Genomic DNA, 72,089 nt, shown 5'->3' with positions numbered 1-72,089 from the left:
GTAGGACCTCGGTGTTGGGAGGCAGAGACTGCGCTGCCCGTAAGGCCTATAAGCTTGTAGCTCTAGCATATCACTGACATTTAGGAATGTTATGGTTCGATTATCAGTGCATTTTTGCGACAGTGATCATTAAACTAGCGCAACTCTTACATTAGGGAGAGAGAGGATAGTGAAATTTACAATCAAACTGTATATGGAAAATTTGGAAAGGCAGTAAATTAGCCACCCAAACTACTAAAGCCAATTTCATGGCTGCCTTTCTTGATCTTTGAATTAATAGGTTGTGCTTCGTTCTCAATATAGAGCTCTTTCTTTTGATGATTCAATTGTCCAACTTCTTCAGAAAGAGTTGTCCTTCAAAATTGTTTATGGTCGTAGTTGGACATATAGGTTATGATGGGTAATGCTTCTTGGGATGTATATTAATGAATTTGAATCATGGTGTATCAAAGAAATGCTCAATGAGGAATATCCTATAAGGGAATGTCAAATGATAAGGATTGGATGAAATTTTGGGCCCTATAGCACATGTTTTCTAAATATTTTAAAATTTTATCAAAATATTATTTTTTTTCTAAACATTTTGAATTTTTTTTTTTTTTGGGGTCTAATCAATGGTTTTAATCTCTATATTAAACATTTCAACAAACTATGATGATGGTAGTAATTATTTTCATGCCCCAAGGTCCATTATTCAATATTGTTGAGGGACTCGGTTGTAATAAATCTGTTAGTGTGGGTTATACACATTATATCTGCTGTTAGTGTCCTTATATGTAAATATCAGAATTAGAGATATTGTTAATTAATAATACTTCAGTGGATTAACCAATAGGATCCCAACTCTTACCAATTATAGCATAAGTAGGGGTTTTAGCATCAAGATTAGTAATCATAAATAAAAGATGGGAGGGAGAAAAACTTTCCTTGGAGATAACTCTCTCCCCTCTACTACATTTTAGGTATGCTTTTTCTGAAGGTGGGCGGTGGAAGTGATTTGATACGATGTCCATCTCAAAAATTTTACAACCAAAGATATCTCAATAAATACACCCATATAATCTAACAATAGGGATTCAAGGTCCCCTAGAATATACAGATGGCGTGTTCCTTCAAAAGAATGCAGTCGATCATGATCTCTGTCGAATGCACCCTCTCCAATGATTGAATCCCAAGGTTGAAGAAGAAGAAGACTATATTTTTCTCTCAACTCTTTTCTCCAAGTTGTATTGTTAGGTGCTATTAGGGTTTTAGCTATTACTTCTTTTATATGGATGAACTAAGGGTAGAGATTACAATCTACAAACAAGATTATGCCAAGTGGTATGATCTAGAAGGATAGCCTCTAAGTTGTCCTTAATTATATTAAAGGGCTACACCATAAAATGTGTAACCTGAAAACCCCTGTACTACTAACATCCACAATGAACCTTGCAAACATGGAATAAAACCACTACCATGAAATTTAGTCCATTGCACATCAATACAGGAGTGTTAAGGCCAATTATTCGATTAAAAAATATTTCTTTTCAAATAAAATGTATTTAGGGAAAAGATTGGGTAAGCTGCCGGCTTACTATAATCTAGCGCCCTCTGTGTCAGTCTATCTCTCTCTTCCCCCTTTGAAATGACCCCCTTGCAACTCTTGCATACCCAATCCCCCCCCCCCGGCCCATTGGTGCCAGTCACTAACCTATGGTAAACCGACGGCTTACCCAACCTTCCTCATTTACTTAATATAATAAATAAAATAATTTTTGCAAAAAAAATTATAAAAACATCTATTAGGCCATAGATTTTGACTAATTCTCACTTAGATGTTCTCCCTAAATGGGCAGTGAAAATCTTACTGAGTGCCATCTACATTAAATTTATATTGTGTACGCCAAACAGCCAGTATGTAGTTAGTCATGTCGCTAGATCAACTATTGGAACACTGCAAACTCACAAAACATGAATGCAACGGTGAGCGCTTTGCATGTATGAGAAAAAGAAGTTACTGAAATTCCTGTTGCTAAACACAACTGGTGGTGAACCATTCAGGAATTTCTATGGATCTATGTTTAACACATTAAAGTGTCTGTAATCATATTTCCAAGCGAAACTTAATTAGGAAAATATATAAAATATGACAACCCTAGAACAGATTGCCCAGCCCTATCCATGGTTGAGGACAAGTGATAGTAATATTCGGAAATTGCACCAAATTAACAATTATAACAAGAACATAATAATATTACAACTAATTAATTTAATCTCATTAAATGGGGTTTGATTAATACACATATATCAAATTGTAAATTATCCAACATTCTTCCTCTAAAAAACATACACTCCCTAATTCTTGATTAAAGGAATTTGATTCTTAATAATAATGTGGAAAAAATTGTCTTGTACCTTCTTTTTACAAGGGATTACTACAAAGATTCGTTGTGAATTCCCTACTATTGCTAGATTGGAGAAGAGTTGATTTCCCTATGAGGTGCTGCACTGGTGACATTTCAGGTAACCCTTGTCCCTCTCCATATAATGGATTGTATACCTCATGCATGATCTTAATTTTATTAGTGAATAAAACTTTTAAAAGGGCATATCAATCAACATCTCAATCCCTTAGAAAAGATCACTCACCACAGATTCCAGCTCAAATTCACAGATGAAACTTGAGTTCCTCTTCTTGACACTCAATAGAATATCGATAGCCCTCTTCACCTCTTCGCTTCTTTATTACCCAGATTGAGGTGAACTTCCCTGTCGTTGCAACAAGTTGGGAACTTGGGATTCAACTATAGATTCCTATTCACCATCCGTGTAGGGGAAACTCCAATTTTCTGCCAATTGTTGATGAATCAATAAAACTTGGAGCATTTAGAGAATGTTTTATGGTGGCCTTGATATCATGGCTGGTGCAGCTTGTTGAAGCGAAGTGGCGAGAGAATTAGACTTTTATTGAAGAAGGAAGCTCATAATACACAATTTGTGTGGACCCACATACAATACACTCACATACATGCTATCACACACACATTTAGTGATGATAACATCACTCAAATAATTATTCACTATTCAGTCACCCACTTACTCTCTCATAACACACTCCACTAGTACTCTCACAACACTTGCACTTGAAACTTGGGACTTGGGACTTGCACCCATTTGAGAGACCAAACCCCTTTATATAGAGGTTGTAGGTAGGTTTTAGATTGTTGATGGAAAATATCTAGACAGATTTCTAGAGAGAGAGAGAAGGATTTTGATTTTAACACTCCCCCTCAAAAACTACTCTCTCTCAATATTGATCTCGCAATCATGCCGAGTTGAGTTCTGAATGTTTCAAACTTTAAGCCGCTGATTCCTTTGGTGAACAAGTCTGTAACTTGGTCTTCGGTCTTGACGTGTTTCATCTCAATTTCTCCTCACAACACCTTCTCTCAAATGAAGTGATAATGTATCTCCACATGTTAGTTCTTGCATGAAACACTGGGTTCTCGGCCAACCGTATAGCTAATTGATTGGCACAATGCAACTGTACCGGGTAATCAATGGGTTGATGAAGATCTTTCATGAGCTGCATCAACCATGTACTTTCTTGAGCTGCCATTGCTATTGCTCTATACTCAGCTTCTGTGGTTGATAACGACACTATTGGTTGTTTCTTCTGCACCATGACACTACTTCCGATCCAAGATTGAATATATCCCCTCCTTCTTCCTCTTCTTCTTCCTTTCTCTCCTCTTTCTCTCCTCTCCTACGTTGGGCACAAGGGAAATGAAGAAATAAATCCTCATTTCCCAACTTATAACTTAAGTGGGCCTTAGGGTTTGTTTGGTTTGGGCCTCTTTTGAACCAATCAGGTTAAAATGAGTTTTGGGGCACGAGGACCCGCACATTTAGGCCCATAAGATTTTCATATCAAGAGGAAGGTATGGAGGATGATTTGGGATCATCCGAAACCATTTACAATACGAGTGGCAGGACCCATAGGCATTAGAACCTCGACAACAACTTGTGGACCCACCGGAAACAGGCACTAGATTCATGCCCAGGCTGCTTCCGGTGGCTTGTTTCAGGTGGTCAAGACAGCTTGTTGTCCCATGGTTGGTCTCGCATGGGTGGTTGCCCTCGGACATGCCCAAGGATTTTCAAAAATTATGATGCGTGCCAAAAATCAAGTGTCAGGAGTTGGGTCAATTACAGTATGGGATCGGAAGGTATGAATCCCCTCCAGTTAGATAGGCACAAAATGCACGAACATGTGGGGTCATCTCTACCACTTCGGCAATGCGTAGCCATAAGCCAAAACCCGATTGTAGTTTTGATCTCCAATCTGAGGCCAGTCACAACAGTTCAAATTAGACCGGATTAGGGCACGGGTGTAACATCCCCCCCCACCTTACAAGAATTTCGTCCTTGAAATTGAACATACCTGTCAAATCAAACAATCTAGGATACTGCTTCATCATTTCATCTTCTCGCTCCCAGGATGCTTCCTGTTCAGGGTGGTTCATCCATTTCACTTTCACGAAGGAAATGGTGCGGTTGCGAAGAACATGGTCCTTCCGATCAATAATCTTCTCTGGATACTCCACATAAGCAAAATCCTCATCCAACTCATGGTGTATGTAAGTCAAAATGTAAGTGGGGTCAAGAATGTACTTCCTCAATATAGATACATAGAAGACATGATGTGTACCATCCAACTATGACGGTAAAGCTATCCGGTAAGTTACCAGTCCGATCCTCTCTAGTACATCATACGGTCCCATAAACCTTGGACTGAGCTTCCCCTTCTTGTCGAACTGCATCACCCCTTTAACTGGGAAGATCCGTAAGAAGACCTTGTCTCCAACACTAAACTCCAGATGTTTCCTCCTAACATCTACGTAGCTTTTTTTCCTGGATTGAGCTGCCTTGTTCCTTTCTCTGATTACATTCATTTTCTCACTAGTAGCCTATTTCAAATCCGGACCCAAAATATGCTGCTCACCAACCTCATCCCAATAGAGTGGTGTCCGGCATTTTCTGCCATACTATGCCTCGAATGGGGACATCCTGATAAGTGGCCTGATAACTATTGTTGTAGGAGAATTCAATAAGGAAAATGTGCTCATCAAAAACCAATGTCTGCACTTTGTTCATTTTACCAATGTCCTTGAACATTAAATCAATACAATGGGCTGCACAAGGTGTCCAGTATAAGGTGGGATACTTCACCATAAGTAAAGTACCAACCTTTTTGAAATTGGAGGCATTATCAGTCACAACTTGAACAACATTATCTGGCCCAACTTCCTGAACAACTTCATCCATTAATTTAAACAAATACATTGAGTCCTTGATATCTGAGGATGCGTTGAAAGACTTATGAAATATTGTTTTCCCATCACAATATATCAGAAATTGATGATGGACATCCTTGTCAGTCCACTCCACGCATCACACATAATGGTCACTCTATATTCAGGCCACTTGTATTTAAACTCTTCAATGTATTCATCCACCTCTTTCACAATAGCATCTAAGTATGGCTCTGCAATTTCATGGGATGTGGGTGGCTTCACATTTTTCCCATATGTCTGAATCTCCTTAACCATAGCCTTAAAGTACGGATCTTTAGCTTTGTGAGGTGGAATAGAACTGTGGAACCACCTAGAGATTGCTTTTCCAATTTTCTTACTTAATGTTTTTGGTTGGAAAGCCTCTTCAATCCTTTGTTGCCCTTCATCATGATGTTTATATGGTGCATCTCTCATTTCTCTAATTTCTGGTTTTCTTTTCCCCTTACCTTTACCACTGGAGGCAAATTTGTCAAACATGCCCTTCACAGTGCCTCCAATATCTACACTTAGACGACTTCTAGAGCCAGAACCTTGTTCATAAATCAGTGGGCCACCACGCCTAGGTCCTACAGATTGACTTCTTCTCAGCTGTTCTGCTATCCATTGTTTTTCTTTTGCTTCCTCCCTTGAAATATGCATTGCTCGTGCAAAGCTGTTGATCTTCATCCTCTGCCTCCATATCAGATCCTTCATAATCCTCATGATCCCTTAGATTCTCAACCAATCTATCATCTTCTTTAACAACTTTTTTTGCTTTATCTCTACTTCCCCTTAAGTGCTTCCTCATTGTTTTACTTATTTCATTTGGGCACTTGGTACATTTGGCAATATTAGAAAATCCTCCAGCCAAATGTTGTTTATGTCTGGTAATTCCACCTCCTAGGTGGAGAGTATCACAGTAATTGCATTTTGTACACAACCTATTGCCTTGTACTTTCTCAGTTGTATCCCATCCAATATCCCTAGACCGTTCTTTAGGTGCCATCTTCCTACAAAGATACATAATGAATCTTAATATGTATATTTATTGATTTAGTATTTAGTAAGTAATAGCATTATTTTAGAAACTAAAATGAGATGCATCCAAAAGAAAAAAAAAAANTTCATAATCCTCATGATCCCCTAGATTCTCAACCAATCTATCATCTTCTTCAACAGTTTTCTTTGCTTTATCTCTACTTCCCCTTAAGTGCTTCCTCATTGCTTTGCTTATTTCATCTGGGCACTTGTTACATTTGGCAACATTAGAAAATCCTCCAGCCAAATGTTGTTTATGTCTGGTAATTCCACCTCCTAGGTGGATAGTATCACAGTAATTGCATTTTGTACACAACCTATTGCCTTGTACTTTCTCGGTTGTAGCCCATCCAATATCCTTAGTCCGTTCTTTAGGCGCCATCTTCCTACAAAGATATATAATGAATCTTAATATGCATATTTATTGATTTAGTATTTAGTACATAATAGCATTTTTTTAGAAACTAAAATGAGATGCATCCAAAGAAAAAAAAAAAGATTTTTTTGTATTTTTCCAAATTTACATAAACTTGAAATGCGCACTTTTTTTGGAAAAAATTGTGCATCTAATTTTACATCATGGTCATTGGCCAAGTAAATTATATATATATATATATATATTTAAACTAAAATGAACTGAATTTTATTAAAAAAAATTATTTTTTTAGTATTTTTCTTATTTTTTAATTAATTTTCGAAATAAAAAAAAATACAAACTATTTAGAAAAATTAAATTTTTTTATAGAAGTTGTAGATTAAATGTATTTAAAGAACATATAAAAAATCAACAAAGTGTGGACCAATATATTTGAGTAGATCTAAGAAATAAAAAAAATTTGAAACCCTCACTTTTTTTGGGGAAAAAATGTGGGTTTCATTTGAAATCATGTATTTAGTAATTATAAGTTATGACATTATTTTTAAGAGTTGAATGAACTAAATTTTCTAAAAAAAAAAATTTGGGTTCTTTTTTTTTAATTAATTTCGGAATAAAAAGAATTAAGAAAATATTTTTTTTTTAGAAAAATCAAAATTTTCCATGGAAGTTGTAGAACACTTGTTTTTACATAATATATAAAAAATCTAAACATTTTTAACCATTGAGCATGAATAGATCTAAGAAATTTGAAAAAAATTGAAACCCTCATTTTCTCTTGAAAAAAGTGTGTAAATCCTTATAAATCCAATGATTTCATGTAATAAATAATAATGATACACAAAATGTGATTCTAAGTATGATGAACCTTAGATTTGTAAAAAAACTTGAAAATCTAAGGTTAAAGTTGAAAAAAGTGAGTAAAGATTCAAGAACTTACTATTCAAATTTTTCAACTTTCAAGTTCAAGGTTCTTCTTAGACTATGTTTTTCTCCTTCTTTGAACCATTCACTTCCACAATGTTTCTTTCAATCTACCATTTGAGTCTCCAAAAAGGTGTGTGAATCAAAGGGAAGAAAGAAGAGAAATATAGAAAACTGTTGGTGAGAGTTTGAAGTGTTTGTTTCAAACAACAAAAGGCACATTCACACTTAAGTAGTCGTATCGTACCGTATCGGTTCGATACTGTACGATACAGTCGATACGTACCAATACGGCACCGATATGTACCGATACTCACAAGAATTTTCATATTTTCAAAAGTTCGTATCGCAGAGTATCATACGTATCGGTACCGATACGTTACGACACAATACAGTACTACCGATACGCCGATACACAAAAGAGGGCCCAAAATTCCCTGTAGCGTATCGGTATGTATCATGCCGATGCCTACCGATACGTATCGACCGATACGGAACGATACGCACCGATACTTAAAACCATGCTCACAACACTAGCAGGAAAGGCAAAATCAGGTCAAGTCATAGTCAGATAATTCAACTGTCCAACCAACCTTTGATACTTCTCAAGATCACCTAAAAGGTCACCACTGTCAGCCATAAGTTTTACATTGGGATCCATAGTGGTATCCATAGGCTTGGACCCCAACATCCCAGTTTCTGGAAATAAATCCAAAACATACTTCTCTGAGAAAGAGAAATATTTTTCCTTGACTAAGTAACTTCAATACCCAAAAAGTATTTTAACATTCTCAAATGCTTAGTTTGGAACTTATGTTGTAGGTGAACATTCAAGCCCAAGATACCCTCAACATCATCTCCCGTGCTAACAATATCAGCAACATAAACAACAAGAATATCCTTCCCATACCAGATCGCTTATAGAAAACCGAATGATCACTGTCACATCTCTACAATCCAAACTCAAGAACCAAATCATTAAATCTACCAAACCATACCCGAGGAGACTGTTTCAAACCATACAAGGACTTCTTGAGCTTGCACACCATCCCAAACTCCCCCTGGGAAACAAACCCTGGAGGTTGCTCCATATAAACTTCATCATGTAGATCACCATAAAGAAACGCATTCTTCACATTAAGCTGATATGACGGCCAATAATGAGAAGGTGCAAGAGATATTACAATACGTACCGAAGCAAGTTTAGCGAAAGGAGAGAAAGTGTCCACATTGTCAACTCCATAAACCTGAGCATCCCCTTTGGCAACCAAACCTGCCTTCGACCGAGCAAGAGAACTATCAAGTTGACCTTAACCACAGACACCCAACGACAACCAATACAAGACTTACCAGGAGGTAAGGGATAAGATCCCAAGTCTGATTTTCCTCTAAGTCCAATAATTCTTCCTCCATAGCTGTCCTCCAGTCATTACTACACAATGCCTCTGCACAAACTTAGGAACGGGATGACTAGAAATAGTAGAAAGACAAATAAAAAGAATGTGATAAACCAGAATAGGAAACAAAATTAGAAATAGGATGTTGGGTGCAAAACCTAACACTCTTACGTTGGGCAATGGGAAGATCAATATTAGAAATAAGGACAGCTGACTCAAGATCTACAGATGAAGACAATGAGGCAGGCACTGTAGAAGCAGGGGGTGCTGGATCTTCCTGACAACGATGAGTATAAACCCAAACAATTGGTGGAGGTGGGGTTGCAATAGTTGGAACCTGTGGAACTGAGTAAGGAACAATATAAATGGGAAGATCATCATCTAACTCAGACATAACAAACAACTCATCCGGATAAGAGGTGGACTCAAAGAAAGACTATCAGCAATAACAAAATATTTCTACAGTTCAGGAGAGTAGCATTTATATCCATTTTGGGTAAGAGATTAACCCAGAAATATACATTTAAGAGCTCTAGGATCCAACTTGGATAACCCTGGACGATGATCACAAATAAAACAAACACAACCAAAAACACATGGAGGGAGAACAAAAACATGATCAAAAGGAAATAACAAAGAATGATGAATACCACCACGCAAAACGGAAGAAGGCATGCGATTAATAAGATAGCATGCAGTCAAAATAGCATCAGCCCAAAAAGACTTGGCCACCTTCATTTCGAACATAAGGGACGGAGCAACTTCCATCAAATGTTTGTTCTTCCTTTCAGCAACACCATTTTATTGAAGGGTGTCTGAACAGGAAGACTAATGAACCATAACACATTCAGCTATAAACTTAGAAAAGGGACCAGAAAAATATTCTTTGGCATTATCACTATGTAAGATTTTAATAGACAAGCAAACTAAGTCTGAATTTCAGCAACAAAAACATAAAAAATGGAAAACAATTCAGAATGATACTTCATTAAATAAATCCAAGTAACTCCGGAATAGTCATCAACAAAAGTAACAAAATATTTAAAACCCATCATAGATGTGTAATGACAAAGACACCCATACATCAGAATGAACTAAAGAACAAGAGTGCGTAGACAGTTTACTGACTCGAAGGAGATAGCTCACACGATATAGACAGCTTATTGACTCGAAGGAGATAGCTCACACGATGAAGCTTCCCAAATTGACAAGACACACTCTAAACTAAAAAGGGAACTAAAAAGAGGATCAAGCCTTTGTATACACTGCAAAGACAAATGACACAGACAGTAGTGAACTTGGTGAGGAGACAGAACACTTGAACAAGCAACTGAAGGAGAATCATCTTCAAGAAGATACAACCCCTCGATTCAGAACCTCTACCAATCATCTTCGTCATAAGATCCTAAAAAAAAGGAATAATCAGAATAAAAGGTTATAGAACAATTGTAAGCATGTATAAGTTTGCTTACAGATAAAAGATTAAAAGGAAATTGTGGTAAATGAAGGGCTAACAATAAGGACAAATAAGAATTGGGATGAAATGTCCCAGTCCCATTAACCTGAACCAAAGAATCATTAGTTACAGAGACACTAGAAGACGATTTCTGAAAGGAGAAAAATATACTTGAAACACCAGACATGTGATCTAAAGCACCTGAATCAATGATCCAGAGATGAGAATAAGATAGACATGCAGTGGCATTACCTGTCTGGACAAAAGTAGCAGTGGAGGACTAAGAAGTCTGAAACTGATTGTACCGTGCAAATTTGTTTGTCATCATAATCTTCTTCCCCACAAATGTTCAGGTGGAGTGGTGGTCTCAGTATTTGCTGTTGAATTAGAAAACTGCTTCTGAGAAGGTTTGCCATAAAGTTTCTAACAAAAATGTTAGATATGCCCTGGTTTGCCACAATGATGGCACGTCCGTAATGTTCCTGAGCTGTCTAAGGATGTGGGATTACCAGTAGTTTGCCCTTTGCTATTTCCACTGTCAGTACCACAACCAGTGTTCTGAGACAAGAGTTGAGATGTCCACAGGTGTAGAATCATACGTACTCTAGCAAGATAGATGTAAGACACAAGAAAAAGTATCTACTAGAGATGCCACCTTGTCTCCCCCAAGTATCTGAGAACGAATAGACTAATAGAGTCAAACTCTGTTCCAAAACCACCCAAAAAGCCCAGAATTAGAAGCTGCTCCCTCTGGTTCTGGATCTGTTGCACGTCACCACTAATAAGAAGTAGAGAATTCAATTCTTCATACATTCTCTTAAAATCAACAAAATATTGGGTCAACAAACGACCCTTCTGATCAACCCGATAGAAGTCCTGAGATAACTCATAGATGCGAGAGAGATTGTTCTGTCCAGAGTACAGAATATTCAAATATTCTCATAACTCCTTCATAGTATCAATCTAGATGACAAGATTGACAATCGAATTCCCCATAGATTTCGGAAGTTTCCCCAGAATTAGTGCATCAACAGTATCCCATGTAGTATCTACAATAGGCTTCATCTTTGTAAAATGGTCCTATTGATCACAACCGTCAAAATCAAGTAATCAACTGCACAATTTTCTTCCATTGTTGAAAATTGACAGCCCCTGATAGTTTCTTCTCTGTGATTCTATGAGAGGATAAAGATACAACCTCAGTCACTACACTCTTTGCTTCAGCCATTGATGAAAAGAAAACAGCAACTAATTGTCCACAAAACCCTGCAAAAGTCGATCTCAAGAACCCTATTCCAGAGAAAATCGATAACCTTGCTCTAAAGAAAAATCAATCAACAAGAGATTGATCTAGCAACCAATCAATCCCAACAAAGTAACCCTTCAACGGAGATCAATCGATCCCCCAAAACCCTAACAAAGCCAATCCACAAAACACTTGGCCAAAAATGACTTTCCACAGAACCCTGACAAAACCCTAACAAAATCAATTCCTCCAAAAGATTGAACTCTGAACTTCAATCTCTAATCCACAAATCATAAATTATAGATGAGACCTAGTTCGCAAGGCTGTCAGGAACTAGTCTCTAAAAGTCACCAAAAAACAACATAGGGTGCTGCGCCCCTTTCAAAGAGAAACCGAAAGAAACTTCAAAACAAGATTCTTGATTATTCACTCACCCTTGAATGAAGAAGGAACTTGTGTTGATGAGAACCTATAATAATTGTATCATTCCCTAAGGATCTTGCTCTAATACCATGTGAATTAGAAAAAAGAAGCAGAAAAGGGAAAAGAGAGAGAAGAGAGATAATTGTAACCTTTGGGAGTCACAACCTTATATTGAGACACCCACAGTTCATTCAATATTTATAATAGTGACATGTGACATAACCCTACTAAGGGCATAAAAGGAAATAAAGGACATAAAAGGGAAAACAATATAAAGTTATTGTTCACGAGTTACTGCTGACATGAACAGTACCCATGAACACTGTTCACATGAACAGTGCTGGAACCTCGATTAATACTTCTGACATAAACAATGTAACATTTGAGCATAAGGTTACAATGGCCGATCATTTGGTTACTAAGGATGGCTTCCACACTAGTATTGATCCACTATAGTCCAAGTAACTAGAAAATCTTCTTCACAGATTGAGTGGAAGCTCCAAAAACCAAGGTTGATTTGTTTAATTAGAACCCATATTCACAAACATATAGAGTCAAATAAGTGAATAACTACAATTTCCAAAAGCTCAATCAAATCTATTTAGGTTTTTTAATCCCTCATCCAAAAACCTATGCAAGCCTGATTTAGGATATTTTAGGTGTACACCCTAACATAGTTGTCAAGGCGTCGCCTAGGCGGCGCCTTGGCGTCCCGGCGGTAAATCATAGGCATGGCAGTACAACGACTAATGGTTGCACACTTGGCGGTCGCCTTGGACGGATAGGCGACGCCTTGGCGTCGCCATGGACGCCATACTACGTTTTAGTACCTAGGCGGTCGATTTTTTTTTTTTTACTAACATTTTCTATTATGATTTGAGACCAAACCCTCGGTCGGTCGATTTCAAATTTCCAATTAACGCCACAAACCCTCGATCGAAGCTCGAGAGTTCGAAGAGACGAAAACCGAAAACCCTCGACCGCTGCAACGATTTCTCTTCTCCTTCTCCGGCAGCCACTGTTGCGTCTTCTGCTCCTCTCCTTCTTCTTCTCCTTCTCCGGCAGCCACCGCTGGTTCTTCTCTTCTCCTTCTCGTTCTCCGGCAGCCACCGCTGGTCCGCTGCAACTGTTCTCTCCTTCTCCTTCTTCTCCTTCTCCGGCAGCCACCGCTGCAACGATTTCTCTTCTCCTTCTCCGGCAGCCACTGTTGCGTCTTCTGCTCCTCTCCTTCTTCTTCTCCTTCTCCGGCAGCCACCGCTGGTTCTTCTCTTCTCCTTCTCCTTCTCCGGCAGCCACCGCTGCAACTGTTCTTCTCTTTCTTCTTCTTCTCCGGCAGCCACCGCTGCAACTCTTCTCCTTCTCCTTCTCCTTCTCCTTCTTCGGCAGCCACCGCTGCTCTTTTCCTCCTTCTCCTTCTCCTTCTCCGGCGGCCACCGCTGCAAGCCTGCAACTCTTCTCCTCCTTCTCCTTCTCCGGCAGCCACCGCTGCAACTCTTCTCCTCTTTCTTCTTCTCCGGCAGCCACCGCTGCAACCCTTCTCCTCCTTCTCCTTCTCCTTCTCCTTCTCCTTCTCCTTCTTCGGCAGCCACCGCTGCTCTTTTCCTCCTTCTCCTTCTCCGGCGGCCACCGCTGCAACTCTTCTACTCCTCCTTCTCCGGCAGCCACCGTGCAAGTCTTCTCCTCCTTCTCCTTCTCCGGCAGCCACCACTGCAAGTCTGCAACTCTTTTCCTCTTTCTCCTTCTCCGGCAGCCACCACTGGAAGTCTGCAACTCTTTTCCTCCTTCTCCTTCTCCGGCAGCCACCACTGCAACTCTTCTTCTTCTCCTTCTCCGGCAGCAACCAACATATAGGACTGGTTTTCCGGCAGCAACCAACAGTGACATCTTCTTTGCTCCTTCTCCGGCAGCAAGAACGACAACAACCACAATACGATATCGCCTGCGACATCTTCTCCTTCGGCAGCAAGAGCGACAACCAGGTAAGGGCCCCACCTACTAGTAACTTCAAATCTTCAATGTTTATAATATGTTTTCCTCTTTATCTGTATATCTAGTTATCTATTATCTAGAGTTTGATCTTGATCTGAAGATGGGAAATCATATATTTTAGATTGCTGGAAAAAAAAAAATATAAGAACTTGACAATGGTCTTGGTTGTGTATTTGTGTTAAGTGAAATGATTAAGTTGGATTTGTGAGTGTTTAATTGTTTTTTTTTTATGTTATCATGTTAATGTTATTGGTTAACACTTAACATACTTTGTTACTCTGTTTTGTAACTTGTAGGATAGGACTATAGGAGTTCATAATGGATGGTACTGTTGGTGGACCTGGTAGTAGTGGGGGTGATAATATAAGCACGGCTGCATATGATCCATCCAAAGACCCAACCAGGAAGGCCAAATCAAATGACCCTGGGTGGAAGTATGGGTATTGGCCTGACCTGTCAGACAAGAACCTTGTTAAATGCACTCTTTGTGGAAAAAACCTCAAGTGTGGAATTAAAAGGTTAAAGCAACATTTGGTGGGTGGATATGGAGATGTTGCTAAGTGTACCAAGACAACTGTAGCGATTGCTACAGAGATGAATGCAGCTCTTATGCGCAATAAGAAGAAAAGGATGCAAGACATTTTGGATGATGATGATGTTGATGTTGATGTTGATGCTGGTGCTGGTGTTGGTGCTGGTGTTGGTGCTGATGTTGATATAGAAGTTGAAGGTCAAAGACAGTCTAGTAGGACTCCTTCTTCTACAACCTCTAGACTTATTCCTAGCTCTGGGACATTTGCTAAGAAAAAGAAAGTAGTCATTCAGCCACAAGTAAGGGGCCCCATGGATGCTCATGTTAGACGGACTCCTGAGCAAGTGGTTGCTGAGAGGCATCTTAAAGGTAGTACTCAGACTACTATAGAGAACCGGTTTAGATTAGCAGAAGAAAAAAAGAGAGTTGATAATCACATTGTTGACTGGGTTTATCAGTGTGGTATTCCATTCAATGCTCTTAAGTCAAGGAGGTTTGAGGTGATGGTAGAATCTATTGCACAGTACGGGTCAGGATATAAGCCCCCAAGTTATCATGAAGTGAGAGTGCCATTGTTGAAGGCAGCAAAGGATAGAACTGCAGAGATGAAGAATAAATATGAAGAGTATTGGAAGCAGTATGGGTGCACTCTAATGACTGATGGGTGGACGGATAAAAGAGGAAGGCATTTAATTAATTTCCTCGTTAACTGTCCAAAGGGGACTTATTTCATGGAATCTGTTGATGCATCTAGCATATCTCAAACTGCAGAGAAGTTGTTTGAATTGATTGACAACAAAGTTCAAGAAATTGGTGAGGACAATGTTGTGCAAGTTGTGTCAGATAATGCATCGGCTTACAAATTAGCCGGTACAATGCTTATGTAGAAGAGGACAAAGCTGTATTGGACTCCTTGTGCAGCGCATTGCATTGACCTGATGTTGGAGGAAATAGGATTCTTGAATGCTAATAGGACTGTGATAAGTAAGGCAAAAAAAGTAACCAACTTCATCTACAGGCACACACGCATTCTTGATGCAATGAGGGCTAGAACAAATGGGAGGGATCTTGTGAGGACAGCAGCTACTAGATTTGCAACTGTATTTCTGACACTTCAAAGCTTGTTAAAACATAGAGATGACTTGAGACATTTGTTTATTTCTGAAGAATGGACTAGTTCTAATTTGGCAAAGACCGAAGCTGGGAAGAAAGTGGTTGAGACGGTGTTTGCTGTAGCATTTTGGAATGGTGTGGAAAATTGTCTTAGAGCTTCAAAGCCACTTCTTACTGTCTTGAGGATTGTGGATGGTGATGAGAGGCCTTCTATGCCTGAGGTTCAATTTGCCATGGATGAGGCAAAAAAGAAAATAAAAGAAAATTTTGGAGATAAAGAAAGGCACTACAAGAAAGTGTTGGATATTGTTAATAGGCGTTGGGAGATTCAGATGGGGCGTCCTTTGTATGGAGCAGCACTATTTCTTAATCCTGGCAAATTTTTTTCTTATAAGGAAGGTGATGATGGTGGCTACCAAATTATATCTTCTCTACAGCTTGTATTTAATGAAGTCATTGAAAGAATGATACATGAACCAGCTTTACAAGACAAGATAAATACTCAAGCCACTTTGTATAGATATTCTCGAGGTGGTTTTGCCTCGGATATGGCAATTAGATCACGGGCAACCATGAGTCCTAGTAAGTAGAGTTCATTGTTTAATGTTTAGTTGTTTTGCTTGTGTGATATATTAAATATCAATCTAACTATTTTTATATATATTTATTTTTTATAGTTAATTGGTGGGGTTCATTTGGAGGTCATGCTTTTGAGCTTTCAAAGATTGCAAGACGTATTCTAGGGCTTTGTTGCTCCTCTTCTGGTTGCGAGCGCAACTAGAGCACAGTTGAGTTTGTAAGTAGCTGGGTCTCAAGTCTCTATGTCATATTTTAGACTTTTTATTTTTTGGAACAATAACTTTGTTTGTTGTTCTCTATTGTTTATGAATTCAGATTCATACCAAGAAGAGGAATAGGCTGGAACATCAACGTTTGAATGATCTAGTCTATGTTCAATACAATCGCCGCCTAGAAGAAAGGTTTCAAGAAAGACGTCTCCTCAACATAAATTATGATCCACTTGTGCTTGATGAACTGGATTGGAGTAGTGAGTGGATGATTGACGAGCAAGTGGATGATGTAGTCCATCCCGATGCTGATCTCACATGGGACGTTGCTGGTAGAGCAATGGGGGCAACAATGGAGGGGCCCAATCGACCCAGGAGAGCTCAATCATCAACCTCTAGAGGAAATTTGTGCTACACACGCCGTGGTAGAGGGAGGGATGTTGGGGAGTCATCAGAATCAGATGGGGAAGAAGATTTGGAAGAAGAGGATGATGTGAATGATGACTTGGATGTCATAGATAATTTTGGTGAAAATGCAAATGCTTCTAGTGGACAAGGACAACAAAGGAATCTGCCATCTGTTGATTTGTTGGATGATTATGATGATTAAGTTATTTGTGTTTGACTGTTTGAGTGTTTGGATTTTATATATTGTTTAAACTTTAAACTTTGAACTTGGATGATTAGTTAAGTTTTTTTTTTATGTTGAGTTCATTTGCTATCAAGCTTTATTGCTTCAGTAAGTCACTAATAGCTTAACAGGTTAGCCACTTATCTCATCATTTGATCTAATGATTCTATTTTTTGGTTTCCAAATATATATTTCTCATTCTGTCATTCATATATGATATATTGACATATATACCTTTTACTTTGTTCAGGTTGCTCACTCACTTCCAATCATTACTTTCAAGCTTCAATCACAGGTTAGCCTTTTACTTTTTACTTTTGTGTGATGTACATGTTGATTTTTTACTTTCAAGCTTCATTTTCCCCTATATTTAGTAATCAAAAGAATGCTCCTTGATTGTTTGTCGCTATGCCACACGTGACAACTATGTTGATGAGTGATGAATTGATGTATAACTGTATAAGTCAATAATTTATGTTGATTTTTGATGACATGATATGGCTATGTTGATTTTTTTGATGATTTGATGTTACTTAATGTTTGTTTTATATGTTATAGGGTATATATTCTAGGCTTGTAGCATGCTAAATAACTTTAAAAAATAGGAAAAATAAAAAAGTAGCATATTAAATAATTTTAGAAAATAGAAAAAATAAAAAATGACACACGGGCGATTTGACCGCCATGGCAACGCCAAAATGGGCGATTAATCGCCAAATCGATTAGCCACCCCTCCACCGCCTTGGATCGATTTGACGCCGTGACAACTATGCACCCTAACTATGGACCATGGTTACCTCATAGCTTCCCTGTGTTCTACTGAAAAAATTGCCAAACTAATGGTGAAGGGAACATATCTTAAGAGGTTTTTCAATTGGGAGGAGGCGGATCAACAATCTGCCATCACTTCAAGAAATTGCCCTAATTTGGAAAGATATTAGGCTCTATAATTCCGGGAAGTCTTGAAACAAGAACCCTGATCAGTCTGTTCTAAGCAGTGGTCAGTATAAGCTCAGTGAATGGTACTCCCTACTACAATCTCGAAGAGTCGATGCATAGTGAACTCAACGCCATAAACTAAATAAGGCTTGTCAGCCTGTCGCAATTAAGTCATATTATAATATGCCTCCAGTAAGAATCAAACAGATTAGGCCAAAGAGTGTGGCTTGTCTTGCATAATTGGTGATGACTTCAACTCCTTTCCCTCTTCCCTACTATGGAATTATTTTTTCTTAAAAACAACAGATAAAAGAAAAATAACATAAACACTGGAGGAGTTTCTAAGGATATTGTTATAGGAGTACTCCAGTGTCTCTTCCATGCAAAAAATGAATGGAACACTTCTTCAATTTTACTCTGGATATATTAATTTTTAGAAACCTCCAGATACTGCAGAACTAAACCGAAGTCAATTGCTAATTAGCTGTCAGTACTCTGTAGTGAAGGGATTAAAAATTTCTATTTTGATCATTTCCAGCAAGAGCATGCTTTAGAAAGTGAGAGATTTTCTGAAGCGAATACCAGAACAGACATTGATCCCTGCTTCTCGTACATGCTGAAGAGTTTCCAGGCGTTCATCATAAGATCTTGTAGTTATGATGTTAGAGTAGTACTCTCTTGAGGTATCAAGATTATGGTTGTAAGCTGTAAGCCCTGCCTTCTTGAGTTCCATGGCTTGCTGCTTCTCTAGCATGCCCAAAGTGCAGCACACTTCCATGCCCATATCCCTGTCATTAGAGTCAATGTATTGAACATATATTAGTACTTCAGAAGTTCAGTTCCTAAATTATTTTATTAGTTTGTAGATCAAATTTAAGAAAACAAAAAACCCTACAAGATTGATCTGCGAACCACATTTATGTAAGCATCAAAAAGATTTGCATCTCATATAAGTGTTGAGATATTATATAATGAATACATTTTTTGTGATTACTAACTTAGAGTTTGTTGTTGAAAAGTCACAAGTATGAATGGTTAAATTGGTATCCTATCAAGCATCAAGAAGGAAGTCGTATGGAAAGCTAGGCCAGGCTAGTGGATGGAGTCATCGAGCAAGCATCTCAATGGAAGATCCAGACATGCTCAAATAACAAATGGCATGAAGTTGAGAAGCCAAATTGGAAGGCTTGAGCTTCACTTCAGTAAGGCAAAGTCATGAAGGGTTGAAGCATTCAAATTGAAGATCAAGTTTCAAGAAACCCTCATGAAGATCAAGACTTAGGAATTAGTTTCAAACTTAGAAATGTTTTATTTCCTAAGTGTGGTAATAGTGATTCTCAAAAGCCCTCTTTAAGTCACTAAAGACCTAAAGAAACAATACTCCTAAAAAAAACAAGTAATCTTTCATGATGAAGTTGGTTGATTAGGACAAATAGCACCCTTTAGGAACCATACATGCAACTTTGGATGCATATGTTTCAAAAAGAAACTGAGAAAAATTGAAAAAATCAATGTGTCAATCCCGAATGAATTAAGGTGAAAGAGTATTATTCTTAGGAGATGCTAGGCTTTGGAATTTCTTTGTAATACCAATTCTTCAAAACCCTAGTCACTAAAGACCTATAGAAACAATACTCTTTAACTTAGGAAGTTAATATTGTGACTTATCTAAATAAGGACACAAAAACTCTATGTCACGGGTGTCCGCACTCAAGTGCAGATGTCCACAATTCAAGACAGATGTCCCACCCGAGCATGGACATCCAAGCCGAAAGGGCACTTTTGATGTAGTTTTGTCTCAGATCTAGTTCTGTTTTGGCCCCTATTGAACCAGCCTCATTTCCCCTCCATCAAGCAACTGGTTTCTCCAATATTTTGTCTTCAAGTGAAGTCTCTAGAAGGCCAGCTAGCAAAGCAATTGATTGGAGATCTTGCAGCCTTCTAGAATCCCCAGTACTGCCCATCGGTTTTCTTCCACAAGGCAGCATCTTGTTACTTGGACAGCAAGGGTCGATCTCAGCTGAGAAGAAGAATTTGTTTCATTTTGTTTCCTACATCTGTTAACTTCTAGTTAGTTATTTGTTTCCATTTTAGGTCTCTTGTTAGAGTCTTGGTTTAGTTTCTATTTTATGTCTTTCTTGGTTAGCAAGCACAATGAGTTAGGAGGTCTTTTGTTGGTAGTTTTATTTCAGTTCTTGATTCCTAAATTAGCATTTCTAATTTTTAATCAGCATTGTAAGGCTATATAAAAAAACCTAATCAATTGTAATTGGAACCAAGTTTAATTAATGAAAGTTTGAGAGGTTTCTCCATGGCTGAGAGAGTCAAGTTGAGAGGGTGAGATGCCCAGGGAAAGGTGAGAGGCCTGAACCAAACAACCCTTCTCTTCCCTCCATTGATTTCTGATTCTTTTATTTTTCTGTTATTTTTGCTTGGTGGTTGTGAAGTTGTTAAGAGTATTGTTAGAGTTTGTTACAAGGCATCAACATCAGTTGACTGGAAGAAACAAGACAACCCTGTGGCAGCCTTTTGGAAGAGTTTTCTGGGCAGACCATTGATCCATCATAACTCCCTGATCTGGGATCAGCTTTTGCCCATATTTTGGGGTTTTGGACCACCCAAAAGGGTCCTTCGACCAGACTTTGGATGCCAATTGTGACCTGCTGCTGTTGCTGATATCAGGTGGCTTTCAAGGCTTGCGACAGCCATGTTCTGAGCTAATTTTCTGGGTAACTTCAAGACCACAAATCTCTCCAACCAACAGGCCATCAAGGCTGATATTTTGAGGATCATTCAAGCCCTGCTTGAAGGAGATTCGGCCAGCACAGGTTGGCCAACAGAGGCCTGGATCTCTAGTTCTTCAAAAATCTCCAGAAGTGTCCTTCTTCTTGCCCTGATCAAGAACTTCCAGATCTCAGCCACCTTCCATCGGATCAGGCCCCAATTTTGAGGGTTTTTTAATCCCCATATCAACCACCTTCGATCCCAATTTCGTGATCACCTGGGCTGTGGTTTGTACGTTACAGATTTTCTCCACTAAACCTTTTTTCTTTTTTTCTCTTTTCAGATTTCTGAGTTGACCAATATTGCTGAGATCTGAATCATCTGATCCTAAGTTCAGTGAGTTGTTGGAGCTTGTTATTGTTATAACTTGGGATTGACTACCTCCGTGATCAATATTACATCAATTTTTTAAGAGTTCTCAGGTCCTCTGCCTGGGGAAGTCCACACCTTTATGCAAACATTCCCACAACAGCACGGATGCCTGCACTCAAGTGCAAATGTCTAACCCCATCCAAGCAAATAATGGATGCAATGCTTGAACTCATAACAAGTCAGCCAACAAGTGATCAACTGAGACTTGTAGGACTTCAAGTTTGCATTCATTGGGATTTGGGATCAAGTTGATCAGATACAACGAGAGGTTATGGGGTATACAGCGGGAGTAGTCCATGTTGTTGCTTCTGCATAAGTAGTTACTTCAGTCTTCGGGAGCATTTTAGAACCCCTTGCATTTATATGGCCCAAGCTCGAAACATGATATTGTAGCTCTTTTGAGTCTGCTTCCATGGATTCAAGAATCAAGTCAATCCGAGCTTAAATGAGATAGTTATGGCCAAGGTTATCAAGGCGTAAGGTGACCCAAGGCGATGGAGGATGGTAAAAAATCAAGGCGTCACCTAGGCGACCAAGGTGCCAGTCCAGGCTGAGCTGCCTGGACACCTAGGCTGCTCAGCCTGGACACCTAGGCGACACCTTGATAACTATGGTTATGGCCAATTACAATGCACTGTTCAGAGGCAAAACTGAGTGTAGACTTCCGCACTCATGTGCAAACATCCGCCCTCAAGTATAGATGTCTGCACACTCGAGTGCAAACGTCTGCGCTCTTGTGCAGACATCCGCACTGGAAGGAAAATGACTTTTTTTACCGTTAAAGAGTCTAACAGCTAGTTTAAACCTTTTGCTTGGCCTATAAGTAAGGGATTGGGACACCTTGCCACAAGACTTTGGGACATCACTTACACATATATTAGTCTTGTTTTAAAAGTTTTTTGAGAATCACACCTCGTGTTTTTACTTGCACAAGTTAGACCGTTAAGTTGCACTATTGCGACATGTTGGTCATAGGTTCAAAACTTGGAAACAGCCTCTCCTGCAAAGCAAGGAGTAAGGCTGCATACATATGCCCCTCCCAGACCCTGCAGTATCGGGAGCATCGTGCATTGGGTTGCTCTTTCTACCTTGTGCTCTTACTTGCATACCCTAGCTTTCTAGAGTTTTTTGCTTTGAGCTTTTATTGATATATCTTGGCTTTTAGAGAATTAACATATTGACTGGAAACAATCAAAACACTCTTCAAAGCTTGTAGTGTGAGATTGAGGAATCTCCACTGTTGTAAGGTTTAAGTGTTAACAGAAATACTCAGATTTGTTGTGAGTTGGGAAAACAACGAAAGGTCTATAGTAAGCCAAGTGGAAAACTACATTGCAAGGGTCTTCATTGTGGTCCTGGAAAACAATTGTGAGAAGCATAGTGGAAAGTTCAAGTTTGTAAGTATCACTTGGGAGTGAATGTAGGCAAAGCTAATCGCATCCTCTCCCCCCCCCCCCACCCTTTCTCTCAGCTGTTTTTTTTTTTTTTTTCCCTAACAACAAATTGCTTTCATCTTTTTTATTAGGTTACAACTTTTAAATTGTCATATCTTTCTGCATAAGGTAATTCAGACTCCTATGGGTTACCACACCATCCTACAATAAGAATGGATGGAAGATATGCATTGAGGGAATAATGTTGCTGGAAACTCAGTATATTCAATGTAGAAAACTTGAAGCTCCCTATAAGTGCATTAAAAATCTATACTTTTCATTACTGTAAAATATTCTTTAAAAATCTATATATTTTGCATTACTGTACAATGTTCATTAACAATCTATATTCCCCATTACAACACAAATCACTAAAGCATGGTAATCAGTACCTCTAAACACAAATTGACAGGTTTTCAATTCTATTATATTATTACCCACATATAACTGAAAAATAGGAAAAGTTAAATTGATTTCTCAACCTTCCTACAAAAGCACTTAAGGCATAGTTTGAGTTTCTCTATACCTTATTTCTTTTACATATTCAAGGATCTGGTTGAAATTGGTCTTCCTGCCAATGGTATCCCTCCATGCAGCACCCATGCAGAATCGAGTACTACCAGCCTCCTTTGCCTGCCAAGAAATTAGCAAATGATAACAATCCATCATAGAACATTAAGTCATCATATCACATGAAGCACTAGAACGTGTATCAAATATATGAATAATGAAGATATAGAATGTATGACGATTTTAACTGGATACTTTTATTAAGGCTACAAACGGTATGCTAGGAGAGGAATTTCTCGATGGAATGCAGTTAGAATGTAAGGATTGTGATAAACTAAGAGAGAAGAAGAAGATTCGGTTGGAGAGGAAAAAGATGAAGAAGAAGAAGAAGAAGAAGAATCGTAGAATGTGTGTGTTGTGAGTAAAGTCTCACTAACACCAATATATTGCTTCACTAATATATTTACATGATATTACACATACCTCCCTAAGGAGGGAAATGAAAATAAAACATATAATGACAAATTACTAAACTACCCTTACAGAAAATAACTAATATCTCTAACACTCCCCCTCAAGCTGGATAATAAATATCATGCATTCCCAGCTTTGACAGTAGAGAACTAAACTAATGATGAAGAAGATCCTTTGTAAAGATATCAGCCAGCTGATCTCCAGTCCTCACAAACGGTGTGCATATGTAACCAATGTCAATCTTCTCTTTAATGAATTGTTTATCCACCTCTATGTGCTTTGTCCTGTCATGTTGCACAGGGTTGTGGACGATACTTATGGCAGCCTTGTTGTCACAATAGAGCCTCATAGGTGCCTCAGTATCAAATCCCAACTCTTGGACCAGCCTTCTCAGCCAGAGAAGTTCACACACGCCATGAGCCATGGCTCTAAATTCTGCCTCTGCACTAGCCGAGCCACCACAACTTGTTTCTTGCTTCGCCATGTAACTAGGTTTCCACCTACAAATGTGCAGTAACCTAAAGTAGATCTCCTATCAAAGACTGAGCCAGCCCAATCTGCATCAGTGAAACCTTCTATCCTTATATGGTTATATTTGGCAAAAAGCAGTCCTTTTCCTGGAGAGGACTTCAAGAACCGGAGGATATTTCCCCACTGGTGGGAACATGCATAAATTGACTCACCACCCCCACTGCATAAGTAATATCTGGACGAGTCAAGGACAAATAAATGAGCTTCCCAACTAGCCTTTGATATTTCCCTGCATCAACAAGAGAAGGGTCAGCATCTTCTCCAAGCTTATGATTCAGCTCAATAGAAGAACTTGCAGGCTTGCAGCCTAACATCCCCGTTTCTTTCAATAAGTTTAGAATAAACTTCCTTTGGCACATATTTATACCTTTTTTTTATCTAGACACTTCAATCCCCAGGAAATATTTTAAGAGTTCGAGGTCCTTAATCTCAAACTGTTGGGTTAAGTAGTTCTTCAGATTGGCTATCTCAGTCCTATCATCACCAGTTACCACAATGTCATCCACATAGACAACCAAGGTTGTAATGGTGCCATTACCACGCTTGGTAAACAAGGTGTGGTCAACCTGACTTTGGGAATAATCATTCTTCAAGATAGCCTGTCGGAACCTTTCAAACCAGGCCTTTGGAGATTGTTTAAGGCCATATAGGGCCTTCTTTAGAAGACACACTTTTCCTGCAGCAAAAGGAAACTTAAATCCAGGAGGAGTTTGCATATACACCTCCTCTTCCAAGTCACCATGCAAAAAAGCATTCTTCACATCCAATTGATACAGTGGCCAATCCTTATTTGCTGCTAGAGATAAAAGGACCCTTATAGTGTTATGCTTAGCCACAGGAGCAAATGTCTCCTGATGGTCAATCCCATACACTTGACTGTATCCTTTCGCCACCAGCTTTGCTTTGTACCTCTCAATAGTACCATATGACCAGTACTTGATTGTGTAGACCCACCTGCATCCAACTGGAGTTCTTCCCCTTGGAAGGTCAACCAATTTCCAAGTACAATTTTCTTTAAGGGCCTTCATTTTCTTAGTCATGGCTTGCTTCCACTTAGGGTCAGACATAGCTTCAGAAACATTCTTAGGAATAGAAACAGATGAAAGAGCAATGGTAAATGCAACACCTGTAGGGGAGAGAGAGTCATAGGAAACAAACTAGGCTATAGGGTTAGTACAAGCCCTCTTTCCCTTCCTAATAGCAATAGGAAGATCTAACTCTGATGGGGAAGGAAGGATATTACCTGACTGAAGAGGGTAGATCTCAGGAGTTGGAATCAAAGTGGACTCTTGCCAGGTCTTCTTGTTCCTTCTTGTGTACACAATGGTTTCCTTTGCATTTTCTGAACCTGAACCACCTCTTGAATAATCACCAACATTAAAAATATCCACCTCTTTATATTTCCCAATATCAAGCATAAAAGGGGAGATAGGCAATGGGAAAGAAAAGGAATCTCATCAATAGCCTTTTCACCTCCATTATGCTCCCCCTGAAAAGGAAGCTGAGAAGAGGCAAAAAAAGGGGTAGACTCAAGGAAGGTGACATCCTTAGAGAGAAGCCTTTGTCTGGAAGAAGGATGATAGCACTTGTATCCCTTAGTAGTGGAGTAGCCAAGAAAGATGCATTTAAGGGCCTTGGGGACCAGTTTAGTCTGGAAGACTTATTAACATGGACATAACAGATACACCCAAACACTTTGGGGGGAAGGGAGAAAGAAGAAGACTGGGGAAACAAGATGTCCAATGGAGTTTTGGAGCCAAGGAGGTGTGTTGGCATACGGTTGATCAAATGAGCAGCAGTAAGGAGAGCATCAAGCCAAAAAGTTTTAGGGACATGCATGCCAAAGAGAAGACTCTTACTGACTTCCAACAAATGGCGGTTTTTCGTCTCAGCTACCCTATTCTGTTGGGGTGTGTCAACACAAGCTAGCTGATGGATAATGCCATGGTCAGTAAAAAAGTCTTAAAGACCAACATACATATACTCCCGCCCTTTGTCAAACCGAACAATTTTAATTTTGGTATCAAACTGTGTGCATACCATATGATAAAAAATTTTAAAGGCATCATACACATCACTCTTGTGCTTCATCAGAACAGTCCAAGTAGCACGAGAGAAATCATCAACAAATGAGACAAAGTAATGAAAACCAAGTAAAGAGGTGGCAGTAGAGAGCCCCCAAACATCAGAGTGCACAATGTGAAAGGGAACAGTAGATCTATTACCATGATAAGGATAAGAAGAACGACAATGTTTAGAAAAAATACATGGTTCACAATGAAAGACATGAGAATGTGGAAACAAAATAAATAAATGAGGTAATTGTTTCCTCATAACAACAAAAGATGGATGTCCTAAACGTTGGTGCCACAATATCAAAGAATCCACAAAACTGCTATCAGTACGTCCACACACATAAGACTGAGCTGTAGCCAAAAGAGGTGATTGGGGTCCAAGAAGGTAAAGTCCTTTCTCTTCACACCCACTGCCAATAATCCACTTTGTCACCAAATCCTGAAAGAGAAAATGAGAAGGAAAAAAGGTGATACAACAGTTTAAGGATTTTGTCAGGTGACTCACAGATAAGAGATAACGTGTAAGGGCAAGAACATGAAGAACAAAATCAAGCGAAATGGAAGAAGTAATAGAGATGCTACATTTACCAGAAATGGAGGAAAGGGAACCATCGGCAACCCTGACCTTATCTCTACCGGAACAAATAGAGTATGTATCGTAATAATGGGACGTACCAGTCATATGATCCGTAGCACCCGAATCAATAACCCAAGATGGAGCTGTGGAAGGGGCAGATGAGGAAACCTGCAAAGCGGAAGCTGAGGACTCTGGCACTGTAAGGGAAGAAAATGATGAGCCTCCCAATTAAGACATTACCCTACGAACTGCTGTAATATCATCCCTAGTAAGAGAACTATGCTCTGGCTGTGGGCTAGGAGCAGACCCTGTAGTAGCATGCTCAGTCTCAACACTGGGCTCTAGCTCCCCCACTACGGCCACCACGAAGAGGTCAACTATGAAGAGCCCAACATCTATCTTTGATGTGCCCAGACTTCCCACAATGATCACAATGTCTATCCTCTCCACGAGGTGGGCCTTGGCCTCTACCACCACCATGCCAATCTTTCTGAGAGCTAATAGTAAGAGCGGACCGCTCAAGAGGAGGAGCATGTGCCATGGCCACCCGCCTGGTCTCCTCACTCTGCAAATAGCTACACACTTCATCAAGGGATGGAAGTGGAGACCGGCCCAATATTTGTATCCGGAATCAACCCACCAAGCAACAGAAGAATCCGCTCCTTCTCAAGTGTCCAGTAAACCTTAGCTTCATCCTCAGGATTGGACAATTGGAGGTCTCTATAGTGATCATACTCTCCCCAGAGACTAATGACAGTATTGCACTACTTAGAAATGGTTTTATCTCCTTGCTTCATGCCAATAACCTTTTGAAGTAATTGATAAACCTTGGCCGAATCACCCACAAGGTCAAAGGTTTTAGTAACACTGTCCCAAATATCTTTGGCAATTTCTTTCCTCATACGCCTTCTTCCAATTTTAGGTTTCATGGAGAAAATCAGTCATGTCATAACAGTGGAGTTTTCAGTCTCTCACTTCAGATATGTCGGGTCATCTGGTTGAGGAGCCTTAATGGAACCTGTAATATATCCTAGTTTTCCCCTATTACGTAAGGAAAGCTTCACAGAATGGGCCCAATCCAAATAGTTAGTGGTGTCCAGCTTCACAATAGAAATCTGAGTATGGGGGTTATCAAAAAACATAGGAGTAGAAGGGACACTACTCGATGCACTAGCTGAAACATCACCAAAGAGGGCTCCAAGTCCACTGTCTTCAAACATCGTGTGGATAAGGAGTCACAAACACAATGGGGAGTACACACTCTACCCAAAAAATCCCTTCATAAATACTCAGAGATAAATCCCATTAAAGGAAGAAACACTATGCCAAAGGAAAAAACTGATCAAGGCATACCTTAGGAGAAGCAAAATAGGTTATAGCACTCCACATAATCCATCAAATACAGCTCACAGTCCAACACCACCAAAAAACACAATTTGCAGCCAGCAAAGAGCAAAAACAGGGTAGGGCGGTACGTGAAAAATGGGAGAATCAGAGGTTGCGAGCTCACACCTCTGTCCCTTTAAAACCAAAGGCCTGGGGGCCTAATAGAGGGGGCTTGGGCGATCCAAATGAGCCATACACCACCCCCAATGGTGGCCGGATGAGAGAGAAAGAAGATTTGTAAGGTAAAGAGGGCGGTAATCTGTGTACAGGTTCTAACAGCTCTCCAACAGCTTCAGCCCTTCATAAAACTCTCTCAAAAGCTTGCTTGGACCTTCTTTCAGCCTCATCCCACAAATACTTCAAGTCCTTTCACATATTGGCCCCTACCTTGGAACCTACTTGTAACCTAGGGTTCCAAAGAGAGGAAAATAGAATAGGGGAACCTGAAAATCGACTCTCAAACCAAGATTTCTTGCTTTGATACCAAGTTAGAATGTAAGGTTTGTGATAAACTAAGAGAGAAGAAGAAGATTCGGCTGGAGAGGAAGAAGATGAAGAAGAAGAAGAATAAGAATGGTAGAATGTGTGTTGTGAGTAAAGTCTCACTAACACCAATATATTGCTTCACTAATATATTTACATGATATTACACATACCTCCCTAAGGAGGGAAATGAAAATAAAACATATAATGACAAATTACTAAACTACCCTTACAGAAAATAACTAATATCTCTAACACATGCCTCATTTCTGACATGTGGAAGAATGATATGGCAATTCAAACAATTGGATTTGCTTTGCAATGGAGTGGATTGACAACATGTCCAATTTCAGACCAAATTCAATCATATACCTTTCTATATAATAGCATATCCTCCCCATTATGTCCATGCCCTCCCAGGTGGTCCATGTACCATCTTGGTAGTCCTGAATTTTTCAATGCTTTATTTTACCACATGACAGACTCAATTAAGGCTAAAACTTGACATGTCAGCAGAGGACCTCATTCTACATGTCTACAATATTTGATCCAAATCGCCACATAGCAGATAGGTAGGGGGCCCATCAAGAGATTCCTTTCCAGGCAGACCAAATGGAAAACCTCCTCCCTTTATTAGTTATAAATAGAGGTGCACTTCCTAGTAGCATTAATTTGCCAAGGATCAAAATCCAAAGCGAAAGCATGAAAGTTAATGCGATGAACATTGGTGACTACATGTAAAACTAGTATCAGAATAGCCACAAGCAATAATAAATCCATTGGAAAAAAAGAAAAAAAGCTCTCTCGGCTTCATATGAAAGTTGAGTCTAATGATTTCTTTCAAATTACATGGAAACAATTGGTTCTGATCCATAACACAGACCTTGGCCCCTATGACTGAATCTAGCATCCAGAATAGGTATGAGCAACAACATAGCCATTAGTGAACAATACTCATTCCAAGACATGTTAGGTCAGCTTCAGTAAAATTAAAAGTAAATAATGGTAATTCTAACACAATTAATCACTTGAGAGATATTTTATCCCAAACCTGAAAACAAATCTATTACTTTCAGCCCCATTAGATCAAGATAACTTTTCATATCAAGACATCATGATATCTAGTTGGGAGTATGAAGACAAATGTATTGATATGAAGACAAATGTATTGATATGAAGACAAATGTATTGATATGAAGACAAATGTTATTGATATGAAGACAAATGTATTGATCCCTGACACCAACAAATGTGCCCATTTATAAGTTACTGCAAGGAATTCCTAATGTGGAGGGACAAGTAGAGTAAAATGCACCTCCTAGATTTAAGTGCTTCTTGAAAAGATGTAGAGATCATGGTTCCATGATGAATCAACAGACAAAAGCTAGCAACAATAATTTCCAACTAGTCTTTAAATTATCAAATTGGAAGTAAAATGTACCTTCTGTGCTGCCTCCATAACAGCATCTTTGTTCATCAGCTTTTGGGCTTTCAATCCTGTGTTATACCTAGAGGATTGAGGACAGTACGAACAATCTTCACTGCATCCACCTGTTTTAATAGAAAGAAGAGTACACTGTTGCACTTCCCTAAAGTTGTGGGCATATCTATGGACTTGAGCCTGAAGAGTCATACATTCTTTATCAGACTGAGAAATGGCATATGGACTGATGATAATGGCGACAATGAACAAAATACCAACGGTGATGATAGCTATAATATTATAATCATGATGCAAATAAATTGATAATAATAACAATAGACGAATTAATTTATTTTTCTGATAGACGAGTAGCTGATGGAATTACAATGGTGCTAGCGTTACAAGTTTCTTTGTAGGAGAAGTGTTAAATATTTAGGTAACGTGAGAATTTCTTCTTATCTTTTCTTGCATTTATCTTATGTGTTAATATTTTTATTACTTCGCTACTGTAATTCATATTTATCTTAAAATTTTAAATTACTAAAAACAAAAAATATTAAAAAATAAAAAAATTCAGAAATTTTATTTACCTTATTTCAGTATTACTAACTTCGAATTTTCTGGCATTCCATCCAAATAAGAATTTCTGAAAAGTAGGCTATTTTTATGATGTCTCTTTAAAGTAAAAGTAGAATTCATCCTTTGTTTTTCTTATTTCCATTCACTTGGATCTCTTCCGTTTCATCTATTTTGTCCAAATCCTCCTTTTTCTTCCAAACAGTAGGCTCTTATTGAGTTTTTTTTCATTTATGCTTCTACATGCTATAGCTTGAACCGAAACGAACCTAAAAACCGAAACTAAACTGATTACCACCCTCACCTGTGGATGAGAGCAGCGGAGACTTTTGCAATTCCTTGGTGCTGCAATTGAATAAATCACACTCCATGAAAGGAGGATGCCACTTTCCTAGCGAACCTTGAGGAGACATGATCTTATTTAAGCTTCTTTCATGCAAGTTAATTGCAGTGCTAAACACTGACTAAAAATGGCAGAAATGGCTTGAATTAAGCCCAGACTTTATAATTATGGGTCAGTGATGCAGGGCATCACCAGCACCATGGCATTGTTGTGTATATGGTCCCAACAATTGAGAAAATAGTGAATCATAGACTAGCAATTGGATGATGGTTTCTCCATCCATTGGGAAATTGCCCTTTGATGATCAAGTGAATTTATTCAATGGAGCTGATCAACAGACCTAGTCTTGATAGTTTTATGCAAAATTAATATATATGTTATCCACATTCATAGAACTCAATTTTAGCATATTGATTTGCCATTACATATTGGTGAATTTACTTTTTCTTTTTTCACACTATTCTTGTGCAAGTTTAGTAAAATACGTAAATTACCTCTTATGAGAGGCGTTTTGGTAAAAAAAAGTTATAACTAGCTTTTTCTTGTCAAGTCAAAGCAATGGTCAATGTGGACCTAGGCATGAGTTTCGGCTGAGAGATTACCCATTTGACTAATTGCATTGTAATTCTTTTGTATCAGTTTCAATATGATGTGGTGTATGTATGAGCTTTACCCAACCAAATACTTCTTTTTTTTTTTTCTGGGACAAATCAGTAAATAACAGTAGATGTAATCTTGACATGTTATGCCCCTTACACATCACCCAAACGCAGATGTTTTTTATAGCTAACAAGTCCGGTTGATTGGACAATACAGAAGGATGAATGTGCTTCTATAAATAATCCTCACATATTTCTAATATATAGAAACTTCCTCAAATAGTTATTGCTTAATAGATATATTAATCATAAGGGGGCCTACTGTACATTACTAATATTTGGAACATTTTTCTTTTTTGGGTAGAATACAAATATTTTGACGTTGACTGCGCTCTAAATCTGTCTTCACCAAATAACCCTCTTTGCCCACCATAAAGCAAGAGGGAAAACATACCAAAACCACTCTTCTGAATTATGAATGAGCCTCTGCGTGCATCATCAAGAGATGGCTGCAAACGTTGCGCCACGTATATACTTAGTGAGTTCAAATAACTATTTTTCTTGTTCCTACGAATCCATTAATAGCTAGAATTTAATGCAAAACTAGGCATAAGTATTGAAATCTCTGAAGAAGATCAAACAAATCCCATAATAGAAAAATAAATAAATAATAAAAGGGAAACATGTGTTGTACAGAAGCACAAAAGATATCGAAAATGACCAACAGAAGCAAAACTTACGCCATTAAAAAGAAGATCCAGAATTGGAGAATCGTAAATCGACTTGATTTCCTCTCTGCTCCAGTTATTCCTCGGCCCTTCTCGTATTGTTCTTTCTGCTTCAACAGCTGCGACCGAAGAAAACGAAGAATACAGCAATGCAGGCCGGATGACAGGGCGCATGGATCGAACTAGAATCATTTTCACTATTTTGTCTTTCTCTACTTTAATGAAATTAATTTGAAGTTATTAGGAGAGGAAAAAAAGAAAACCCTAGAGTTGCAGAGAAACTTCAGCTCAGACGTCAGCGATTAACTGATACTCGGGACGACACACACCGGAGAGAAGGAGAGCGCCCACCTTTCCGAGGGACTGTTGACTGTTTATTTACCTAATATTCGACTATGCGCCGTTGGATGCAATTGGTCCTCGGGATTCACTCCTTTTTTTTTTTTTTTTTTTCCCTGAAAGTTTCACTCCCCGAGCCCCAACTCCCAAGTTGCAGGACGCAGTCAATGTTGGACAATTGATTTTTGGCACCCGGCAGTCGGCAACGTTGAATGAAAGAAACTAATGGTTAGGTGAGGAGGGCATTTTAAAGAATCAGGAATTCAGGACCGGATCCCACCCAAACGATCCGGAAAGGACGTAAGTGGATTAGGTAAATTTGGGCTTCTCCGGCTGATTTCCATTAAGAAACCACATGCGTCAACATGATGGACACGTGTTTCATTAGAAAAGGACTTTTATATCCATCTCCTTCCGCATTTGCCTTTACTACATCCCCGTTATTATAAATAAACTCAACTCAGCTAACACGAGGTATTTAGTTTTAATTGAAAAAAAAATTTAACCCTTATGATATTTTTACCTAAAATATCCTAAGTCAATGATCACTTTACTCTTATTACATCTTCAACCCTAAAATCCCAAACTTGGTCTTGAACCCTAGCCACTGCTTCTTCAACTTCGCCATCTCTGTTCACGGCGACAGGCGAGTTTAGAGAGACTGAGGTGTCATTGATGCTAAGATGAGGCAAATGGTAGCTAGTGCTCACGTGTCTTTGCTTCTTTTTGGTATTTTTTGGTACACAAAGAAAGAAAGCAAACAAACAAATTCCAGATAACAATAAGAAGTTGGTAAATGCAAAACCACCCAATGATCCAACCAAGATAACTATTATTTGATTTTTCTTCTTGGTGCTTGAAGAACTTGCAGGGCTTAATTTGAACAGAGCCTTCCCTATATCGCTTGCAATGAACCACCCATTAGAGAGTGGAAGCTGCTTCTTCCAGCATGTCACGTTTCTATAAATAACAACAACACAGTAACAGTCGAGCAAGCTAGAATTCTTGCGGTCCTCTTCACTAACGGGCTCAAGCCTTTCGTAATCACCCCATAGCCAATCTGCGCTATTCAATTCCGTGAACTCAAACAAAGCCTCAAGGAAACCAGATTCATCTTCTTCACATACAAGTGGGATATTTGGTTTGCAAACACTAAGACTATTATTTGGATCAATTAGGGCATATTCAGGTGGGCATTCACAACAGCCTAATTCATTGAAGACCAACGTCAAACGATTGTCAGGGGGATTAGCCCCAATAGTGGAGTAGGGTTCGTGAGGAGAATAAGACAGCAATACAACAGGATTGATCTGAAGCGTTCCATTTGGAGCAATCAAAGCTGAAACCTTCCCTGTGAGTAATTAGTATTCGTCAGCCAAAAAGAAGATTGCACGCTAGCAAAGTTGAAGGGGGTAGCGGCAAGGGTTCAAGACCAAGTTTAGAATTTTAGGGTTGAAGATGTAATAAGGATGAAATGGTTATTGACTTAGGATGTTTTAAGTAAAGACATAACAAGGGTAAAATAGTCTTTTCAATTTTAAAATTAAACACCTAACTCACGGCATTAGCTGTGCTGGGTTTATTTGTAATAAACAAAACACAAGTGGTTGGATGTAATAAGGGCAAACGCGGGGGGGAGGTGGATGTAAATTTCCCAAAAAAATTGATGGGCACATGATTGGACATAAGCAAACAGAGGAAGGGAACTAACTGGAGCCAGTCAGAGGTGGAAGAGAAGAAAGGAGGAGGGGGGAGGGGGAGCCGCGATGGGGAAGAGAGAAAATAGAGGCCAGGGAGGATAGTGTAAGAGTAGCAGCTGGGATCTAGTCTTCTTTCGGGTATTCATGAGACCCTCTCGCTCGGAGATACTTGTGGACTTATTTTGCAAACGACTTCTTTCCTTTAGGAGTTTCTAAGAGAAATATACAATGATCCAATATCGGATATTAAGAAACATAAGATTTGGAGTCACCATCTAGGGCTAGTGCCTATAACCTGATAGGTGGACCCGATCCATAAGGGAAGGGGGTAAAAATTGATATGGTCCAGAGATGTCAGGTTGTGGAGTTGGGAAGGTGTTAGGCACCCACTTCATCCGTTTGAACCTATCTTCTTACTAAACGCGTAAGAACGAACATTCTCCACAAATTAATCATATACAACATGCATCCCTGGATTATTTCTATGTTACTATTTACACTACCGCATATGAATAAAGAGTCTACATAATGGCTATTGAGTTAAGAGAATATACCTGAGCTTGACTCTTATTTCGGATCAAGAGGGAAGGGCCACTATTGTTGCAATCACAACTTCAATAAGTATCCCCTGGCTTAGACGAAGGTGTATTTGATCGTCTAATGTCCTTCTTCATTGACCTTCTTATGACCTTTCAAATCTTTGGAGTTTTGGAGAATTTTTTGGGAATTTTAGGATTCTAGGAATCTGTGAGAATTTAGAGGAATCTTAGAGAATCTAGAGAATCTTAAGATTTTTGGGGTTTTCTAACAGCTTTGGAAGGCTTCCTATGACTTTGTAAATGCTAGGGAATTTTTTTGGTTTTTTGGTTTTTGAAATGAAAATCGAGGTAAGGGAATCTCGAGGGATTTGACAAATTTGTGGGCTTAGGATGGTATTTTGGGGCTCATAAGGCTTCCTAAGGTTTTTAAGAATTTTGGGGGGATTTTTTTTTTTTAGGATTTTGGCAGGCGAATCGAGCGAAGGGAGTCAAAGGGATTCTTTGGGTGAGGGAGGAGAGAGGAGGCAGGGAGAGGCTGGAGAGAATTTATCTTAAAATCTTGGAGCTCCCTAGCTCTTTGTGTGTTGGTATGTCTTTAAATGGAGAAAAAAGCCCTATTTACAAGTTTTGGCAAGGGGTAGGGGCAAATTGGTCATTTTGGGAGCTCATGGGCTTGCCAAAATCTCGCGGCCCAAAAGGAAAAATGGTAATTTTTCAGACAATTTTGCCTTAATTAGGGTTTTTACTTCCGGAAGCAATTTCAGGAGATTCGGTGGTCTGATTTTTGCACACCATATATCATCAAAATCGTCTTTCCGAGCACTATCCTATGGAATGGTTTTGAGCTCTAATTTGTCTTAGAAAATTTTGATATTTACAAGGAAGGACTTTTGCCCTATTGCAAAGTAAGGATATTCTGACAATACTTGTTCATGCCGTTCCCACACCATTAGGGAATACTTGGAATCAATTCTTCAACTTATAGCATGCTAATATCAGGTGCTACAAGATCGGGCATGATTTCTCTATATAGTGGTTTTGGACCAAATTAGGGTTTTGGGTCCAATTAGGTTTTTAGGTTAGATTAGGGCTTTAGGCTGACTTAGGGTTTCAAGTTGTATCGGATCATTGAAATGTCGAGTTCTCCTCTGATTGAGAGAGTAGGTCTTATCAACATCTTGTAAAATCATCATTATTAGGGGTGGGTGACAAAATTAGGTGTCTACAGATAATCGCTTATAGCGTTGGAGTCAAGACTTGGATCTTCAATATTCTATTATAATCTTTAAGGGTTTCTGTTGGAGCATATTCCCGTTTAGTGTAGGCCTACAATCAACGGATAAGAAAACAAAGACCGGGGGGATGCTCCGGTGAGGAGGCTCTAATACCTAAGTCAATAATGGAGTTCAAGGGAAGAAGAAAAGAGAATGAAGTAAAGTTTAGAGTGTTTTGGTTGCCATTACCTATGATTTGGCTATCTTCCCCTTGGATACTCATGGCCATTGGAGGACTAGTTGCTATCCCTTATGACGTGGACTAGAACCCTATTGGTAGGCTAGTCTCCATCTCAACTAAGGTGGCTGATCTTGTAACGATTAACCTGACTGTGGTTACCTTTGGATCTTACAATTGTTAACCCATCCATGGTTGGATTAGGGGACCATGATTGGGTTCATAAACATTTATGGTCCCAGCCAGGCTATGGTGAGAGTGGGAATCTAGAGGACACGTGGTCGATGGAATGAGCACCTTAGGTGTGACACGTGGTCGGTGGGGGTGATATGCCCTAGTTAAGTCAGTGGGGATGATCAGACCTGGTTGGGCGAGACGATTAAAGACGACGAAGTTCTTCGTCAACCAAACATGATCAAGGAAATGGCTAATTCGTGGTTGATATACGTGTTTCCTCCCCACTGGTTGGTGCTATTTTGGTATATCAAATGCCCCCATTCCCTTAAGCTCTGATCGAAGGCCAAGGGAGTAGAGTAAAGAGATGTCTTCGGCTCATCCCCTAGGCATATTACTTGTTTCGTGATCTTAATAGCTGCCCCCTAGTGTGGTTGTCTAAACCTTGGTGGTTTTCCCCTAGCGTTCTTGCTTGGGCTTTCCCAAGTGCTTGGTGATAACTTTTCAAATTTAGAAGTTCTCTAGGGGGTTTGTAGCTCATTTAATGCTAGATGATGTCATCGCTAGTCAATTGTGATTTGAGAGATGTGGGTTATCACGTCGTGGTGGCAGACAATTCAGCCCCCTCGATTGTAGGAATTACCAGTTGTATCTGAGAAGATTCGGATTCCACGGTTTTGATGGCATGGATATGTCAACACTTGGGGCACTAGTTATCATTTTGAGGATCAATAAGCCGCTCCATCTCATTCATTGCTACATGTTTACATTCTACGATTCAAATTATTTACTCTTGTGCTTCTTCTCTAGTATAAGTAAAAAGAAAATTGTCTTGCCCTCTTTTTCTATTCTTGTTCTATCTCTCTCATCTCTGTCAAGTTTCTTTTTCAGCTGCGTGATCCCTTAAGTCTATTGCTTCCCCTTCTCTGAGTCCCTTTGTCGTGTCTCAGTTTGTGTGAATTCTAATGACAAATCCTGTTTCCACCACTTGGTATCCTACCCACTTTCAAAATAATGAGTTTTTCCTCCATACTACTGTAAAAGTTCATTTTTCTTCTTTTTTCAAATGTCGTCTCCTTAAATCCCTACTGGTGATTTTAATCCCAACATCGGAACTGCAGCTCTGGTAGCATTATAAATAATAAGGCCCCTGGTTCGTAATCCTCATACTAAGAAGGGAACTGTGTCGAGAAGGGGCCAAATTCCAACTTGGGCTCACTGCCAGGCTAAGCATGGATGAGGTTGTAACACCCTAACCTGGAAGCAGTTGAGCTCAAAGTCAGGACCTAGCTGGCACAGGAGACAGGCTACCTTGCTATGGATCTAAGGAATACCGAAGCAAAAGAGAGAATTAGGCTGGCCCACATATTCAGAAAGGTGTACAAATAGTCAAAAAATGGGTGAGACCAGTTCTACATTGGGTGGACTCAAAGGTCAGGACAACTAAAGAACTAAAAATAAGCAAACCGGCAGTATACCCTGCTACCAACCGGCCAATTGGTTCAGCTAGTAGAATTTAAGAAAATTTGGGTTTTATGTGTGGAGCCCACATCCCTACACCCCTGAGCCTCACAGTTATCCACTATGTAGAGGCCCTAATGCTGACCAAATTCAACCTAATATGTCAATATTTAGTGGGGTCCACCAATGGAAATTTAATTTAAATAGTTTTATGTTTTTAGAAGGTTTTTAAGATTTTTTTTTAGAAAATAGGTATTCAGCCAAACAGGGCCTAAGAACCCTTTGGTTGAATTATTAAGCAAGCCACCGCCATTGTTCACCTCATTTTGCTGCTGTAAAATTCGATGAACAGCAGCACAACATCAAGGAAAAGAAAAGGAAGAAGAAGAAGAAAGGAAGGAGAAGAGAAGGCTGTTGTCCATGTGTTTTGGGGCTGCCTCATGCTATTACTATTGTTGTTGTATAGTCTTTGCTACCCACTTGTTGCTTTTGTAGAGTAAAAGGTGGTGGGTGAAAGGAAATTGTTGTTGTCCAAGCCTAGAAAAAGCCAAGAGGAGTGCATACTGCTGTCCAAGGCGCAGAAAGGGGGTTGGTGCTACATATTTGTTGTTGTACACACATTAATTAACCTCTATAATTTTTGTACAGTAGTGTAGTTACAAATTAGGTATAGGTTCAGCTTAGTCCCAAGCATGCAGCTACCCAAAGTGGGATATTTGGACTGCATGCAAAGGAATTGGGTTGGTTTCTTAGGTTGATTCTTATTATACATGTTAAATTAATGCTAAATTCTTGTTGTCCATATATTCTCAGTAGTATATAGACCTATAATAGTCTCCTAGGGCTGAATTGACATCTCAGGGAAGAAAATTGGGAATTTAATAGGGCAGAATTTTAATTAATGTAATTTGGGATTTTAGGGTCTATAGAATGACCCTAGAGGCATTAGGGAACCTTTCCCATGTTGTCATGGCCAATATCCATTGGCCATGAGCAGACCAAGTCAAGGAAGTCCGCAGAATAACCTCTAGGAGTGCAGAAATTGCTGCTAAAACCAACCCGCTGGTTGGACAAGTGGCCAGCCGGTTGAGACCCACCGGTTGGGGTGTTTTAAGCCCAATAAGCCTCTGTTTTGGCTGAACTATGTCCTACCCCTTGTGGGTCATGTTTCCTAACGTCTTACCCAAATTAGCCCTATAGGTAAGGGTAGTTCGAGAGCTTTTCCAGACTTTAATTGGATTAGTACATGAGACTTTAGGAATTATTTTTGGGTTCAGTAGTGAACCTATATATGGTCATATTAGGTGTTATAAATATTTAATAATATGATACGTATTGGTTTAGGAACCTAAAAACTTATAAGGCGAGGACACGTGATTGACTGCGGGGGATCTATCGTACTTTCAGTTTGGGTTTTGAGGTGAGTGGGTGTTTGACCTTATTTTACAGAGTGTTTTTGCATTATTTTCTATTCTGCATGAATCATGTGTATGTAATTATAATACAATGGATTTTTTTATCTTTTTCTATTACTATCTGCTAACCTGAGAATATAGATTGATGATGTTGTGGAATGGTTTCTGGACTGCGGAGGTAGGTGAGGTAAGTTATTGCGGTTATGTGATTGTGGGCTGTGTATATGGACTGTGATTATGTGGATGAGGTCTACAGTTGTAACTGTGATATTGATGGTCTGGGGAATGATGTGGCCGAGGGGGGATCTGGTACCGTGGGCTCAGAGGTTAGTAGTATAGTTATGACTATGGCTCTGACGGTCTAGGGCACGGTGTGGCCGAGGCACATTCCAATACCATGAGCCTAAAGGTCAAAGGATATGTAGTTATAGATGAGTGGTAATGATTGTAACATTGACGGTCTGAGGCACTGTGTGTCTAAGGGGGGATCCGGTACCGTGGGCGTAGAGGTTGGTATTACAGTGATGGCCACTGATATATGATTGGATTCTATGGATGTGATTGATGCATGTAGAATGCATATAGTTAGGATTCACAGACCTTGGTGCTACACCCCTTACCAGTAGGGGGTTAGGTACTAGCTAATCCCAGGGGATGGTATGTTTGTGATGTAGCACGGATGATCGATGGGTTTTTCGATACCATTGTTGTAGGGTGGGATTACTCATTAGGGGTTTGCAGGGTGACCGATGGATTTCTGGGACCTGCAGGCTTCTGACTCACAACTAGCTTGTATCGTTGGGTGACCGATGGGTTTTTCAGGACCAATGATACTACCTATGTCCTATCTTCGACTTAGTAATTGTTTGCTAGGTATTGTGTGCTAAAACCGGATCATAGGCATCAACTAATTTGTTTAAGCATACATTGCATCATTTGTTTGTGTGTGCTTGCATGTACACCCCTCACTGGGTTGTGAAGCTCACCCCTCGTTGATTACTCTTTTTAAATGGTGGAACCGTGCTGAGGCAAGATTAGATTTCAGTGGCAGTTGTGAGGTTGTGTCTGCGTGACCCCGGGATGCTGATGGACTTCACTTCTATTATTTCAAATATTCCTTTTGATTTATATATTTATGAGATGTGTAGTAAATAATATTGTACCTGTGGTTGTTTTTAGACATGAAATTTGTATAATATAATTTATCACTTTAATATACCGCCAATGTTAATTGTATGATTTTATTAGCGTACTCTGATTTTAGTTGTGATCTTGGTGGCATTTGTGAAATTAAGGTATTGCATCTGTGATCCTAGAGGGTTAGGCTGATTAGATGTGGGTGTCTAATGCCGCATATGTTGGTTAATTTAAGGCAGGGTGTGACAGAGGTGGCCTCTATAACCAACACTAAGGAGTTAAATAAATTTAGGAGAGACTACTATGTCCCTAACTATGTGGAATTGAGAGCTCCCAACGATGGAGAGTGAGCAAACGGTGGTTGGGATGGGGAAGCATGTTTCTATGATTATTCTTTTATAGTCGGCCTCCGCTGTAACACTTCGCCTTAATTTGGCTAAAGTATGCAGCACTGGATTCCTAACCCAGTCAGCCGACCATACCCAGGATCATGGACGCAGTGAAATAGCCATACCCACCACTCGAGAATATCTATCATAATCAGAGTACGCATATACAATCCATAGAAAGCATATATGTGGTGACCAATCTACAGTGATAATTATTAATACAGGCCCAAAATGAAGAATTCCATAGGTTACAATGTTAATAAATAAATCTTACAATCCAATAATAAAATAACAAATAAACAAATTGAAGGATAATCTCATCCATCTTCAATGTGTTTCGTTGACACAACCTCACAACAGTACTAATCATCTGTCTGTCTCAGCCCTGGCTCCCATCTGAAAACATATATCAACGAGGGGTGAGCTTCATAAGCCCAGTGACGGGTGAGCAAGCAAGCACACACAAACATATCATGATGCTACTCATACTCACACTTATTATACCAAATTCCCCATATGCATAATCCACATGATTCATTTATTATTTTAAATTCCATTCTAGCTATTAAGTCTCAATATATGCATATAAGTGCTATAAGCAACGTAGGTGGTATCCCCTTTCCTGTACGTCGAGCCTCAGAAATACAAGCTAGTTGCAAGCAGGAGTCAACCAGTCCCCGAAAGAACCTCGGTCCCCCAGCTAACCCCTAAATAGTAACCTATGGTCCTGGAATCCCACATCATAATCGATCTCCCATGCTATCTGATTGCCATGCGTACAGTACATCATATTTGGGCGTAGTAGTCCTCTGCAACCTACCACCAAGTGGGATTATCCAATACCTTACCCCATATTGGTAAGGGGTTATAACACTGGGATGTGATCCTAACCATATGCATCTACATGCATCCATCACAACCATAACATCCAATCACACATCTATGGTTATAACTATAAAACTGACCTTTGAGCCCACGGTATCGGAATCCACACCTCAGCCACACAGTGCCTCAGACAATTAATGTTAAAACCATTACCATTTACCACACAGTTATAAAACTACTCATCCACAAAACCTCGATCACATCCAATTCAGTAAAACCATGCCACATGTGCAATATATATATTTTATATAAAATAAATCCAAAGTGAGGAATCCATCACATTACACATGAGCAAGCAAAACATAATAATATAGAAACACTCCAAAAAATAAACAATCACCTACTCACCTGATACCCAAATTTGGTGTTCTTTCACTGAATTCCTGATCACACATGTCCTTACTGGGTATTTCAGGTTTCTAAATAAACAATTCATATTTGGGGTTAATTTTATTTTAGTAATCATTTATTAATTCACTTCCTACAATTCAGTTGAATTCCGTAACGGAATCCACACTCAGCTAGTAAAGAGTGTACTGATCTCAGGTTAGTATTCCCTCCAGTTGACCAAGCCAGCATACCAGCTCAGCTTTCGGTGCCTTTGTAGGTCACTCACCTAATCCTCATAGCCAATAAGTCTATTTTTGGACTATTGAAACTGACCTATAGATATTAGATCACTAATTACTTATTCGGAGTTGTTTGTACCCTCCACATCCTTTAAATACATTTGGGTGAGGTTCCCCCAGGGCCCACACTGGCATTCCACATCCCGGCTCTCTACCCTGGGTATTTCTTCCTAATCTTGGGTCACAAATCATACTTTTATATTGCATACACAATTTCGGGCAATCGGAGCCATCTACGTACACTGTCAGGTATTCGGGTCCTTATATAACCCAAAATAGCAATGTTGTCAGAGCCAAACTGGCAGGCGGTTCCCTAACAGAATAGGCCCTTTGACAGCACAATATTTACCAGACAATTCCTTCAACTAAATTCTCTCCTAATGCTTCATTTTAATAATTTATAATTTATAAAACCATTACCCAGGTCTGGTTTGGGTTTCCAACACCAGTCATAGGGTCAGTTGGGTTCCAACTTACCTAATTTTCATCCTGGGTGTACCAACTACAACTTCTACCCATTTTGAGCATAATTGGAATCATGTGGAGGTCATTCCCACTCCCAATTACTGTCAATTTAGCCCAGTTGGGAAAAGCCCTATGACCTAGAATTTATGGGACAACCTTGCAGTCAATTGGGTCCCAATTAGGGTTCAGGAATTGAGGATTTTGCTGTGGGAGACAATATTGGGTTCCCACAGGCAAATTCCCACTACCAATTTGAATTGTTGACTAACCCTACCCCTAGACAAATTCTGCCCTAGCTAAAATTACTGAGGTGAGTTAGGACAATTACCTCTCCAGAGTTCCTAGGGGTGTGCAGTTGCAGTGAGGAAAACCCTAATGCAGTTGGTCAGCTCACATGTACCTTCCCCAATTGTAGTAGCACTTTAGCAACCTTTCCCTTCTCCTGGCAGCAGGTAAGGAGAAGCAGTAGTAGCAATAGTAGTAGAGGAGCAGGTGCAACAGAAGGGGGCAACACCTCTCCCCTCTTCCTTCCTCTTCTTCCTCTCTCTTTCCTTCCTCTTCTCCTTCCTTCTTCTTCCTCTTCTTTCTCTCCTCTCTGGTTTCATCAGAACACAACAGCTACATGAACAGTAGCCACCCATATATTGCCCTTATTTAATGGCTATTTAATGGCTAAAACAGACCTTAGGCTTTTGACCTTAAAAAAATAAATCATTTTTATAATTCTTTAAAATCTAGTAACAACTCATAGACTCCATGGTTTCTTATGCAATTTAGTGCATCAAAACCCTTAAACATGCCCCTACATAGGGTAAAAGTGAGTGGCATGATACTGCAAAGGGGTGGGGCCCACAAAGGAAAAACCCAAATTTTGGCATTTAGCCACCCAAACCAGCTGGCCGGTTTGCCAACAGATAACTTGCCGATTGCCTTCTTTTTGGCTCCCCAGCAGTCTATTCCTCTGCCTTGCCTAGTTTGCCTAGTGTGGGGTCATTTTCACCATTTTGGACCACTTTACCCCTCCTACTTGGCTAGTAAATTTGTCAGTTTCTCCCTTAAACTGTTATGTGTATGACGTTCATAGTATGCAGTCCAATACCCCTCTTATTAGTCAAGTCCTAACACTGAGGTTCAGTTCCCTCAAATTACAATTTCCCCCTCCTTACAAAATTTTTGTCCTCGAATTTTGTGAGGTTGTTTATTACCAAAGATCTTCCACAATCATTTCAGATTTATTCTTAACCACATATCTGAAATAGTTCTACAGCTATGTCTTCATATATTATGGTTACAGGACTAGTTAATACCCGTAATATTTAGCCAAAAACTCATATCTTTCTTTTGGTTGTATCGGATTTCTTTCAGGTATCTTTTAGTACTTCAATTGTTGTAAGGAAGGAAATCATTTGGATTCGTTAATTTTGTATTTTCTCGATTAATCATTTATTTTCACCTTACAATTATCTTTATACATTCATACCCAAATTTAGGATGAATCACAGTATATCTTAAGGTAATTTCCCCAACTTCCAGTTCTTGGTCCAACATAGACATATTTCCAAGAGTCTCCAAATGATTTTAAAGTTTCTTGTTAGTATTTACTCCAGACTCCAACTTGTCTCTCTCTGCTTACTTTAGATCATTTTTCTCTTCATCTTCATCAGAAACCACTAAATTCTCATATTTCTTGTTTATACCAGTGTAAGCTACAGGTTCCACATAGTGGGGTCTCCTAAGATTCCATACACGTTATTATCATATATATATATATATATATATAGTCATTTTCTCTATTTATATCATTCATCAATATTCTTGATTGTAAGCAGAAAATTTTGAGTAGACGTCGGATATCTTCATCTAGTATAGGATCCTTTTGAAAACCTTAAAATCAATTCATCACTAATCATGTTATATTTTCATAGTGATATATTCACATCCATGTATTGTATCTTCTACTTAAGCAATAAATTTTCCATTCACCATCACAGATTTCTTTATATTTATTCCTTATTCACCTTCATAAATAAAATATGCATTTTATTCATTGTAAATTTCGATCGAACTCTCCCAGCATTACAATCAATATCCTACCACCCAGGCTTCAATAAGTTTCCAATGATCCCATAGCATCTTCCTTTTAGAATTCCACTTGGAATCTCTATATCTTCATTGGATTTCCATGTCACTCATAGATTCTATTTTCACTTAAAATCATACATTTCTCAAATGTTGCCAACCCTCAAATCCTAATTTTGAAATTTTCTTCAAAGATCATAACTCAATTCTCACACACATTTAAAGGTACCATCCACACATATTTGATTTTATTTTACTATACTTTCTTCCATAAAGTACATTCTTTATTACTTGGAATTCATCTCCCTTGTATGTGTATGAAATCGTCAACTTTAAGTGCCAAATTAGAGTTTAAACCTTACTCTTTGCACCATAAAAATCCCAAAATTTACTGGGGCACATTTGGCTAAACCGAAAGGTTACAACCGGTGGGTGGGAGACCCCGATTGGCCGACCGGTTTGCCACTTACTATATTGTTTATACAATACCCCGAGAGCTATCATTTTCACTATCACTATACGAATTGGAGAAGTTCTTGCACCGGTCTACCATCAAGCTACCATCTAACGTACTCACATCCATTTCCTCACAATTCCCTCTCCATACATCATCTCCGGTGAGCTCATTTCTCCTAATTTCCCTTTTTTTATGATTTAATCTCTATTTTAGGGAGAATTTTGACCTAGGTTGGATTTCTTCTAATTTCTTTCTAATGTGCACAAATCCTTCTCTTAATCTTGTTGCATTTGCTTGTGTTGATGTGCTTATCATGTAGATTACGATGTCTCCCCAAGAATTACACGTAGCAAGGTAGCTACCATCCCAATCGGACAAATGGCTACCGGGGAAGGGTTCGATACCATCTGATTTTGCACTCCCACCGCCCAAGCTAACTGGGGCCATTTCTCTTCTCATGCCATTGTTATTGAGAGGCCTATCATAACCTTGGATCAACAAGCCTTTGGTGTCAAGGAAAATTTTGAGACTCTAGAGTGGGAAGCCATGCTTAAAGTAGAGGAGGATGTCTACCTAAGACTTATGCGAGCTTTTTGCTGTAATCTGAGCAGCAAGCATACCAGAGATGGGGAATACTGGATCATAAGCATAGTAGGTGGCAAAGACATTTCCCTAACCACTGCTGAATTTGGTTAAATCATTGGGGCATCGAGTGAGGATAACAAGACTTACTGTCCTCTTAGGACCAGTTTCCAGAGCAACTTCAATGAGACCGAGATAAAGGAAGTAGTGATAGAAGGTGGTGAGGGAAGTTGGGCCTTGTTCACTAATTGGAGATCTACTCCCCGACCATTGTGCAATATAGTGCAATACAACATCCTTCCCATCTGTGGCCACTACAGTGAGGTGTCTTTAATGCAAGCATACATGGCCTTCTGCCTATATGTTGGTGAGTAGATCAGCTTACCATATTTAATGATGAGGCAGATGGTGTATCGGGCTATCCGCACACGTGATGGTCACTTACTATATGGTAAGACCTTGACCAAGGTGTTCCAGCATATTGGGATTTGCTTAGATGGCGAGGCAAAGAAGAGGTCCACTCCTACCCCATTTGATAGGACTATATTAGAGAAAATGCACCTACACCAGTATGCGAGTAGTGATGAGGATGAGGCACCAATGATAGATCCTCCCTTTGAGCTAGTGGATGAGATTGCAGTTCAGAATGGTGATGGAAAACATATGGATGGTGAGCAGCATGAGGATCCCATTGGAGATCTTCATATTAGTGATGTGGACATGTGTTTGGGTGGTTTAGGAGTGGAAGATGTGGAGTTCAAGGAGCAACTCCCACACACTAGTATAGAGGACATCCTAAATAGTACCACTCCTATTGTGGATACCACTCACCCATGTCATGTTCCCCACCAGACCTTCTTTGAGACTGCTCGGGACACCACTAGAGACACCACTCAGTCTACTTCTTGGACTGGAGGTAATCTCTCATGTAACCTTAATTCACTTAATTTTTTAATACTTTATTTCTACGAGTTACTATCTTACTATGGTCTTATTTACTTTTATGCTCCAGATTCACTAGACTTACAGACTGTATTGGATTATATGGAGCGGGGCTTCGCTCAGATCACTTCCATATTAGATACTCTAAGCTCTGAGGTAGTAGAGTCTGCTTTAGATGGATGGGTAGGGTGCTTGAGCATCCCGCCTAACTTCATGCCTCCCCGCTATGCCTAACTTCATGCCTCCCCGCTATTGATCACTAGCCCAGCGGGCCTCCGCTTCTTCCAGCCACCACCAGCAGCCTTAGCAGTAGAGCCTTCTAGACTTCAGATTTTGCTTTACTGACTTAGATCAGTTTTTGTGTTAACTATCTTATTTTCACTTGGATTGTATTTAGGTTATAAGTATATCGGATGTAATCCCCCTTTTTTTCCTTGTGGGGTTTCTCTCTCTCTTTTTACCTTTTACCTCCTCTCGTACTCTCTATCTTATGTTTCTCTAAACCAGCACTATATTTAAAAAATATATTTTCTATTATGCAGTAGATGTAATGTAAATCCTGGTATTATATATAATATAATAGTTTCCAGTTTCTACTCTAAATTTTATGTTCATTGTTTATGTTTACCACTTATATACTTATCTTTTAGCTTTGTATTGCAATTCCTACTTGATCACCACAAAACTATGAGGTTAGGTTATTACAGAGCATCCTGCTATGATACCATCTTGTTACACCCTGCCTCAATTTGCTAAGGTATGCAGCACTGGATTCCCAACCCAGTCAGTCGACCATACCCAGGATCATGAATGTAGTGAAATAACCATACACACCACTCGAGAATAGCTATTATAATCAGAGTATGCATATACAATCCATAGAAAGCATATATGTGGTGACCAATTGATGAACTCATTTATGTGTGAAATCTAGGGTAGTAAAACATGTATTTTACATATTTAGAATGGAGCTACCTTGGGTTTTACTCTCTTTTTGCAGGCTTTATATTTTCAAGGCCTTAAGGACTATCGGGCGCTATATCTTCAATTTTACACGTAAAGAGGTCCTATTTCTTTCCATGGTTGCGAAAAGAACAAAATTCTGAGCAAGATGGACGTGTTCAATTAAAAGTACACATTCATTTGGTCACCCGTACAAATGATTATTCTTTTTGGGTCAGAAAAAGAATAATGGATCAGAACTGAACCGAGATGCAGAACCAGCCCGTTTGCAATTGTCCCAGAGGTACAAGGAATACTCCAAATGCCAACAAGGATCGATGGACCACATCATTAAGTGATTAAAGATTTGTTTTTGGTAACAACAACTACCTAGCGTAGTTGGTGAGCTATGGTGTACAAAATTCTCTTGCTCACCAAGAGGTCTCAAGTTCGAATCTTATGGTTGTTTTTTTTAGAAGATTTTGTTGAAGATTTCCTGCTTTTCACTCACTTAAAGCACTAAGGGCATGGACGGGATTTCCACATCAAATTAGAAGCAAGGAAAATTGTGGAAGCAAGAAGAGAAGAAAAAAAAGGAAAGAGAAAAAAAGGGGAGAAACAAAGATTGTCCAAATCTTCTCTCTCCTCCACATCATCATCCACCAAAAGATTGTCTAAATCACATAAAGCAAGAAGGAAGAAAATCGTCCCTAGGAGAGAGAAAAAGAAGAAAAATAAATTAGAAAAAGAAAGGAAAGAAAATAAGAAAAAAATTATAGGAAATTTATTTCTCTCTTCTCTCTCCTCCACCTTAGCACTTTTGGTCTCAAAAGATCTCACAATCAATTGTGGGTTTCTCTCTTTTAGGAAAGAGAAATTGTTACCCTACCTCCCCATTCCCTATAAATACAACTCATGTAAAAGGAGGAGAGACAATTCATTCTTCTTCTAGTTTTTTTTTTAGTTGCTCTCTCTTTCTCTTGCTCTCTCTTTAGTTCTAGTTCTTCTCTATTTTTTCTTTAATCACTTTTGTAATAGTTTTTTTTATGTCAATTAATGCAAGCACTGTTTTATTTTTATTCAACCTTTTTATGTTTATGATTTATGCAATTGAGTTGTAATTTTTTAAGTTATAGTTCTAGGCTTAGATCTAGGTGACAAGATCACGAGCCGTGGAGCAATTTTTTTTCAAGTTCAAGCATTGATTCAAGTAAGTAGGTTCCTTCAGTAGTCTTCTCTCCCCCCTCTCATTCCCTCTTCTGACTACCCTTTCTTTCTTAATTTAGGATTTTTATTTTCAGTCGTTACATTATTGCTATCCCTTTCCCCAAGGTTCATGGCTAGTGTATGTGTTGGCTTTGCCCCTCCTAGCCATAGAACCATCAATTTATTGCTTTTATTTTAATTGTCTCCCTTTCCCTAAAGCCAAGTAGAGTAACCCTTGTAAGAGTGACTCTCTGGTCAAGTAGGGAAGCTCATATTATGATGCATCCCTCGGGCTAAGTAGAGAAACCTACTTGTGAGTCTCTCTCTAGCTTTACCCCCTTTCTTTTACTTTATTTTTATTTCAGCATTTTTTTTTATTTATTTATTATTATTTTTATTTTTAATTGCGTTGGTTGTTTATTTTCAGTTATTTATTTATTTAATTTTAATTGCGTGGCTTGCGTCTTTAAATTCTTAGATGACGAATGGTTAGGACGTTATTTTAGATACATATGTTTAGGACGGTAATTAGAATTAGATCACAACTATGGTTTTAAGTATCGGTGCGTATCGTGCCGTATCGGCCGATACGTATCCGTATCGGTAGGCATCGGCACGATACATACCGATACGCTATGGGGAATTTTGGGCCCCCTTTTACGTATCGCTGTATCGTGCGTATCGTACCGTATCGGTACCGATACGTACGATACTCTACGATACGAACTTTTGAAACTCTGAAAATTCCTGAGAGTATCGGTACGTATCGGTACCGTATCGGTATGTATCGACCGTATCGTGCAGTATCGAGCCGTATCGTACTGTATCGGTACCGTATCGATACGTATCGACTGAAAATATGAAAATTCCCGTGAATGTGCCTTTTATTGTTTGAAACAAACACTTCAAACTCTCACCAATAGTTTTCTATATTTCTCTTCTTTCTTCCCCTTTGATTCACACACCTTTTTGGAGACTCAAATGGTAGATTGAAAGAAACATTATCGAAGTGAATGGTTCAAAGAAGGAGAAAAACATAGTCCAAGAAGAACCTTGAACTTGAAAGTTGAAAATTTTGAATAGTAAGTTCTTGAATCTTTACTCACTTTTTTCAATTTTAACCTTAGATTTTCAAGTTTTTTTACAAATCTAAGGTTCATCATAGGGGTGTCAACCGGTCGGGTCGGTTCGGTTTCGATCGGGCTTAATCGGGCTTAAAGACTTTCAAAGGCTACACCGTGTCCGCCCATTTAACTAATCGGGCTTAGTTATTGAGGGCATGGTACACTTTATATTCGGTCGGTCGGCCTCGGGCTATAATCGGGCCACCTTAATCGGGCTTTAGTCGGGCCTTAATTGGGCTACGGACATGTTTAATGTTAAACGGGCTTTAACCGGTTTTTAAACGGACCCTCTTTAAAATGTGCTCTTATATTCCGGCCCACTCATGCAAACCCAAAAAAATGACAATAAATTAATAAATGATACCAAATATAACCATTATTTAAAATATGAACATGTTTTTACTTTTTAGTTTTTACTTTCTAATTTGGGGGGTAAAATAGGTATTCTACAATCATTAAAGGGTCGGGCTAGGCCAGTGCACAATAGGCCGGTCTCGATCGGGTGTTAAACGGTCGGTCTCGGTCGGGCGCCCGACGGTCCAAGTAGAAAAACCAAGACCGACCGTTTATAAACGGGCCGGGCTCAAGCCCGACACGTTTAATAAACGGTCCGGGCTGGACCGGTCTATAAACGGTCGGTCCCGATCGGTTTAGTCGGTTCGGGCCACGAATTGACACCCCTAGTTCATCATACTTAGAATCACATTTTGTGCATCATTATTGCATGAAATCATTGGATTTATAAGGATTTACAAACTTTTTTCAAGAGAAAATGAGGGTTTCAATTTATTTCAAATTTCTTAGATCTACTCATGCTCAATGATTAAAAATGTTTAGATTTTTTATATGTTATGTAAAAACAAGTGTTCTACAACTTCCATGGAAATTTTTGATTTTTCTCAAAAAAATATATTTGTCTATCAATACCATACCCTCATCATTTTGAACATTTTCAACTCAATATATTTGTCTATCAATACGATACCCTCCACTTAAGTATTTATGCATTCTACATGTTATATATAACTTTTTTTAACTGTTTTTTCATGCAAAAGTGTATAAAAATGTGTTCCCTATCCATTTATGTGCGTATCTTTAGCGTATCTTAGCGTATCTCCGATACGATACGATACCCTCCGATACGTATCTTAATTTTGACCAATCGATACGGCGACCGATACCGATACTTTAATCCTTGATCACAACCATTAATCAGTTCACTTTCGCATTATTAAAAGAAATAAAAAAAAAAGTGGCTGCTCTCCCTGTATTCGACCCGTAGCTACACTGATCCGTACGCTTGCGGTTACATTTTAAATCTCAAACACCAATCTACAGTGATAAATTAATACAGGCTCTCAACAATAAATAAAAAAAAAAAGAACAAAAAACCAAAAATAGAAAAAGAAAGTTCAAACAAGATAGAAGTTTGCATGTAGAGTCATGGAATGGCCCTATGGCTGCCCATCATGTCCACCTTGGCTGCCCTCTACATCCTGTGCATTTTCCTCCATGTAAAGCTGAAGCTCCTCCATAAAAAAGGTGGGACATTCATCGGTCTCCCTACTCTTGAAGTCAGATCCATCAGCTCCGAAGGCAGGCTCCTCCACCTCCAAATCCGAGGCCAGACCCTCCAGCTCTATAACTTGGGCCGACATTGCCAAGCTTAGGATCAAATATCCCACCTTCGGACCCGGCATTAGGATCTCTACCCCCAAATCCAGGGTCGAAATGGCGTAGTCGCACCTCGATATCAGTAATATACATGTCCTGACAATAGGACAATATTAGCAAAAATCCATTATCAGGAAGGACAAAAGGTCATAAAGTACCTGGTCCCGAATCTGCTCCATATGGCGATACAAACAAGTGTCAAGGCTCTGGATCATTGAGCGGAACTCAACATACATGAAAGGAGAGACCTGTAATAGGAAAATGTATGGGACACGCACAAGTACAGGAAGGAAGAAACATGATGAAAGAGGAAAAGAACTTACGCAGTCAAGGGGGATGGAGAGGCCCATTGCCTCGCTAGCTACTGGCACCCTTAGCAACATAACCTGGACCAAAGGATCCCATGCATCACGGTACGTCCACTTGGCAAAACCTGGGATAAAGGAAGATTGGTCGGCCATGTTGTGAACCAACTCGGAGCTCATATGGGAGGAACCCCCAGTAGAAGCACTGATTGACCTGGGGAAATTTCAGCCAGGGAAGATTAATAGCCTATTATACTGAAAAAGAAATCATGTAAGTCATTTATGAAGAGACCAAAATGAGAGAGACGAAGTTCAAGTTGCTTACCTGAGGGCCATCAGAAGTCAGAGGTACACACACTGTCTCCTGCTAGAGGAACTCTTGATAATCCTGAGTTGGCTCTCTAAAATGGTTTGCGATCACACCAACCAAGGCTACTTGGAATTCTTCTTTAGAGAGCATGTCAGGGTTATGCGTAGATGGAGGAAGGTGATGAGGAACCAATGGACCATCTGAGTCAAACCATTGCGGGAAAGTCTCTCTTTGAGATACCAAGTCGAACCGCAAGGACCCTGTAACCGGACACGGAGATCGGTGAGCCGCCTAGCCTCATCTCAATGAGCCATTGAGGGGAAGGCCACTATCTGGAAGGGAGTCCAATTCACCTGCAAAAATGAGAAGTCAGTACTGGCAAGAATTCAACAAGAAATGCAATGTATGCAAAAAAAAGGGAAGAAAATACCTCAATGATCCGGTTCAGGATGTCTCTCCCTAAGGTGGCAGTAGGTAAAGAGCCGTAGATAGTCCCACCCACACACCATTTTCGGGTGAGGGGAAAGACGTTGCGGTCTACATCCGCCAAAGGAGGAGAAAGAGAGTCCAAATGCTCATATGCCCAGGGTTGTAAGAGGAAAACATCAATCAAATATAAAAGAAAGATAAAGCAAATAATAAATGGTTTGTTAGCCCAATGGTTCTCACCTGAAGAATGTAGGAGGCCCCGTACAATCTCGAGTCACCCAGGGCCAGATGGTTCATCAACCCCAGTCATATCTCTAAATGTTCTGGAGGTCACTGAAATAATAGGCGAATCAGAGATCCACCCTGTTTGAGGGGTTACTGAACAAGCACTGGCTAGCCCAGTAAAGATAGACGCTACGCACAAATTGGTTCTCCTCTGGTTGAGGGGTAAATGTAGTCATGCCTTTCTTAGTCCAGAAATTGCAAATGGTAGAAAGAAGGATGGTGGGCTCGTTAGAGTCAATGCCCATGAGCTCAAGGATAGTAGATCTGTCAAATGGGGGTGGACAATGTGATGTGTTCACCACCAAAGGGAAGACCAGTCAGGGTATAGAAGAAGAGAGGGGTGGTTGTTAACTCACCCATGGGGAGATCAAAAGTATGGGTGCTCAATGTCTTTTTGGACATAGGAATGAAGGCATGGTTGGAAAGGCATGTTACGAATGGTCCACTGCAGTTGAGGGTGAGAATGTTTAACCCAGGATCTCGCGTTGTTAGCGTAACCATACTTCCGGTACACGGGTTCATACTAAGCCTACTATAACAGGTAAGTGTCCTAATGTAAGCATAGACATATGCAGGCACACATGCATGAGCGTACAAGCATTTATTACACTAGCATGAACATGTAGAATAGGCATTCAAACAAAAGCATAACATGAAGCATATATGAGCATGACATGCGTTCGCAAGGTCTAAGTATGGCATAGCTCAAACATGTATTCACATATCCTAAGCACACATGGGCATACATGCATGAGCATACATGAGAATCTCAAGCATACATTGATAAATATAATGAGAATATGGTATATCATAAGCATACATATGATGGGCATCTCCATATGGAATATTCTAAGAACATACACGCATGACATATATAAAATAAATAAAGAAAATAATAAAATAAAGTTTCTTACCCATTGTTCCCAAGTAAAGTTGCAAATGTGGTCCTTAGTCCCCTTCAATGTTGACCCAAGATACCATGCTGCGGTGTCACTATGGGATGAAGAGTTAGCCAACCTACCGACGACTCTCCCACCATGTGTACACATACGCGACCCCATCATAATATTTTGTGAAAAAAATGAAGCCTGAGAGGAGAGAGAAGAGAGCGCCACTCACATGTTGAGTAAAACGATAAAATTTGGAGTAAAAAATCGGAAGGGCCCCCTATTTATAGGAGGACCCACCTTGCCCCTAGGCCCGTTGGGAGTCTCACGAGCTCGTGAGATATTCCACGGACCCATGAAAAGAAAAAAGAAGAAAAATAAAAAAATAAAAATAAAAACGACTGTGTCTCTGAGGGAAGGAAAAAAGGGAACTAAAAAAATAATATAATAAAAAAACTAAAAAACTAACAGACCCATAGGGAATCCCACGGGCCCGCCAAATTCAAAAATATGGAAAAAAAGAGAAAAAAAACATAGAAAAAAACAAAAAAATAATAAAACCTCATGGGCCAGTGAGATTGCTCACGGACCCGCGGGTTTCTCAAAGTTCAAAAAATAATAATAGAAAAATAAAAAAAAAGGAAAAATGAATGAAAATAACAAATAACAAATAAAATAAAAGAGAGGGGCAGAACAACTCTCCCCAATTGATTTGTAAAAAAAAATAACAAATGCCCACCCCACTCAGTTGCGAGACATATACGACTTCTTGTTAAAAGTATTGTTTGGCCGTGGGTCTCCAACTTAGTACAGTGGGACACTATCGGCAACCCCAATGTATTGTTTGACTCATTATTCAAACCATATATGTTTTGGCTCGGGGTTTTCGATTTAATACAATCGAAATACCAATGGAAGGCCTAGATACCCTTTTGGCTCGGGGTTTCTGATTTAATACAATCGGAATACCATTGGACTACCTATATATCCTTTTGGTTCAGAATTTATGGTTTAATACAATCAGAATACCATTGGAAGGCCTAGATACCCTTTTGGCTTGAGGTTTTTGGTTTAATACAATTAGAATATCAATGGATGACCCAATTACCTTTTTGGCTCAGTGGTTTTCGATTTAATACAATCAGAATACCATTAGATGACCCAGATACCCTTTTGGCTCAGTGGTTTTTCAATTTAATATAATTGGAATACCATTGGATGACCTAGAAACATTTTTGGCTAGGTGGTTTTCCGGTTTAATATAATCAGAATATCACTGGAAGGCCTAGAAACCTTTTTGGCTCGGTGGTTTTCTGGTTTAATATAATCGGAATACCACTGGAAGTCCTAGAAACCTTTTTGGCTCGGTGTTTTTTCGGTTTAATATAATCAGAATACCATTGGAAGGCCTATATACCCTTTTTGGTTCAGTGGTCTTCCGGTTTAATACAATCAGAATACCATTGGAAGGCCTAGGAACCCTTTTGGCTCAGGGTTTTTTAGTTTAATACAATCGGAAAACCATTAGATGGCCCAAATACCATTTTGGCTCGGGGTTTCCTTGTTTAATACAATCGGAATACTATTGGATGGACCAAATACCCTTTTGGCGCGATGGTTTTCCGGTTCAATGCAATTGGACTACCATTGGAAGGCCTAGATACCCCTGTTTGGCTTGGGGTTTTCCAGTTTAATACAATCGGAATACCATCGGACGACCTAAAAACCTGGCTCAGGGTTTCCAATTTAATACAACCGAAATACCATTGGATAGCCCAAAGACCATTTGCAAGTTGAATCATTACGTACTGACCTCTTAGCAGGAACAGATCAAGGAGCGTCATACGACAACATAAGTGCGCTTCCAACCTCTCTAGTTAAATTTCCTAGATAGGTTCATATTAATTTATTAAATAATCGTGATTTAACCGACTTGCAAAATTTACCGATGAATTATCGGCCCGAGTTGCACATTTGCACCTTCGCCATCATTGAGCACGATGGTGGTAGTACATGCTCATTGTGACAAAATTTGGGGAGATCTTTTCTTTGCCCTTCGGCCTTAGCATAGGTCTCGGCCAAAGAGGGGCATTCTGTAAACACCCAATTTTGTCACCTACCCTAACAGTGATGACATATAGGGAATAATCGAGGTTCGTGGTTCACATCGGAAAGGAATCTAGGCCTTTGGTGATGATTCAGATGGTGGTAGTGACTTGAGAATCAAACTTGAACCCTAATTCAATCCTGAACCCAGCAGTGGTCTGAATCAACTTAAAACCCTAATCCAGTCCCGGGCCAATTTCAGACCCGATCTTGTGGCACCCACTATTAACATGTTATATATTGACGAATTGAGTCTAAGTACCCTCCGATGGTGTGGAACGATATGAATAAGGATTGTTAGGAAAACCCCCAGTTCGCAAAAGGGCAGAAGTCCCCTCTTTCTATTTTTTATTTTTACAAGTGAATAAGGAGCTTGAAACTGACACCATTGGATAGTGCTCGGAAAGACAATTCCGACAATATATGGCACGCGAAAATTGGACCACCGGATCTCCCAGAAGTCAGAATGAGGATCAATCGACGGAATCAGACCCACTTCTTCTCAGGATTACCATTTTTTTAGTAGGCCTGCCATATCTTCCCACGGACCCACCAGGACACTCACATGCTTGCCATGCCCCTTTGCCAAAACAGAAATAAGAAATAAAAAATGGAAAAATAATAAAAAAAAAAGTTTTACTGAAAATAGATTTTAAGGAAAAAATTTCGACAGGTACCCCAAAATTTTGATGGACCTGCCAATTTCAAATAAAAAATGTATCTTTTGGGTGTTTAAAACATGGAAAAAACCCACTTTTGGAAGGAATTTCAGCCGGCCCCGAGGGAACCTGCCAATTTTGGATGGCAGGCCCGTGGCTACTTTGGATATACCTGTAAGAGGGGAGCGGTTTACACCTATAAATAGTGTCTTCCTCTCCACCAAGAAGGACACGGCCAAAAGGAGAAGAAAGAGAGACTCGAAGGAGAAAAAGAGAGAAAAAGAGAGAAGAGAGAAAAAGTAGGAGAAGAAGGGAAGAGTGGGTTGAGGAAATTCCTCCACCTCCCACCCTTGAGGGGTGCGTCGGAGTCTGAAGTGCCACTAGAGGCCTAAATTCCCCGAAGTAGAGAAGCAGGCAGCCGAGGTCAATCCTGTCTGAGCTAGGGTCTTCATCAGAGCTGCCGAAGCATCAGCCGGGGTCCTTCCCCTCCTGTCCCGGAACAGGGGTCAAGGTCATGTATAATTTCCTAACATAGTAGTTATAATGTAGATCCTTCATTAAAATAGCATGTGTATAGTATCATGAATTAAATATATAGTCATGCATGTGGGTTAGGACATAAAAAGAGAAACATTCAAAAATCAACATCTAATAGGAAGATCGGTTCAATCGGGTGAAGTGGGAGCCTAACACCTTCCCAACTTTATAACCTTGCACTTACCTTAATCTTTGACCAGACTGAGTCAATCTCGGATTCATCCCTCCAGATTGGGCTCACATCCCAGATCCTTGGCACTAACCCTAGTGGCGACTCCAAATGTTTTTTATTTTTAGAATAAAAAAATAGGCATGGGGGCATGGGGGATGCGGCGGCATGGGGGCCTGCGGGAGCGCGTGGTTGTTGATCCCCTTATAGCTGGTTTTCAATCTTTTGGCCAACACCTATGGGGGTTCCTTAGGGACTTGTGCATGGCCTTTTAATGATGTTCCTACCACACGAGGGGGTCAAGTGAGGAGGTGTTTGGTCACTTACCACCAAAATTTAGGAGGTTTAAATCCCTTTTAGTTTGACCTATAGTGTCCGCACTGACATCTAGGGTCGTTTTTCCCCTCCTTGCAGTAGATTGTTGCAAGCCTGTAGGTAGTAGAGCTGACACTTTTAGGTGCATCACCTATTGACAAAAGTTCAAATTTGATTGGATTGGGGCACAAGTTGTAACAACTATAGCCAAAGTCCCATTGGGTAGGAAAAAAAACTCCACACCCCACCTAACCCCCCAAAAAATCGATTGTTGCCTGGGTTGCAGCAAAATAACTACAATCCCTAGTACATCCAAGGTAATGGAATCTCAGGGGTAGGTTTGAAAATATTGTCCTAGGGTGGAGGTTTAAAAATACTGTCTTGGGGTGGACCTTTTTCACCCTTACCTTTAAGATTGTTATTTTTTGGTTGTCCTTATTGGCAACCTAGGCCACATGGTAGTGATTTACATGGTTAGTTGGGGTGAGGTGGCCTACAATGGTGATGTGGTAGAGTGTAATATCTCTGATGAGATGGTAGTGGTGTATGAAGTGTTTGAAGTGAGTTGGGTCATCCATGGTAAGTGGTGCAAATTTTCGGGCCAAAACTAATAATTTTAGCCTATTTACACTCTGAGGCATTTTTAATATTGAAAATGATTTTTTTGGAAGATGTATCCCCATGTAACGATACGAGCATAATTAATGCTTTTCAACGCACCCAGTTTTGTCTCGTTTTGATATCGGATGAAGAAATTACAACATTCACAATGTTAGGGGCATTTTGATCTTTTTCCATGGCTGAGTTTGATGATCGAGTATTCTGAAAAAGTGTAGAGCTTTGAGTCGTGGTCCATACCCTTTTCATTTTGACTTAATCTGAAGTCTTATGAAGAAGTTATGGCTGTTTTCGCGAAATTGGTCCGAAAATTTCAATCTGGAATTAGTAAATAACTCTGGTGTTGGTAGGGTTTTCAACACATGTTTTATATTTTGAGGGGTTTTTTTTTTTGCAATTTTTGAAGATTCAGATTAAGGGGGCTTTTAGCATTGATTTTTTAAGACCGCAAGGCCTGGTTGCTATAAGAGATGGCTTAGTGGATTCTAGATCTAAGGTTGTTGGTTGAGCCATGTGTCCCAAATGCCCATCTAAGGATGCACGCCCTTTGCGCTAATACATAGCGTGAAATACTCCATCGCAAAGTCTTTGAGTGGTCTAGTGTATTGCGCTAGACCGAATCTCCCTAGGTTGTGTGGTTCGAGCGTGCACATGAACAAGTGATGAAGATTTCGATCCTTGCAATCCTGTTGATCACGAATCTCAGGCACCAATCCTCTGGTTAAGATTGATTCATGCCTTCAACAACAAATCTGACAACTCTCTGAGGTTTACGCTTCGCCAACCAATCAAGTTTGTGCAATGCCACTGACACATGACGTTAGCGCTTAGTGCTTTGTCAGGTTCTGCTTTAGCAGATGCGAATCTTGCGATCAACATCCGCTGATCGTTGTGCTCATGCAACAGCCAAGATCTCAGGCGCCCTTTGATGGCCTAGTTATGAGCCATGCCGTCATTCCCCGCTCCGCCATAGTACCCTGTGCCGCCCTGGAAAGATTCCAAATGGGTATTTTTGGTTGGTCGAACTTCAAATGGTCATATTTTTTCCACAAGGCCAAATTGGTCCATTCAAGTTGCATTTTTTTTGTTAGAATTTCAAGCTCTATGGAAGAAAGTCTAAGAAGAGGGTTATTGTAAGAAGAAACCCATGGTTTTGAAGGGAGAAGCTTCCCTCTTTGTGTGTGAGCCATTAAATGGGTTTGGGTAATGTTGGAGGTTGCATTCACTCCGTTAAAGTGAGGTTGAGAAGATAGTTAGATGCTTTTGATGTTCCATTGACCAAAAGCCAAACGAAGAGAGAAGAAGAAGTGAAGAATTTTTTGTGCATTTAAGAACTAGAAGACAATGAAGAGGTGCTTGTGAGCATTCAATAGGTTAGTGGACACTTGAAGAACCAAGTTCCTCTTGAGAGGTGAAGTTGGAGGTTCCAGTAATCAGTGAAGGGTCTCAAAACTTCCAGAGCGTCAGAACATCACAGATAGCTTGGATGTGAGACTTCTAACCCTCGATTTGCATTGCAAATATTGTCTGTAATGATGTATGCATGCTAGCTATAGTTGATAATGATGTATGCACATGCTTGATTATAGGGCAAACTGTATAAGCCCATCTTCATTGATTTATCTCTGTTCAAGGTGGGTGCTAAACATTGGGGTTGGGTGCTCCCTTGCAGTTGGTGTTGCAAATTGTATCGGCACCGTGTGTGCCTTCTCGGCTTTATGTTGAGAAAATGAGATGTGAATGTTGTCAACTGTAGGTGCAGTTAAAGTAGTGTATTGAATAGATACGAAACTTTTACAAACACTACTCCGGGGGCATAGGCATCTTGCGAACCTCGTAAAAATCCCTATGTTGTGCGTATGATTTTCTCTCGTATTATATTGTTTAGAAATGAATAGATGCGGAATGAGTGTGCACATTTGAAAGTGCCTATGAGAAATTGAGTGTGCATATAACTGTGTGCTAGCAGGTACAAATTCATCAGAAATTGCCAAGCCAACGTACACGTCAGTTATGGGAAAAAGAATTGGAATCATTGATTCACCCCCCCTCTCAATCAGATTCTATTCCCCTGGTTGCAACCAATTTTGGTCCTCAACCAACCAACCTTAAGAAAAAAAAAAAAAAAGAAGGTAAATCCAAGTGAAAATTATCGCCTTCAAAGTTGAAGGTTTAAATAGAGGGTTCTTTGATGAAATCCTTAAATCGATTAGACAAACTACCCATCATTCTGCGTAGGGGTGTCAATGGTTCGGTTCGGCCTGGTTTCGGTCCGAGTTGAATCTGTTTCGGTGTGGGAATGGTGAAACCGAAACCGAACCAATAAGGATATTTTGGTTTTGGTTTGGTTTCGATTTCGGTTCCGGTGCGGTTTGGTTTTGGTTTTGCGTCAGTTTCTCGTATCGGTTTTTAATCGGTTTAGTTTTGGTTTTTGACCAGTTTGGGTCTAATTTTCCAAACAAAACTATACAAATTTTGATTTTTTTTGGTGATTGTTGGGCTGTTTTCAGTTTCGATCCTGTTTTTGAATAGGTTTCGGTTTGGTTTTGGGTTCAATCGGTTTCCGATGCGGTTCAGTTTGTTATTGGGGTTACAGTATGCCAAACCGAAACTGGCCCAATAAGGTTTCGATTTGGTTTGGTCCAGGTTCAATCGGCTTGGTCCGGGGCGGTTTTACCGGTTCGGTCTAGGTATTGACAGCCCTAATTCTGGGTTAGATATACTAAAGCAGGTCTTGAATCGTAATAAGCTGTTGGGGAAACTCTACATATGCTGAAAATCCCTTATCCGCTGCATTCTGATATCCGAAAATCTTGAGAAATATAAGACACGAACTTCTCTCCTCAATTGGTGGAGGTATGAAGCCGATTCTTTATATCCTAACTTTTTCCCAACCACCCTCCCCCACTTTCTGTTTTGGAGTTTGATTTATTCTTCCATTTGGGGTTTGTGATTTCTTGTTTGTTTTCCCCTGATTTGTTGGCTATGTAGACTATGCTCTAAGAGTTGGGGTTTATATATTTTTGGTATAGATGAGCCTGGGTAGCTGCCGATTTAAACAAGATCTATCATGAATGAGATAATTATTGATGGAATAAATCAAATCAAAGTTTCAATTTTGAGAATTTGAATATTTATTTGTGATAACCAATTGACCTATCTCTTGTCCTGGGTAGTGGAAGCTAAACAAATATGATACTTTCCCCTTTCGATATCCATTTTTTAATTTACTATTAATTTTTCTTCATAAATATTATTATCTGAATTTATTATTCCTATATTGCATTTTTTTCAGGAAGATGCATCCATTTTTCTACTTGAAGATTAAGTAGGTGAATTGGCAGCTAGCAGGATGGCTTATGAGATAAGTGAGCAAAAAAGTGAGAAGCTTTTACCTTATTTGAGGATTATGTAGGTTTACAGTTTCAGTGGTCATAAATTAGTTTGCTTCACTTGCTAGTTGTTTTGCCTGTGGGTTTCTTAGGTTCAAATTGTTCCACTCAAATTAGTGTTGAAAGGATTCCTGTTTTTAGCATGTCAATTAACTCTCAATTACTGCATAAAATGTATTAGCATAATGTAATCCACTTTTGAATTACAATGAAAGCCTTCCCCACCATTTCCCCACATATAATTCATTAACTAATAAAGTTCCTGCGCACATTCTAGTAAGCTTCTTCACCTTTGACAAGGAACTTAGGATGTTTTATTTTTTAAATAAATGAATAGCAAGGTTGGAGATTCCAGTGACAATTTAAGTCCCTTGTAAGACTACTAATGTATAGCAAGGTTAGATGTAAAATTTGGGATATGTAAGGCTGAAGATAAAGTAATAGAGTAAGAACATTAAATAGAACCCTTTCTAGAGACAGAGGATAGGGAACCATTTGCTACCTAAACTTTATTTCTGCTTGAAGTGAGAGAATAATGGTGAAACAAATTGGTAGAACTAGTCATGTTATCAGTGGCACCAGAGTCAATGATATAGGGACTGGAAACTACCGATGCACAGTGACCACCAAAAATACCTGAATAAGCAAAGTTGGAACCTAAAGGAGTGGCTGAATTGACAGGAGCTGATGAATTAGAGGCCTTATCATACGCTTGAAAGCCTAGAGTTCCTCCTGGGAGAGGCCTTTATCAGTTGTAGGTGGTGTGTCAACAATTTCAGCCTGATTGGCTTTGGTTTTGGATTGACCGCGAGCACACTTTGCCTCAATTTAGCTGGTTTACCATGGAATTTCCAACATGTTGCCTTGGTATGGATATCTTGTTGCAATGTTCATTTTTAACAATTTCATTGGTGATATCACCAATGTGAGATGCCCCATCAAAAGTAGTAGTGGAACTAATTTGTAGGGCTGATTTTTCAGTAGTAGGAAGACAGAGCATGGTAGTACGATGGCACTCCTCTGTATGAACCTGGGCAAAAGATTGTTCTAGAGTAGGGAAGGGAGATCTGCTAACTTGGACACGAATTTAATCATAATCAACATTCAAACCAGCCAAGAAATCGTACACCTTGATTTTGTCCACATGCTTGCTATAGGCAATAATGTTTGAAGCACTTGTAGGTAGATAATATGCAAAGTGATCAAACTCATACGGTCATACCACAGCCTTCAAAGTTCAGCATAATATTTTGACACAGAGAGTTCCCGCTGAGTAGTGGTACGAGCTTTCTTACGAAGGTTATACACCTGGGTATCATTCCCTAGTTACCCATAGGTTTCCTTGGCAGTGGACCAGATCTGAGAAGCAATATCTAATAACAAAAAACCTCTAGTAATGGACTGATGGATAGATTTGAGCAAAAAAGACATTACTAGAGAGTCATTGGTGGTCCATCGATCCTGAGGGGAACGCTCTTCAAAGGGTTTTTTTTACTTTTGCCAGTAATATTTCCAGTAAGTCCTCTGCCAGCAATAGTAAGGTAGGTAGATTTGGACCAGATGACGTAGTTAGTTCCCTCTAATTTCACTTAGCTAGCACCAAAAGGCATGTACTCATTGTGACTTTGCCCATCAGGCCTTGATTTTTGGAAAATCGCAGGTTTTCAATCTTGCAAGCAATGGTGAGTCCTTCCAATTGCTGTACTTGATCTTTAATGGGTGGACATTTGTTCTTAAAAGTAGGAAGAATCAACTCCAAGAAGGGAAAAATAAAAATCGTATAGATGGGAAGAAACCCTAATCAATTCTTGCATGGTTTTAAGGTTTATAACATTGAGGTAATGTGTAGGACAACAACTACATTCATATGAATCACCTCATTAGTGCTGCCCTGTGAGGAATTGGGAAGACAAAGGAAGAGAAGAAGGTGGAGGGTGAGAGAAGATGGAGGCTTGCGATATAGGGAGGGAGAGAAAAGGGAGGCTGAAAACCTAGATCAGAAAATTTGGCTTTGATACCATGTTAACAGCAAAACTAGGGTAGAATGCTTGAATGACCAAAGAGGTCAGTCAAGCCTTTATTTATAATAGAGGAGCACAAAATAAAGGAAGCAAAATTACATGTTCGCCACGTCCTTTGGCCAACTCTCATTAATAGAGTCGGTTAGAGGGGGAAATCCCAGGAATGCCCCTTGCGGCACCCATAAGTACATATTCCAGCTGTCAGATCTGAGATCTGGTCAAATCCTATTAAGGAAACTCACAACATATCGCTGCAGGACGAGAATGGGAGAAACAAACCAAAGGCTGGTCAAAGGGTATTCCAGATTAGAGGAATTTCTCAGTCAAGTTTCAGCAGATTCTGATGGGGAAATTAAAGGATACATAAGAATGAACACCACCAAATCTTGGATTGACACAATAATAATATGCACAAGAAGAAAACAATTAGAAACCAGAATAATATGCACAGGAAGAAACTAAGTTGTGAATTGAAGATAAACCCAGAAAATAGAGAAGATAAGAAAGGAGGATATGACTTTGCAATCACCACCAAATCTTGGATTGGAATCATCAGCAATCAACCTACTGAATCACCACAAATAGGGCTGGACTGAATCACAGCAGTACCAAAAGCAACAGGACAAATTGGTTACTCAAAATCGTGTACAAGGCTGTAGCCCTTTATAGACTTATATAGAAGACTCAAACTCAAAAAAAGGAAAGGCCTACACCAATCCTGAACTGAGAAGGTAACTTAAACTAACTAGGTAATCGATATAATAAAAGAAAGAGACTGAAGTAAGGCCGAACTCTAAGAGACCTATACCAGCCTAACTAAAACACTTGATAACAAACAAATAAAGAAGACTTTAACTAGACAAACTACTAAAAGTAAAACCGTTTTCAGAATTAAGACCCTGAATATGGGCTTACAAAACCCAACCATGGGTTAAAATAAAGTTTTTCGGGGCCTGATTAGTCTGATTGGACTATCTTCACTGTATTAATTTCTTGTCTTAGGGGGTTTCAATCACTCTCTCCCATAATTTCATAGTATGACTCATCATTATTATAGCTTTGAATATCTCCTTCATTTTATAAATCGGAACCACAATGGTAAAACGAGAAAGATAAAATAAGTAACGAACAAATTAGTGCTAATTCAAGAGTAGCTCTTAAACATAAGTTGCGAAAAATTCGCTTAAGGTGCATGGATATGTGCAATGGAGGCCTTTGAATGTTCCAGTTTGAAAGGGAGAGTTGTTACAGATTAAAGAGGCCAAGAGAGCCAAGGGTAGGCCTAAATGACTCTAGGAGAAGCGTTGAGGAAAGACATGGATAGCTTAGGACTTATAAAAAGTATGACTTTGAATGGAGCTAATTGAAAAAAAAAAGGATCTATGTAACTGACCCCATTTAGTTGGGATAAGACTGAGTTTAGTTGAATGAAACCACAGTTCAAAAACTTGCCGAAATTTCGCTAAATTTAAAATGTCCGAAACGAAACAGGGGGCGAAACCTAGAATCAACATTGTTTCACTGAAATTTCAGTCCAAAAAATGCACTATTTCATTGAAATTTCAGTCATTTTCTTTTGCTCATTTTTCTAATTTCGGTCATTTGGCCATATGCCCCCCAAAGTGGCCAAATGAAACACATGGGAAAAACACTATTAGGTGAAATTTCACCGAAATTTTGGTATTTTGATGAAATTTCGCTGAAATTTTGGTATTTCAGTAGGTTTTGGATCGACCAAAATAGTGAAACGAAATGAGTTTTAGAACCTTGAATGAAACATCTTTACATTTGATCAGCTCCCAACGTCTTCACACTGGAGAGAGTGTGAGCTTACGTTTTTAACCCTCATTTTGGGGCAAGGGACCCTTTGGGCTGGATTTCAAATGGTAGGTTCCAATATCAATTATGTCTCTTGTTTCAGGTACTTGCATTCCTTTAACAAGGGGTGAATGGAAATCAGGTTACTACTTCATTTGACACGTAAACTGGTGTCGTTCAGACGGACTCATAAATAAAGGGAAATTGGTGATTGATCAATGAAATATTGAGCCACGTCCGATGATGGGGGTTGCATTTCTAGCACTTCGTGTTGAGACATGAAACTCAGTCCCATCTCTATTGATCATAGTCTAGTCCAGTGCACTGTATATATTTACTGACCTTGCATTAATGTAGTCAATAAAAGTAGTGGAGGCAATTGACTAGTCATCACCCAGGCAATTCATTAAGTAAAGAAGCTTGTAGTTCACTCAAGTTTGAGTACATATGTCATGCCATACCATACCATACCATACCATACCATACCATACCATACCCTTCATATTGGCACAAGCATGCCGGCACTGGATACCTTACCGTACCCAGTGAGGCTGCTTACCCCAGAATCCTACTTTAGGAGAGTCCACAACACCACATCCACATAATATAGATAATTGAATCAGAACAATTTGCAGCAGATAGTATAAAATCAAGTAAGGTTAATACTCACCCAGTGCATCTATGTGGTACCTGATAATATATGTACAAAACTTTTAGAATTTACTTACAGTAATCCATTATATTACAATAATCCTAATATCAAAATATATATACACAAAAAGAATTCTTCCACCTTTCAAACCATAAAAAACTGGTCTCTACATCCATCCTCATATATACAACAAAAAAAAAAAAAAAAAAAAAAAAAAAAAAAAAAAATGATCATAATATCATATCTCAAGAAAATTGTCCACCATAAACACAATCATCGCACTCGCAATCAGGTCCATGACTGAAATCATCAAAATCCGGAGTACATGCCAACTGATCCATAACCATAGCATCATGCTCACTACTAGTAGCCTATAGGTGACTGCTCTCCTCATCTATAGATCAAAGGAAAAACGGGGGTGAGCACTGGTAATGCTCAGTGAGGGGTGGGGTAGACAAAACACACACATCCATATGCAATGCATGCTCCACATATAAAGATGATGCTCATGAATCCATTTATTTAACTATACAAATTTTCCTAGTCCTTTACTAAGTCTCATCACCTATGGGTATAGTGTTACGTAACGTAGGTGTCATTCGCTACCCTGTATGCTGGGCCTGTTGGTGTATGATGTCTTGTATTCCATCGTAGTTTAATCTAGGGAGTACTAGTGTAGCACCTAGATAGGCAAGACGGAGGTCCCGCTAGCCGGTTAGCGGGCCGTGGGGGTTGCAAGGGGGCAGGAGGCCCCCTGCTCAAATTTTTTATTTGAGGGCAATTGTGTACTTTCTGGATTAGGGTTTTTTCGCTATATATTTGTAGCGAGGGTTTCTTTCTCTGTAATGCAAGCAATACTGAGAGGTGTGAGGACGAGCGTTGTAACCCTATTCTCTATTGATAGTGAAACAGGATCTCATCTCACCGGGGACGTAGGCAACCTTGCCGAACCTCATAAAATCCATGTGCATTGATTATTTTGTTTTTCCATTATCTTCTGCATCGTTTTAGGGTTGCGTTTCTACAAATTGGTATTAGAGCTCTAGGTTTCCGTTTTCTAGGGTTTACTATCACGATGGCAGGGAAGAGATCAAATGTCAAGTATGATATCGAGAGGTTTAATGGGAAGAACAATTTCACTCTCTGGCGTCAAAGGACGAAGGATCTTCTGATACAACAGGGTTTGGCAAAAACGTTGTTGGGGAAGTCGAAGAAACCTGCAAAAATTACTGACGAAGATTGGGAAGAGATGGAGGAAAAGGCGGTAAGTGCTATTCGATTAAATCTTTCTGATGATGCCCTACAATATGTTGTGGGTATCGAATCTGCACCGCAGTTATGGGCGAAACTTGAAAGCATCTACATGACGAAGTCCTTAACGAACAAGTTGTTCGTGAAGAAGCAATTGTATTCTCTACAGATGGAGGAAGGTACGGATATATTAGAGCATCTTAACATGTTCAATCAGATCGTAAGTAAACTTGCAAACCTGGAGGTTAAGATCGAGGATGAAGACAAGGCATTACTATTGCTGTCGTCGCTCCCAGAATCATATGATCACCTAGTAACGACTCTCTTGTACGGGAAGGAGACCCTTGAGATGGATGAAGTCGCAGCTGCCCTCATGTCCAATGATACAAGGAAGAAGGCCAGTAGTACGAAATCTCAAGGAGAAGGTTTTTTCGGAGGTGACAAGGAGCAGGAAAGAGGGAGATCAAATCAGAAGGGATTTGGGAAGAGTCGATCGAAATCAAAAGGGGCAAAGACAAAGGTCTCTTGTTACTATTGCAAGAAGGAAGGTCATCTGAAGAGAGAGTGCTTGAAGAGGAAGGCGGACTTAAAGAAGAAAGGTGTAGATAAGACATCTGAGGAAGCTAGCGTGGCTGACAGTTCAGATGGAGATGATGGAGATGTACTCTCTATATCATCAGGTAAGAATCAACCTTCTGATTCTTGGATTTTAGATTCTGGATGTTCATATCACATGTGTCCACATAAGGATTGGTTTGATAGATATCAACCATATAATGGTGGGTCTGTCCTAATGGGGAATGATGCTGTATGCAAGACCATTGGGATAGGCACTATCAAAATCAAGATGTTTGATGGGATAGTAAGAATCTTAGCAGATGTGAGACATGTACTAGAATTAAGGAAAAACTTAATATCTTTGGGGGCACTTGACTCAAATGGCTGCAAGTACATAGCAGAAGGTGGAGTTCTCAAAGTTATTAAGGGTGTAATGATTGTCATGAAGGGACAACTGATAGGAAACCTATATAGACTCATAGGGAGCACAGTTATAGGTGGAGCATCTGTGACTACAGATGCAGTATTTGATACAGATGATACCTATCTGTGGCATATGCGGTTAGGGCATATGGGAGAAAGAGGATTGATGGAGCTTCATAAAAGGAAAATGTTGAAGGGAGTAAAAACTTGTAAACTGAACTTCTGCAAGTATTGTGTGTTCGGAAAACAGTGCAAGGTTAGTTTCAAAACTGCAAAACATAAGAGTAAAGGGGTGCTTGATTATGTACACAGCGATGTATGGGGTCCTTCAACAACAAAATCTAAAGGTGGGGCAGAATACTTCGTGACCTTTGTTGATGATTACTCAAGGAAAGTCTGGATCTACTTCATGAAGCATAAAAGTGAGGTGTTCACTAAATTTAAGGAATGGAAGGCTGAGGTAGAAAGGAAGACAGGAAAGAAAATTAAATACTTGAGAACAGATAATGGAGGAGAGTACACATACAAGCCATTTCTAGAATTGTGCAAAGCTGAAGGGATTACACGTCACTTCACGGTTCCAAAGACACCACAGCAAAATGGTGTAGCTGAAAGGATGAACAAAACACTTCTAGAAAGGGCTCGGAGTATGAGGCTAAATGCAGGGTTGAGCAAGAGATTTTGGGCAGAAGCAGTGAACATGGCATGTTTCCTCATCAATAGGTCTCCATCAAAGGCGATTGATTGTAAAATTCCTGAAGAGGTATGGACAAGAAAACCAGTAGATTATTTTATTCTAAAAATATTTGGTTGTCCAGCCTATGCGCATGTTGAGAGTGAGCAACGTTCCAAGTTAGACTCAAAGTCTAAGCAATGTATCTTTCTTGGTTTTAAGAAAGGTGTAAAGAGATTCAAGTTATGGGATCCAAGTTCACAGAAAGTTGTGGTTAGCAGAGACGTTGTGTTTGATGAGTCTCATATAGTGAAGTCAAATTACAATTCACAAGCAGTTGATGAAAATAAAGAAGGTTCTACTATGCAGGTGGAGTTAGGTGAGTTAGAAACAATAAGAGAGAATAAGTCATCAAGTGACTTACCAGGACAACAGGAAGCAATAGAAGTTCCCTATACTGTGGTAAAGGGTAAAGGGAAGCGTACTCACAAAGCACCTACGAGATACGGGTTTGAGGACATGGTTACCTATGCCCTCACTGTAGGTACAGGTGATCCATCTTCCTACCATGATGCTTTGAGTGATGCACAGCATGATAAATAGATGATAGCTATGATGGAGGAAATGGAATCTCTACAGAAGAACAAGACTTGGGAGATTGTGGAAAAACCCAAGAGAAGAAAAATCATTGGGTGTAAATGGGTCTTTCGTAAGAAAGAGGCAGCATCTGAGAAGGAAGGTGAAAGGTATAAGGCCAGACTTGTAGCCAAGGGCTATGCACAGAAGGAGGGGATAGACTACAATGAAACATTTTCTCCGGTGGTGAAACACACTTTGATCAGGGTACTACTTGCTTTGGTGGCCATGTATGATTTAGAGCTTGAACAACTTGATGTGAAAACTGCATTTCTTCATGGTGACTTGGAAGAATAGATTTACATGGAGCAGCCTCAAGGTTTCAAGGTGCAGGGAAAGGAAGACCATGTTTGTCTGCTTAAGAGGTCGCTTTATGGCCTTAAGCAATCTCCTAGGCAGTGGTACATGCGCTTTGATTCCCACATGATGAAGATTGGCTACACAAGAAGTGAGTATGATAGTTGTGTTTATTATAAAGTGTCAAGTGATAATTCCATTATTTTGTTGATGTTTTATGTTGATGACATGCTCATTGCTACAAAGAACAAACATGATATAGTCTCTTTGAAGTTTTTGTAGAGTGCTGAATTTGAGATGAAGGATCTTGGTGCCGCTAAGAAGATCCTTGGCATGAAAATCCTTAGAGATAGAAATGCAGGTAAACTTTGGGTAACTCAGAAGAAGTATATTGAAAAGGTGCTAGAGCGTTTCAATATGGAAAAAGGCTAAGCCGGTTAGCACTCCGCTAGCTGGCCACTTCAAGTTATCTGAAAGGGAATGCCCTACAACACATGAGGAGGTGGAGCAGATGTCTCAAGTCCCTTATGCTAGCGCAGTTGGGAGTCTCATGTATGCTATGGTTTGTAGTAGGCTAAATCTGTCTCATGCAGTCAGTGTTGTTAGCAAATACATGAGTAATCCAGGGAAGGAGCATTGGAATGCAATTAAGTGGATCTTCAGATATTTGAGTAAGACTAAAGATATAGGTATTATGTTCAGTGGCAAGGGAAGCTCTACAGAATTGGCAGGTTATGTTGATTCTGACTATGCTAGTGATTTAGACAAGAGGAGGTCTACTACAGGGTATGTGTTTACATTGGCTGGTGGACCTATATCATGGAGGGTGATGCTTTAGTCTACAATTGCATTGTCCACTACAGAGGCAGAGTACATGGCAGCAGTTGAGGCTGCCAAGGAAGGAGTCTGGTTGGCTGGACTAGTTCGTGAGTTGGGGCTGGAGCAAGGAGGTACAATGTTACATTGTGACAGTTAGAGTGCCATACATCTTGCAAAGAATCAGGTGTTTCATGCAAGGACAAAGCATATTGATGTGAGATTTCACAAGATTAGGGAGCTTGTGTCAGAAGGCAGTATTCACTTGAGAAAAATTCATACAGATCTAAATCCTGCAGATATGTTTACAAAGCCAGTTACTATAGAGAAGTTCGAGTCCTGTTTGGACTTGATTAATATTACTCATTGTTGAAGATGAGGGACGCACCAAACAGGTGCGGGTTTGTACTTCTAACGAGGTAAAATGATGAAGACGTCTACAAGTTATCTTTACAGGAGGCTCGACAGAATTCAAACCAAGGTGGAGATTGTTGGTGTATGATGTCTTGTATTCCGTCACAGTTTAATCCAGGGAGTACTGGTGCAGCACCTAGACAGGCAGGATGGCGGTCCCGCTAGCCGGTTAGCGGGCCGTTGAGGGCAATTGTAGTTTAATCCCGATTAGGGTTTTTTTTCGCTATATATTTGTAGCGAGGGTTTCTTTTTCGGTAATGCAAGCAATACGGAGAGGTGTGAGGAAGAGCGCTGTAACCCTATTCTCTATTAATAGTGAAGCAGGATCTCATCTCACCAGGGATGTAGGCAACCTTGCCGAATCTTGTAAAATCCGTGTGCATTGTTTGTTTTGTTTTTCCATTATCTTTTGCATCGTTTTAGGGTTGTGTTTCTACAGATATAAGTATTGATGAGTTGAAGA

General features: G+C 39.6%; 1 protein-coding gene and 1 long non-coding RNA gene across 2 annotated transcripts; one reads left to right on the top strand and one right to left on the bottom strand.

The window, feature by feature from the left end:
* Nucleotides 1–18,705: 18,705 nt before the first annotated feature.
* On the bottom strand, nucleotides 18,706–33,083 carry LOC122063993 (biotin synthase, mitochondrial-like). Its single transcript, XM_042627686.1, has 4 exons — nucleotides 32,477–33,083; nucleotides 30,237–30,416; nucleotides 23,286–23,392; nucleotides 18,706–18,958 (listed from the first exon to the last, which is right to left on the bottom strand). Exons 1-4 carry the CDS (start codon nucleotides 32,654–32,656, stop codon nucleotides 18,721–18,723), a joined length of 705 nt encoding a protein of 234 aa, XP_042483620.1. The 5' UTR covers nucleotides 32,657–33,083; the 3' UTR covers nucleotides 18,706–18,720.
* Nucleotides 33,084–61,413: 28,330 nt separating this feature from the next.
* Nucleotides 61,414–62,048, top strand: LOC122063995. The gene is made up of 2 exons (XR_006135536.1): nucleotides 61,414–61,531; nucleotides 61,971–62,048. It is a non-coding gene; the product is annotated as an uncharacterized LOC122063995 (long non-coding RNA).
* Nucleotides 62,049–72,089: the final 10,041 nt, after the last annotated feature.

The sequence above is a fragment of the Macadamia integrifolia genome, unplaced genomic scaffold, assembly GCF_013358625.1.
Source record: "Macadamia integrifolia cultivar HAES 741 unplaced genomic scaffold, SCU_Mint_v3 scaffold1509, whole genome shotgun sequence".
NCBI classification, from domain to species: Eukaryota; Viridiplantae; Streptophyta; class Magnoliopsida; order Proteales; family Proteaceae; genus Macadamia; species Macadamia integrifolia.
Note: the sequence above shows the minus strand (reverse complement) of the source record. Positions and strands in the feature narration are given on the sequence as shown.

Bases quoted from the DNA above. Each gene is read 5' to 3' on its own strand.
- LOC122063993 (XM_042627686.1), bottom strand. From the start codon at position 32,656: ATGATTCTAGTTCGATCCATGCGCCCTGTCATCCGGCCTGCATTGCTG. The intron at 30,417-32,476 runs GTAAGTTTTGCT...ATGACTCTTCAG, and splicing joins TGGATCTTCTTTTTAATGGC to GCTCAAGTCCATAGATATGC. The intron at 18,959-23,285 runs GTATAGAGAAAC...CTCTAATGACAG, and splicing joins GAATATGTAAAAGAAATAAG to GGATATGGGCATGGAAGTGT.